Source organism: Benincasa hispida, chromosome 9 (genome assembly GCF_027475165.1).
Source record: "Benincasa hispida cultivar pf3 chromosome 9, pf3_genome.v1.1, whole genome shotgun sequence".
In the NCBI taxonomy this organism is placed as follows: domain Eukaryota; kingdom Viridiplantae; phylum Streptophyta; class Magnoliopsida; order Cucurbitales; family Cucurbitaceae; genus Benincasa; species Benincasa hispida.
Genome location: NC_143486.1, coordinates 13,391,886 through 13,463,974, shown reverse-complemented (window position 1 = coordinate 13,463,974; position 72,089 = coordinate 13,391,886). Strand labels below are relative to the sequence as shown.

Genomic DNA, 72,089 nt, shown 5'->3' with positions numbered 1-72,089 from the left:
AACAAGACACGACCATTGATCTTCTCTGCTATTCTCTTTGAATCAAGGAAGCTTGTGGGAGCTTTAGTGTTTTTGGAGAAGGAGAAGGCAAAAAAGAGAACTATTTTCTGTTCCTTTTTTCTTTTAATGTGAAAGTTAGATAGAGCTATTCAGAATAAAACGTGAGGGGAGTTAAATCCCCTCATCCCAATAACCACTCCCCTACAATGTAGGGGAGTTGATTGATTAATTTACTTATTTTGATATTTAATTTAAATAAATTAAATATATAAATAATAAAATTAACATTTATTTCATCTTTAATTAAATATCAAATAGTTAATTAATTTAATATTTTAATCATGTTCAAATATCCTTCTCTCTCATAACCTATAGTTTAATATGAATCTCATTCACATTAAATTTACTATATAGATTTAATATGAACCAATTCATATTATTTAATATTTGAATCTTAAATATTATTTTCTCATATTATATAGTTTAAATTTGAATCTAATTTAAATAAACTATATATTATAATGTCTATTTACATTATATTATATTATATCATATACAATAAATTTCCTTAAACAATACATTGAACACTTCAAATTTACAATACCTAAATCCTTGTTTAATCTCGTTATGAGCTAGCAGAGGGACCTTATGGACCTACAGTTATAAGCTCCAATGATATAAGATTAATTAATTAAACTCTTTAGTTAAATTAATCAACATTCATTAACTATGGGGCTCTCCCTATAGACCCATAGTTACACTATTATGAATTGTAGAATATTTTTTCCCATTTATTTTTAACCATTTCCTATAAGTCAATCCTTCACAGGTTGTTTGTAATTACAACTGGGTCAAATTTCCGTTTTACCCTTGTAGTTACTCCTTACTCCTTATATATCACTGATTCTTTATTGAAGAATCTGTTTATGGTTCCTCTCGGGCCGGTGAGAGAGCGAGAACGCATTGGCCAAGTCCCAGAGTCAACACTTAAGGGAACAACCTATATACTTATCCTCAAGGAGAGGATGAGAGAATTTTGTCTTGTGGCACCACATCGTTTAAGCCTCAAAATCAGTCCTTAAGGGAGCAATCTATCTACTTACATCTGCTTTAGGGAAATAGTGAATTCCATCTTGTGTAGCTGAGTTTCCAACTCCCCAATCAAACGAATCCTCAAAGTGGTAGGTTTGAGTCGGCCAACTAGCCACTTGTACCCATGCAAATCAAAGAACCACCCTCAAAGGCAGGAGTTCCCGACTCATTCAGGATTAAGGTCATGTTACCTATGGTCATCCTAGTGAAGTGAAGTCTCTGTCATGAACGACGTTATATAACAAGACTAAACACTTCGGGGTTCAGTCTTATACAAACTTCTTTGTATAGGACGCCCCTGCTCGTATGTCTCTACATGAATGATCAGGATCATACCATCTGTAGCACGTCACAACACTTGTAACAATCTACAAAGTGGGTTGCATCCATAGTGTCACTAGGATAAGTTTCCCTCCTATATTCATATACTACAGACCATTTTCGTTATCAATTAAGGCATGATCCACTTATATGTCTCCACATACATGTTTAAGTTACAACAACAACTAGGGATCTTAGTTTATTGGTTTGTGGTAAAGTAATTAAAACATCTCATGTTTCATAGAAAACAGTGAAGAAAATACCTCATATTATTACACCACAAGCGTTTGTTCAATATAGGTGTTTACAAACTAGAGGACCCAACTAGAGTTTAGGGCATTGATGCGTAGATTTATGATGCGATGGTGTGAGTATACGATGATCATTCAAGTTTTCCTAACAAAGCCCAAGTATAAGCCTTCTTAGGCTCCTGATAAGTCCAGGGTCAAACATAGGGACTACTAAATAGATATGCAAAAGACTCTTTGATTCTATTGCGGTGGTGAAAAAGAAGTAGATGGTGTCTTGATTTAGTTTTTCCTATGCGACGGAGTTGAACGCAGAGTGATGAAAGCATAGAGTTACAATAAGTATGCGATGAAGGGGTTGAGAAGGGATTTAGCTAACATTTCCCAATATTGTGTACAAGTTATGCGATCATGCTATACACAAATATTAGTACTACATTTCTCAATGCAAAATGCCACATTTTCTATTTCTAGGACGCTTGCGATATGTATGGGAAACAACTGATAGAACTTATTTCTAAGTTTCTACTCTTGCTTATGCGATCTAATCTGACTCTCTCAAGCCTAGATTCTAATCCGACTCTCTCGAGCCTAGATTCTATCTTTAGACTACTCTCTCAAGTACGTCCAAATGATGAATGATGCATACATAAGACAAGATGATTGCATAAAATGCATATCTTAAGTCATGCTAGCTAAATACTTCTCAACTCATTCAGAAATTTTGCTACTCATGCATGATGTGGAGAGATTGAACATAAATCGAAATGAAGTTTCCATTTTCTGCAAATAAAGTACTGAATACAAAATAACAAATGGATTTGAGAAAGAACAAGCCTGGTAAGTAATGTCTTGCTTCCTGTGGCCTTTTACACCGCTTTTTATCACCTCAACTCTGTTCTAGTTGTGGATTCTTGCTCTCACCAGGGTTGACCTTCTCTCCTTTGTATTGCTTTTCGGCAGTCTCTCGATCTATCCAGGAGCGATTTCTCTCAGCTTCACCTCATCTCCGTGCTCTCTCCGTCCTTTATCTATATGTATATGTATGTGTGTGTATCCCCCTCTCTCTGGTGGCATTCGATATTTATAGATTTCAAGGTGAAGCAGCTTTTCTTACTAATGATTGCAATGATGGGCGACATTAATTTCCCTACTCTGTTGCGCCATTTAAAAATCACTGAAAGTTCAATGTACTTGCTACGGTATGGCTTTTAACGGCTTGTCAACTGAATTCGAAATCGACCGTTATCAGATTTACGTCCCATCATAATTTATTATGTTGTCACCTAGATGCGAGGTCTTTATGTGATCACTTTTTGAGAAACTTCTCACGATTGCATGTCTTACGATCGCAACTTTAAGCGTGCTGTCACATTGTGCCCTTGGATCGCAGTTTCATATGCGTCATCGCATTGTTCTTGCACAAAATAGGTAAGTTAGGTGACTCATTGTCCTGGATGGGTTTATTGCGATCATTCGCCAGAAGGATAGGAATTGCCATTATGTTGTTTGCATTTGCGGCTCTTTCTTTCGGTTGTTTCGCCATTCCGGGAATTCTTTCTTGTTGTTGTCGGTGGTTGTTTCTCTGTCTTCTTCGAAATGTTCTTTCGATCTCTGGGTCATAGTTGGGCTCAGGAATGTCTCCTTCGCTCATGCGATGCCTGCTTCTTCCCTTATCATAGGAATGGCACTACATATAGGTTGAAAGCTGTAAAGAAAATCAAAGAGGTTTACTGTTAGCGCAATATGTATCGTAGTCCCCGGCAATGGCGCCAAAAACTTGATGTGTGTAATTGTGATGTGTTATTGTGTGAGTTTGCGGTGATGTGTGATATGCGGTGATCATGCAAGTTTCCTAACAAAACCCAAGTATAAGCCTTCTTAGGTTTCTTGGTGAGTCTAGGGTCGAACATAGGGACTACTAAGTAAGTATGCGGCAGACTCTTTGAGTCTATTGTAGTGGTGAATAAATGAAGTGGGTAGTGTTTGAGTAAGAATTTTTCCTATGCGACAGAGTTGAACGCAGAGTTGATAAAAGCATAGAGTTACAATGAGTATGCGATGAAGGGGTTGAGAAGGGGTTTAACTAACATTTCCTAAGATTGTGCACAAGTTATGCGATCATGCTACACACAAATAACAACATGTCATTTCTCAATGCAAAATGCCATAGTTCCTATTTTTGGGAAAAATGCGGTGTGTATACGAAAAAGTCGATAGGACTTATGTCTAAGCCTCTATTCTTGTCTATGCGATGATGAATGATGCACACATAAAACAAGGTGACCGCATACAATCATTCCTATTTCTAGGGCGCATGCGATATGTAAATAGCAATAGAACTTATGTCTAAGTTTCTATTTCTTGCTTATGTGATTCTAATCTGACTCTCTCAAGCCTAGATTCTAATTGACTCTCTCAAGTCTAGATTCTATCTTTAGACTACTCTCTCAAGTATATCTAAAAGGTGAATGATACATACATAAAACAAGATGATCGCATAAAATGTAAATCTTAAGTCATGCTAGCTAAGTACTTTTTAACCCATTCAGAAATTTAGCCACTCATGCGAAGTAGGGATATTGAACATAGATTGAAATGAGATTTCCATTTTTCATAAATAAAGTACTGAATACAAAATAACAAATGCAATTGAGAGATAAGAAACCAAGTAAGCAATGTTTTGCTTCCCGTGGCCTTTTACACTGTTCTTTTTCACTCCAGCTCTGTTCTACATGTGTATTCTTGCTCTCGCAAGTGTTGGCCCTCTCTCTTTTGTAATGCTTTCCGGCAGGTCTCTCGATCTGTTCGGGAATTATCTCTCGGCTTCCTCATCTCGTTGCTCTTCTCCGTCCTCTAAGAATAAGTATGAGTATGTACGTGAACAGACTATCGGCTTCCCTCTCTAACTTGTTAACCCAAAACTTGTTAACCCCTTTTAAAATGGTGGCCTTCGGTATTTATAAAGCTCAAGGTGAAGCAGCCGTTCTTGCTAATGATTGCAATGATGGGCGGTCATTAATTCCCCTGCTCTGATGCGCCGATTAATGGTCATCGAAAGTTGAGTGTACTTGCTATAGTGTGGCTTTAATGGCTTGTCAACTAAATTCGGATTCGACTGTTATCAGCTTTCTGTCCCATCGTGATTTATTGTGCTATCACCTTGATGTGCAATCTTTATGCGGCTACCTTTTTAAGAAACTTCTCACGATCGCATACGATTGCATGACTTGCGATCGCAATCTTTAAGCGCGCTGACGCCTTGTTCCTTTAGATCGCAATTTTACTTGCGCCATCGCATTTTTCCTACACAAAATAATTAAATTAACTGCTTTTATGCGATGGGCGCTTGCGACCGCAATTCCTTTCAGTTTAGCGCTTTTGGACATGATATTGCTTAGTTTACCATCTCATTCTCTTATTGTTTTACTTATTTGAGCTGTTATAACTTGTATTTCTACCAGTTATCAAAGAAAAGCTGGTAGACCGCTAAATTTTAGAAATGTTTCATGAATTGACTGTCCTGAAATTGATCTGACTCTAGTACATGTAGTGAGAAATAAAGTCATAAATTTTATCATTGAAGTCATAATTGGCAAGAGGTGAATGCGGCAACCAAATAAAGTAATAAAAAATTTTAAAAAATGAGTCAAACTAAAGAGGATGCGATAGTAGAATTCAGCAATATTAAATCGAAATTCAAGAAGTGCAAAATTGAAATAAGATGAGGTAAGGAAGGATACAACCCCCAAATTTTCTTTTTCGCCCAGATAATTTTTTATCACATCCTTTCCTACGGTGGGCTGATTTTTTGATTGGGATGGGCTGATTGAACCGGTCATGTGTTTTGAGGTTATCGCATTGCTCCATCGCAATTGTTTACTATGATCGGTGATAAATATCAAAAGGAATATAAAGAGTAGTAACCATGAAAAAATTAAGATAGATTCATGAAAGAAAACAAAAGGAAGGATAATAAAAAAATGATATATTTCGTCCCTGATGAATTTGTATCTCTTATCAACGCAGGAACCACATGTTTCTTCTTCATTCTGGCTTTCTCAAGTCCACAGAGGTTTTCTCGCGTTGGAAATCTCCTCCATGATACATCTTGACTCTTTATCTGCTTACCTTAAATGTGCTGGTCCCATCTTCGTTTTTTAATTCTATCGCTCCATGCGGGAATACTTCTTTAATTATGAAAGGCCCGGACCAACGTGATTTCAATTTTCCCAGAAAGAGTCATAGCCTAGAATTGAACAGTAAGACCTTTTGACCTGTTTGGAGATTTTTTTTCACAAAGACGCTTGTCATGCCATCGCTTCGTGCGTTCTTTGTAAATTTTGGTATTTTTATAAACCTGTGATCTCCATTCGTCCAACTCTAGCAGCTGAAGTTTTCTCTCTTCCTTTACAGCCTTCAGATCAAAGTTAAGCTTCTTAACTACCCACATCGCTTTATACTCTAGTTCCGGTGGCAGATGACAAGCCTTCCCAAACATCAACACATAAGGTGACATGCCTATGGGTGTCTTATAAGTAGTCCTATATGCCCACAATGCATCGTCAAGCTTCATGGCCCAATCCTTCCACGATGGATTCACTACCTTCTCTAAAATCGACTTGATTTCTCTGTTAGAAACCTCAGCTTGTTCGTTTGTCTGGGAGTGATATGTGGTGGCGATCTTATGGTGGACATTGTATTTGATCAGCAGTTTGTATATGATACGATTCATAAAGTGGGTCCCTTCGTCACTTATTATGGGTGGAGTGCCGAAACGAGTGAAGATGTTTCTTTGTAAGAACTTGGAGACTATTGCCGCATCATTTGCGATGCATGAAACCGCTTCAATCCATTTGGAAACATAGTTGACGGCCAATAGAATATATTTATGACTATTTGATGATGGAAATGGTCCCATGAAATCTATACCTCAGACGTCGAATAGTCCCACTTCCAATATGATGTTCATGGGCATCGCATTCTTCCCTAAAATGTTTCTAGTGTGTTAGCACTTATCGCATTTCATGGAATATTCTCGTGCATTCTTAAACAGAGTTGGCCAATAATACCCGCTTTGCAACACTTTTGCCGCTGTGCATTGTCCCTCGAAATGCCCTCCATAGGGTAATTCATGACATTGAAAAAGTATGCACTGAAAAAAGTCTCTGGAACACAGAGTCTCAATATGTGGTCTGATCCCTTTTTGTAAAGATTTGGCTCATCCCAGTAGTAGGATTTGCATTCATGAATGAGTCGCTTCTTTTGATGGGAAGTGTAATTTTCTGAAAATTGTTTGCAGACCAAGAAGTTGACAATATTTGCATACCAGGGTAGTTATTCAACCTTAATCAACTGCTCATCAGGGAATGATGCGTTCACCTCCGACTGGATGCGATCCACTTCAGGATTCTCTAACCTCAATAAATGGTCAGTGACCTGGTTCTTTATTCCCTTGCGATCGATTATCTCCATATTAACTTCTTGGAGTAGGAGAACCCATTGGATTAGCCTTGGCTTCGCATATTTTCTGGTCATTAAATATCTTATTGCCGATTGGTTGGTGTGGACTACAACTGTTGATCCCAACAAGTAAGGCTGAATTTTTCAATCGCAAAGATTACCGCTAGAAGTTCCTTCCTTGTGGGAGTGTAATTCGCCTTTGTGGAGTGCAATGTGCTACTTGCATATGCGATAGGGTGTAACATTGTCTTTACTTTTCGTGCTAGGACTGCCCCCATCGCATATTCGTTGGCATCGCACATCAGCTCGAATGGCTTTGTCCAATCGAGTGCAATCAGAATAGGTGCTATAGTCAATGCATCCTTCAGTGCTTTGAATGCGGTGAGGCAGTGTGAATCAAAGTCAAAAGGCTGTCAACTTTCAGCAACGCATTCAGCGGTCGAGCTATTTTGGAGAAGTCCTTCACAAATCGTCTGTAGAACCCCGCGTGTCCTAAGAAACTCTTTAAAGCTTTCACATTTGCTGGAGGTGGAAGTTTTTCTATGGCTTCAATTTTTGCTTTATCCACCTCTAGACCATCTTTTGAAACCTTGTGCCCAAGCACAATTCCTTCTTTAACCATGAAATGGCACTTTTCCCAATTCAGCACCAGATTATTCTTTTCGCATCTTTTCAGTGTCCTCTCCAAATTTTTCAGACAGATTTCATATGTTTGCCCATAGCCCGAGTAATCGTCCATAAAGATTTCAACTGAGTCTTTAAGGTACTCGAAGAAGATTGCCATCATACACCTTTGAAACGTGCTTGGTGCATTGCATAGTCCAAAAGGCATGCGACGAAAGGCAAACGTTCCGTATGGACAGATGAATGTAATCTTTTCTTGATCCTCTGGTGCGATCATAATCTGGTTATAGCCTGCATACCCATCAAGGAAACAGAAATAGTCATTCCCTGTTAGTCGATCGAGCATTTGATCAATGAAAGGCAAAACGAAATGATCTTTCTTTGTCACCACATTGAGCTTCCTGTAGTCCATACAAATCCGTCAGCCAGTGACGGACTTCATGGGATTAACTCGTTGTTTGCATTCGGGACTACTGTCATTCCACCCTTCTTGGGAACGCATTGCACGGGGCTAACTCACATGCTATCGACGATAGGGTATATAATTTCGGATTCTAACAATTTAATGATTTCTTTTTTAAAAACCTCTTTCATCGCAGGGTTCAGTCTGCGTTGAGGTTCTATCGAGCCATTCTGGTTTTCTTCGAGCCAAATGCGATGCATGCAGTACGTCGGGCTGATACCTCTGATATCTGCGAGCGTTCATCCGATTGCTCTAATATATTTCTTCAGAATACTGAGCAGCGCATTATCTTTTTCTTTCGGTAGTGCAGAGGATATGATTACTGGCAAGGTTTCATTCTGGCCAAGGAAAACGTACTTCAAGTGATTTGGTAGAGTTTTCAGCTTTAGTGTAGGTGGTTGCTCTAAGAAGGGTTTCTATGTTTTTCTTTCTTCATCAGAATTCAACTTTTCTTCATTGTTCACTGTCTCTGTTATTGCATGGCGGGTTTTTAAGGATGTTGTCGCATCCTCTGTTTCTTCATTTCTTCCTCGGACTCCAAATCTTCAACACAAATGTGTTCATCGTCGGAATCTGATAAGTCTTCATCTTCTAAGAACTTCATTTCCTTGATAATATTAAACCTGAGCCTCTTTCCATTGATGCTCATTGTGATCTCTCTCTTGTGCACATCTATTTGAGCATGACCAGTAGACAATAATGGTCGTCCCAATATGATTGGCACATCTTTATCCACTTCATAATCTAGAATGATGAAGTCTGCAGGTAGAATGAATTTGTCGATTGTGACCAAGACATCTTTCAATTTTCCTTCAGGGTGTATCAGGGACCTATCTGCAAGCTGGAGAGTCACCATTGTGGGTATCAGCTGACCCACATTCAATTGTTTGAAGATTGAAAGGGGCATTAAGTTGATGCTTGCCTTAAGATCGCATAATGCTTGACCAATATAGATCCCTCCTATTGAGCAGGGTATCGTAAAGTTGCCTGGGACGCACATCTTTGGTGGGATTATAATATTTAACTCTTGTGTTAATGCCACCGTGGAAAATTTTCCTGTGCTTCTCTTCTTTGAAACAATATCCTTAAAAAACTTGGCATACATCGGCATCTGCTCTATCGCTTCTGTAAATGGAATATTGATGTGTAGTTATTTCAATATTTTCAGGAAGCAATGATACTGTCCTTCATCGTTTTGCTTCTTTTTCAGTCTTTGAGGGAATGGAGGTAGCTGTACTTTCACTACACCATGGTTTGGAGGCTTAGAGGTGATCGCATCTTCAAATTCCATAATCTCGGGCTCCTCTAACTCTATTTTCATCAACGGTTTCTTTGATTCCATCGCATTTGAATCGGTCCTGCTAGGCTCCTTTCTAACTTCCATCGTCGCCTTTCCACTTCTCAGGATGACTGCTTGGCAATGTTCTTTCCCTGTATTCCCCGAGTTGCGAGGAAGTTTAGTTGAGCTAGGCAGTGTCCCTAGCGGTTTGTTTTTAAACTCTCCTACAATTTGTCCTATTTGGATTTCTAAATTGTGGATGGACATCACTTGGCTCTGGAGGACTGTTTCATTTTTTTCGATGTATTGTTTTAACAAATTCTCCAGAGAGGATGATGATGGCGTTTAAGAGCTGTTAGCCTGCTGTTGCTGTTGACCATTAGTTCTTTGGAAAAATCCTGGTGGTCCTTCTCTTTGCGCCATAGGTTGATAACCTTGTTGTTGGTTATTTTTCCAAGCAAAATTAGAGTGGTTTCGCCACCCGGGGTTGTACGTGTTTGAAAAAGGGTTGTTCTTGACAAAGTAGATTGACTGTGGATTTTATGGACACTCTTCAACAGAATGCGATTCTTCACATGTAGCACAGCTGGTGCTTGTCTGTTCTATTGCATTGACTTTCCCTCTTTGCATTCCGGGATTCTTTATTGCAATGCCCTGTGATAAATTTATCATCGCATTCATCTGATTTTGCAATGATGCGATGGCACCATTACTTGCGTTACCTTCTCTGGGTTTTACTCGTTGATCGCTTTCTTGCCAATCTTTGTGGTTTTTCGAGATGCGATCAAGAATATTCTTTGCCTCATTGTATGTTTTGTCCAGCAGACCTCTTGCGGCTGCCGCATTGGCAGCTGTCTGTGATGCAGAATTTAGTCCATGATAGAAAATCTCCATTTGAAGGTAATCCAGCAATCTGGCAATCCGGAAATCCATTGTGTGGGCAATTGCACACTAGTCTATTGAATCTCGCCCACGCGTCATTAAGCGATTCATCTTCTTCTTGTTCAAAATTGGTGATCAATTTCCTTCTTCTGGTATTCTTTGTAGGAGGAAAATACTTCCTCATAAACTTTTCCACAACTTGCTCCCATGAAGTTATCTCTCCTGGTTCGAGGGAGTATGCCCATTTTCTTGCTTTATCGCATAGTGAAAATGGAAATAGCATGAGTCGAACCTCTTCTGCAGAGATATTAGGGAACAAAAAAGTGTTACAAATTTCAATGAAGCTTCGTAAATGGGGGTGCGGATCTTCACCATGCCATCCTCCGATTTGTCCTGCTGTTTGTATAATTTGTAACATCACTGGCTTCATTTCGAACCTTGATCCATCAAATGTTGATCTCATGATTCCTGAGGAGAAATCATACAAAGTTGGTGACTCATAGTCCCGGATGGGTCTATTGCGATCATTTTCCAGTAGGATAGGATTTTCCATTATGTTGTTTTCATTTGTGGCTCATTCTTCAGGTGGTTCAACCATTCTGTGAGTTCTTCTTTGTTGTCTACGTCTGTCTTTCTGTCTTCTGTGAAATGTTCTTTCGATCTCTGGGTCATAGTTAGCTCAGGAGGGTGTCTTTCGCTCATGCGACGCTTGCTTCTTCCTTTACTGAAGGAATGGCAATGCTACAGAGGTCGAAAGCTACAAAGATAAAAAATGGTTTGATGTTAGTGCAATCTATACTGTAATCCCCAGCAACAGTGCCAAAAACTTAATGCGCAGATTTATGATGTGATGGTGTGAGTATGCGATGATGTGTAGATGCGATGATCATTCAAGTTTTCCTAACAAAGCTCAAGTATAAGCCTTCTTAGGTTCCTGGTAAGTCCATGGTTGAACACAGAGACTACTAAAGAGATATGCTATTTTTGATTCTATTGCGGTGGTGAAAAAGAAGTAGATAGTGTTTTGATTTAGATTTTCCTATGCGACGGAGTTGAACGAGGAGTGATAAAAGCATAAAGTTACAATAAGTATGCGATGAAGGGGTTGAGAAGGGATTTAGCTAACATTTCCCAACATTGTGTACAAGTCATGCGATCATGCTATACACAAATATTAGTACTACATTTCTCAATGCAAAATGCCACATTTTCTATTTCTAGGACGCATGCGATGTGTATGGGAAACAGCTGATAGAACATATTTCTAAGTTTATACTCTTGCTTATGCGATCTAATTCGACTCTCTCAAGCCTAGATTCTAATCCGACTCTCTCAAGCCTAGATTCTATCTTTAGACTACTCTCTCAAGTACGTCCAAATGATGAATGACCATACATAAGACAAGATGATCGCATAAAATGCATATCTTAAGTCATGCAAGTTAAATACTTCTCAACCTATTCAGAAATTTAGCTACTCATGCATGGTGTGGAGAGATTGAACATAAATCGAAATGAAGTTTCCATTTTCTGCAAATAAAGTACTGAATACAAAATAACAAATGGATTTGAGAAATAACAAGCTTAGTAAGCAATGTCTTGCATCCTGTGGCCTTTTACACTACTCTTTATCACTTCAACTCTATTCTAGTTGTGGATTCTTGCTCTAGCAAGAGTTGGCCTTCTCTCCTTTGTATTGCTTTCCAGCAGTCTCTCAATCTCGATCTTTCTCTCAGCTTTGCCTCGTCTTCTTGCTCTCTCCGTCCTCTATCTATATGTATATGTATGTGCGTGTATCCCCCTCTCTCTGGTGGCATTCGGTATTTATAGATTTCAAGGTGAAGCAGCTTTTCTTAATAATGATTGCAATGATGGGCGGCATTAATTTCCCTACTCTGTTGCGCCATTTAAAAATCACCGAAAGTTCAATGTACTTGCTACAGTATGGCTTTTAACGGCTTGTCAACTGAATTCGGAATTGAACGTTATCAGTTTTACGTCCGATCATGATTTATTATGTTGTCACCTTGATGCGAGCTCTTTATGCGATCACTTTTTGAGAAACTTCTCACGATCGCATGTCTTACGATCGCAACTTTAAGCGCATTGTCGCATTGTGCCCTTAGATCGTAATTTCATATGTGCCCTCGCATAATGCCCTTGGATCGCAATTTCATATGCGCCATCGCATTGTTCCTGCACAAAATAGGTAAATTAACTGCTTTTATACAATGAGCATTAACGATCGAAATTCCTTTCAGTTTGGCGTTTTCAGACATGATATTGTCTATTTTACCATCACTTTCTCTCATTGTTTTACTAATTTAAATGGTAATAACTTGTATTTTTACCAGTTATCAGGCATTAACCCCAACAAGATTGATACTAACAATCCCAACTACATAGTAAATGTCAAGCCTTAAACATAGCATGGCGTACATGAGGCTACCCACTGCTGATGTATAAGGAATTCGTCTCATTTTCTCATCTCTTAAGGAGTCTTAGGATACTATTCCTTAGACAATGTAATTCAGTGCCTGAAAAGTAAGTTTCCTTTCTTGGAATTTTGCATCGAGTACTTGACAAGCATTTTGTCAATATAAGATGCTTGAGACAAGGCTAGCATTTTATTCATGCGATTTCAAACAATTTGAAGTCCAAGAACATATTGTACTTCTTCCAAATCTTTCATTTGGAATTGTGCATATTACCAGTTCTGAATGTTAGTAAGAAATCCTACATCATTCCCAATGAGCAAAATGTCATCTACGTATAACACAAGAAAAGCAACAGTTCCTCTGTGGATTTCTTTTTGTAAACACAAGGTTCTAGCATTTTAATTAAAACTATAAGATTTGACTGTAGTGTCAAACCTTATATTCCAAGATCTTGATGCCTGCTTTGGTTAAAATCTTTATTTTTACAATCTTGCTTAATCCATAGATGGACCGTTTCAACTTGCAAACCTTTTGCTCCTGATCTTGTTTTATCAATCCCTCTTATTGATTCATATAGATGATCCCATCAAGATTTCCATTTAGAAAGGTAGTCTTTACATCCATTTTCCATATTTCATAGTCATAATAAGTGGCAATGGACAAGAGAATTTGGATAGACTTTAACATGACATCAGGAGAGAAGGTTTCTTCATAGTAAACCCCTTCACCTTAGATGTAACCCTTTTCCACCAACCTAGCCTTAAAGGTTTGTACTTTTCCATCTATGCCTCTTCTCCTCTTGTAGATCCACTTGCAACCTATAAATTTTACCCCATCTGATTGGTCTACAAGATTCTATACTAAATTGGAGTACATAGACTCCACTTCAAGATTCATGACTTTGACCTATTCATTTTGTCAATATCATTCATTGCCAATTTAAAGAACAATGGATCTTTAATGTCATCATCAGATATGATGACTTGGGCTTATGTTAAACTCATATATCGTGTAGGACGGGATATAACCCTCCTACTATGATGAGGCTCTCTTAACTCTTGAGAAGGATTTTAACTAGATATGCTTGGGACGTCAACAATGCTTGTTGATGTACTAGCATTTTCAACAACTTTTGTTGATGTACTATTTTTTTTCTAGAAAATTTGACTAAAAAATAATTTACTAGGTTTTTAATCTCTCATATGATCTTCTTCTAAGAATGTGGTATTTGTCGATATAAAAACCTTGTTATCCATAGGATCATAAAAGAGATCATCTCTGGTCTTTTTAGGATAGCTTAAAAATAGTCATACCCTTGAACGAGGTTCTAGTTTCTTTGGGTTCTTCAATAGCACGTGTGTTGGATATCTCCAAATCCTGAAATATTGTAAACTACCTTTAGACCTTTCCACAACTCAAAAAGTGTTTCAGAAACATTTTTGATGGAAAATTATTCAAGATGTATACTTTCGACAATGTGTAACACACACATACACCATGTAGCCGTTGTAAATCAAGAAACCATATACTTATTGTAAATTGTTAGATTTTCTCGTTCTTCATCACTGGTACCAAGTTGTGGCCCAGATTTGTCGTTTTCCACCGCCTCTACAGACCAGATTCGCCATTGGTTCATGTCTGTCTTCCTCTTCTGGCACCCGATCTAAAGTTTTAAAGGGAAGATAAGATCCGTTTAAAAACAAAACATTTTGAAATTAGCTTCAAAACTGTTTTAGAATTAATTGAGATTAATTCTTGGAATTAATAACAAATAACTCATTCTTAGAATTAATTTCAAACAGTAATAAAACCTTTTTTTTTCATTTTCTTTTCTTTTGTTATGTTAGTCATTTCCAACCATATCAAAAAAAAAAAAAACCAATAAAATTTGTAAATAATAAATTTATGTTAATCGATTAAAAATATTTTATTTTTCGAAATTTCAAAACGGCTAAAGATGACATAACCACATTAAAATCTAAATAAAACAATCAAATTATTATTATTATTATTATTATTATTATTATTTTTGAAATACCACCTATAAAGAAGGTAAAAATGGAAATCAAAATAAATGAATTACGGCCCCTTCTAATTATAGATATTTTTCATTAAAAACTAAAATGAGACATTTTTAAAAATATTTCGATTTAGAAATATGCTGCAATTTTTCTTTAATTAACAAATATCATTCAATAATTCTGTATATAAAAGGGGAAAAAATCAACATTTCAATTATATTCTGCCTTTCGGTAAAAATGGGCCATGGGCCCATAATAATTCATAAAATGATTTGGGCTCTCTCGAACTGTGTCCGGTCGTACTTGGACCTGAAATAACAATTTTCTCCATAAAAGTTGGAAAAATATTTTAGGCTTTGTTAGCCACTTTTAACCCTTTGATTTTTAGTTTTTAATTTTTGAAAATTAAACTTATCATTTATCTCTAAATTTATTTTCATCACTAAAAAAGTGATTTTTTTATTAATTTTTTAGTTTAATTAAGAATTCAACTCACTTATTTCATAAATATGTATAACATTCTAAGAAATAAAGAGAAAATAGACATAATTTTCAAAAATAAAAAATCAAAATCAAAGCTCCATTTGGTAACCATATTTTTTCTTTTAGTTTTTGAAATGTATACTTATTTTCTTCCAATTCCTTACAATAGTTCTCATTTTCCTTGAATAAATATTTGAATTCTTAGCAACTAAACAAAAACAAGTTTTCAAAAATTGGTTTGGTTTTAAAAAATATGAATATGAAGGTAAAAGCAAAATTACTTAATTTTCAAAAACTAAGATCTCGTTGGGTGACCCCTTCAACCCCCTAAATCGGCACGACCTCGGTGCGAGTTGTTCCACCTTTAAACGTACACTCAAAGGGAGGCAACAACGCTTGTAGGGAAAAAGACTTAACTACCACTCCAAGCACTTTAAAAAGTCCTCCGGAGAGCTCTCATATTTATACTATCTTTCCACTCCTTAATCTTCCAATGCAGGACAATAAACTCTCTCAAGTGGGAACATGCTATTAGGCCCATGGGCATTGGTAGTTGTGGTCATTCCCAACACTTCCGACCTCTACGTTAAGTTACGCTTAATCGATATATAACCTAAGGTGTGTTTGGATTAACTTTTCAAGTTTTTAATTTTTAAAATAAACCATTTAAAAAAATTGAAGTATTTGGTAACAACTCAAAATAGTTTTTGAAACCCTTTCAAAATTCATTTTAAATAGTTTTTATTAAAAAAAAATTAATAAAATGGTCTTTTTAAAAAATATTTTCTTCTCTAGTCAATCCAAACACGCCATCATCAATAACCATGAGTGATTCTAAGTCATTGAAAGCAAGTAATAAGATATATCTAAATATAAAAGGGAAATTATTTTAAATGACAAAATTGTTAAAAATATTTACAAATATAGCAAAATATCACTGTCTATTCGATAGAAATTTTACTATATTATATAATTATTTTGATTCATTTTATTATATTTAAAAACAGTCCAATATAAAACTTATATTTTTTTTATTTATTTATAGCATGTGGTTCGTTTTTCCCCCTAAACACATTAGGTGGGTTGTTGTTGTTTTTATTTCGTTTCTAAATATTCTTAACCAATTTTGAAACAAAATAAGTTTTAGAAACTATTACTTCTTTACCTTTTAAAATTTTAAATAATAGGAAGTAATATTTATAATCTTATTTTTTTTTTTTAGAAAAAAAAAAAGAAAAAGAAAATCTAGATTGGTATTAGAGGAATTTCAATTATTTGTTAAATTTATACCAAGCCCAAAAAAGGTTAAGAAAATAAAGAAATCCACTTCCTTAAATTTGTCAACAAAATATTCATTCATTTTATTATTACGAATATAGCTTTAACTAGTTAAAACACTAAATTTTTAAAGAAAGAAAAGTTATATATATATACTTGAATGGGTAATTTTTAAAAATAGAAAAATAAGAAAAATTATTTACACAAAATAACAAAATTTTAATTTTCTTTGATAGAAACTGATAGAAAGTTATCAATATATTTTTATTTTTATTGTTATTTCTGTAAATATTTTGATATTTTTGCTATCTGTGAAGACTTCACTATTTGAATCATCTTAAAAAAGAATGGTTGATTTTATTTATATATTATTTATTAGTTAGTGAAACAAACACAAAATAGTTTGGAATATAATATTGAAAGAACTTATTGGTGTGGAAAAGAAATAGAGATGGAGCTTTCTAAACAGGTCAAGTTGGTATTGGGTAACTATACAATTTCAATGCATTGTTTTGTACATTGGAAAAATCTATGGCCCATGGGCCATCTTCACCATCCCTATCCTTCCTTCCACTTTTTTAAGCCCCTTTTAGAGATAGGGGTGAGCCATTCATCTCATTTTCTTCTCCATTTTACTTTGTTTTTAGTTTTTTTTTTTAATTAAATGTTTGGTCTAAAACTTTGAAAAATATTCAATATATATCATTTTGAACTTAAAATATTAAATCTATAGTTTAACCAAAATTATTTAACATGGTTTGATATGATATGAACTTTCGACATATTAATCTCCACCGTTGTATGTATTGTCCACGTCGATCATAAGTATGTACGACAATTTTACTTTTAGTTTCACTCAAAAGACTACATTCCAATAGAGGTTTTGTATCTCATTTATATACCACAATTTTGTTTTTTTATTAAGCCAATTTGGGACTGACTTTGTCATTCTTAATAATTATTCCACTCGAACAAATTATTACTAAGCTTTCCCTTTTTCAAGCTCATAAAATTCTTTATTCAATGCTTGAGGATTCTGCTCACACAACTAGTCGGGAACTTCATTATGATATATACCACTTATAAGAGGACAACAATATCCTAAATATTTCCACGATGATATGATATTGTCTACTCTAGGTATTAGTCCACATAAATTTGCTTTTGATTTGAAATGATTTAATTAGGTGCTAAAATGTTAAATTAAGTTTTGTAAACTTAATTATTGAATATTTAGAATGTTAATCAAATGTAACAGTAAATTAAAATTTTAGAACAATTGAAAAGAGAACGCACAACTCAAGATGTTTTTAACGTGGATTGATTTTCCAACCTACTCCACGAGATCATGTTCAGAGAATAAGATTAATCGATTGAAGGTTAGTACAATTTACAATCAACATTGACTTAGGCATAAAAGAACTCCCTTCTTAAATCATGCCACAATGGTTGTTCAACTCTTTGGTAGGTCGAATCTTTTCAAATACAAGTTTCCCTTGTGTTGTGAACTACTGTTTGAACTTCTTTTAATGATGGATATATCTTCTCCTAATATTTAAAAATATTTTTTACAAATATAAAACGATTCACACTTTTACAATTTCACGTAAAAAAAACACAGACTAAATATTATAAATTTAAAATAATTGACAGTGAAATAAAAAAAAATTGTGCTGCACCAATCTTATTATTTTGCAATGCTCCAATGTCACATATATATAGAAATTGGAATTGATCAACAAGAAATATTAAATTCAATTAAACCACAACCATTCCAATTGAAGTTACAGAATTTTAATTAGAAAAAATGTCAAAACTAGAACATAGCAACAAGACACCAATACAAGGAAAAATGAAATACAAAATCAAAATCAAATTTAAATTCAAGTATTAGCTAAATAAAATTGAGAAATAGAACTTAAACGTTTTTACCAAAAATGCCCATAAATAAAATTCCTTTCAAAATTTATTCAAAATATTCCAGGAGTTGTTATTGCTCGCATACCTATGTTCTTTCTATTATCTAGTTAATGTGAGAGTTTGTTTGCATTTCAAATAATTACCTTGATATTAGAGAGTTTTGATTTTTTTTTTTCATTTAAATTATAGTTTGATTATCAAGAGCGATGTAATTCAAAAAGTTTATTTAGAGAATAAACAAAATGAAAATAAAGAGAAAGTTCTCCTATCTAAAATTAAAATTAAATTTTTTTAAAAAAAAATAATTGACCTTCTCCCTAGAAATTAAAAGTTCGATACCAATCCATGTAGTTGCTCTACTTAAAAAAACCTGAAAAATTAAAAGAAGTACTAATATTTTCCTTGGAGAAAGTTGTAAGTATAGTTTAATTAATGCTTCTTTTTCTTTTAATTCAACGTTGAATTTAAATTTAGTCCTAAACTTTTAGTCCATATTACTTTTTTTGTTATTTTTTCTCAGTTTAATAATATCATGAGTGAGAAATTTTTAAATTTTTAATTTTTTTTTTGAAAGATTTGAACTTCTAACCTTATTGTAAAGAGTTCGAACTTTATTCCAGTTTTGCACTATGCTCAATCTCACTTTAAAAAAATCTAAAATAAAAATTTTAAAAACAATTTTTAGATGTCAACATAAACATAGTTCAAATGATTAAAATATATGTCATCGATAATATTTAAATTTTTCTATTTAAAATATTGTATTGGACAAGAAAACAAAAAAATAATAATAATAATAAATTTTAGATATGCAAGTATGTGATGAGAAGAATATACTACACATAAGTAATTTGGACCATCTATTCTTTAACTTTTTGCAACTATTATTTTGAGAATGCTCATTAATTAAACTTTATGTACATTGGTACAAGTGACAAATTGAATTATTTGTAGTTAATTTAGAAACTTTCCAAATTCAATGATTAGCTTTAATCAATCTCACCTTGAATATCATTTTTTTGTTCCCCCCATTAATATCATTTCCAAATCATTTCACCAACTAATCTCAATCATGGTACCACCATTTTTTTTTTTTTTTTATTATTGATGAAGGTTGATTCTTTTTATCCAATTCCTGATTGTGTTTTTATGATATTGATCTTTATATTTTAAAACGTTTCACTTTTTTTCCTCTAAAATTTAATTTAAATTTGATCAATAATATTTCTTACTATGTTATTTAATTTTTTTAAAAAAATTTAAGATGCTGATTTTCATATAATTGATATATGAACGGTTTATTAAAACAAAACCTTTTAAACTAATATATCACATATGATAAGTACACTAAACTAATTTCTTTTAGTTTCATTATGAATATCAATTTATAGACTTCTAGAGCTCAAATAATCTCCAATAGAAAATAAGTCCTTTTACATTCTTACGATAGCGAGTATAAATCTACATAGATTTGTTTTCGGTTTCGTCAAGATGAGCTCTCCATATATAACTGAATTCCAAAAAAAAAAAAAATGTTATTAAAAAGAAAGTTATGCAATAATATGTGGGACTATTGGTAAAGATTTTAGATCCATTTTGTGCCACAAAACTATAAGGTATCCTATATCCTTTGGGTATGTGAAAATGAAACTGTGGTGTAGTGGGAGATAAGAAGTCACTGTCCTCAGAAATTATGTTTGATTTGGAGGTTTTTTTTTTTTTTTTTCTTCATACAACCCTCCCCAAAAAAAGGGTTTAAAAAATTTTCTACACATTTATTTTTGTTTTTTCCCCATATTTTTTTTAGATCTAAAACTTTGGCAGTGAATCAATGGGGCATCAAAAATGGGTAAAAAAACAAAATTCTAAATTCTCCGTCTGATAACACTCTTAGAGATGTTTAACACAACAGAGAGTATTTGACTCCTTAATATGAGTTGAGTTGGTATAATATACTAACTCAATATTTCACCCACTAATTTTAAATGTTGGTGGAGTTGAGTTGGTATATTTACCAACTCACCCCAACTCTCCATTCTTCCAATATATTCAATGGCTACACCTATTGACTATTATTGGTAACTATCGCTGCCACACTCTGAGAACCAACTCTAGGCTCTGACAACTATCTTTGATGACAACTCCAACGACCGATTTCAGACTCCAGCAACAACCTCCGATGAAAACTCCGGTGATCCAACTCTGATGACTACCTTCGCATGACCAACTCCGACGACTAATTTTGGGTTCCGACAACCACATCCGACAAAATTTTGATGAACAACTTCGACAATCACTTCTGACTACAAACTTCGATGGAAATCACCTTTACCACCTTCGAGCGAGCAACTCCAACGATCAACTCCGGGCTTCGACAATAACCTCCGATGACAAAACTCTAATAACAAATTTTAATAGTACCTTCATGCGACCAACTTTGAGCTTCGACAACCATATATGACTACAAATTCCAGCAAAAATCATTTTCGATGATCAACTTCGACGACCACCTTCGCTTGACCAACTTCGAGCTCTAAAAACCATCTTCGACGACAAACTCCAACTATCAACTCCAATACCACCTTCATGCGAACAACTTCAGGCTCCGGCAACCACCTCGAACTACAGACTCTAGCAAAAATCATCTTTGATAATCAACTTCAACAACCACTTTCGACTACTATAAGACCGATGACTGTGAAAATATGTTGTAGGGTTGTTGATTATATAAATCATACTATCTTGATTATATAAATAATACTATTTTGTCTACACTAAGTACAATATTTATATATAAAAATTTGTAAAATTTCTTTTTTATTTAATTAAATTCACATATCAATGAATATTAATAATATTTGGAAAAGTATGTATGTAACACATAACAAAAAAAAAAAAAAAACCATAAAATGATATTTTTTCTAGAAAATTTTCTTACAAGAATTAGTGAAAAATAAAGATTTGTTCGGTAATGATCCTCAAAATTTGGAAGAGTTAAAAGTGAAGTTGTTGAAGAAATGTGGTGACATTCCATTGGCTGCTAAGATGATAAAGGAGATTCAATTAAAGAAATTCATGACAAAGCAAAAATACAAAATAACAATAGGAAGAAGAAGAAAAAGAAGATGATGATGAAATTCATGGAAAAGTATTAGGAATCAAAAGTTCTGATTTCTCTTTGGTTTTCCATTTTATTTAATTATATTCCTGTAAGAAATGTAGTGAATTAATTATTGTTCATTACCAAACAACAACAACAAAAAAAAAAAAAAAAAAAAAAAAAAAAAAAAAAGTAAGAAGACAAGAAAAAAACTTTAAAAATTAGAAGAACATAATTTGCAATCCATATTTCATTCAACACAAATATGGGTAAAATTATTGAATAAAAAAGTTTCAAAACAAAAATAGTCATTATAAAAGTAGATTATTTAGAGCTACAAAAATGGCACCAGATATCACATACATATGAACTCAATTTTGCACCACAAACATAGACATATAAACTCAGACTAGATAATTTGCACTCCAAACATAGACATATTCACTATATATGAACTCTATATATCATATCTCTAACCCAGTTCCCTAAACAGTTCTTATTGTTAAAATTTATGCTTATTTCCTGGTTTTCACCTTCTTAATCAAATTTTACTTCTTAAAATTTAACTTGATTTTTGAAAACATGCGTAGAAAGTGAATTACAAAACCCATATATATTCATGATGTAAGTGGTGTTTATGAACTTAATTTTTAAAAATAAAAAATTTATTAAAGAATAGTATAATCTAGGTTGCATCTAATTAATTTTATGTTTCTCTCTTTCTTATAAACTAAAAAGTTAAAAAAAAAAAAAAAAATGTTTTATGACAAATTGTTATTGGGTACTGCGAGTATTGTACCCAAGTTACATTGTGCCTCTGTTTTTTAATGACTTACAAAGATTTTCTCCCCCTTTCAAGAACTTTCAAAATTGTTGATTAAAATATCATTTTGAATTTCGTATTATTTCACTTCATTTCAGTTCGTATAATTTTAAATATTTAATTTTAATCCATATGTTTTAATAAATTTTAAAAATAGTCTTTTGCTATTAATTTGATTTTTTTTTTTAAAAAAAAGAAATTAGTTTCTCTTAAGCATCTTTTTTATCAATGTTGAAAATATATTAAAATATATATGTGATCCTTTTCAACCAAAAAAAAAATATTTCAGAATGATTAAATTTAAGATTTATTTAAATAACATAGTAGATAATAGGAAATTGACAATAATAGAACTAACCCAAATGATATTTAAACTGTGATGTAAAAATAAAATCTGAAAATGGCTGTTTTAAAAAGTAGAAAAAAAAATCCCTCAAGACTTGTTTATTTCAAATATTGTCATCAGATAGACATTTAATATCTTATTTGTTTTATATGCTCTCACTCTTTAAAATTCAAAATATGTTGAGTTGTATGTCCTAAAACTCGTAATTTATAGGCAATAAACATATTCTATTGGGAATGAGGTAGGATTTGTTGTTGACGTTAAGGGATGATTAGCATCGCAACCAAATGATGGGTTTGGGAGATGTACATTATGTTATTGGAATCCAAATAGTTCGAAATCACAAGAACAGAGCGCTAGCATTATCTCGGTATCTTACACTAGACAAGTTGTTGTCTAGATACAAAATACAAAATTCTAAGATAGATTTGTTACCTTTCAGGCATATTGGAATTCATTTTGTCTATGGAACAATGACCTAAGACACCTCAAGAGGTTGAAGTTATGAAACAAATTCTTTATGCATCAGCAGTTGGGAGTTTGATGTGTGTCATGTTGTGTACACATCCAAACATATGTTATGCAGTTGGAATAGTCAACAAATTTTAGTCCAGTCCCGAGTATGATCGTTGGATTGCCATTAAGAACATCCTCAAGTATCTTCGGAGAACGAGGGACTATATGCTCGTGTATAGGATCTGATCCTTATAGGATACATTGATTCTGATTTTCAAACTGATGTGGATTCTAGAAATCTATCTTAGAATCAGTATTCACTCTAAATAGAGGAGTTATAGTATGAAGGAGTATAAAGCAAGGTTGTATTGTTGACTTCACCATGGAAGCGGAGTATGTAATTGCCTGTGCAACAAAAGAAGCAGTATGGCTAAGAAAGTTCTTGATCGATTTGGAAGTGGTTCCAAATATGAACTCTTTTGTGATAACAGTGGAGCAGTTGCAAATTCAAAAGAACCGAGAAGCTATAAGCATCAGAAGCACATTGAGAGCAAGTACCATCTCACCAGGGAGATAGTACACCAAAGAGACGTGATCGTCATGTAGATAACCTTAAAATACAATTTGGCTAATCCATTTATAAAAGCCCTCATGACTAAAGTATTCGAGGTCACCTAGTCGGACTAGGACTACGAGATTCATAAATCTAGGGCAAGTGGAAGAGTTCATGGGTATTTGATGCTCTAGTTTATTGTATTTATGTTTATTCTCTCATACTCAACATGGTACATATTTTTATATATGTAAACTCACTGGAGTTTTTAGTCCAAGTGGGAGTTTGTTGGGTTGTATGTCCTAAAGCTCGCAATTGTAGACATTAAACATATTCTATTGTTCAATAAAGATTGTTAGAGTAGAAAATGAAAATGAAAACAAAAAAGGAAAGGTAGAAGAAGAAGAAGGTGAGTCACCGCCATTCTGTTGAGAATTGGTTTTGCTCTCCACCAATCAAATAATGCCAAGTGTGATATTCTTATTCTTTTTTATTATTATGTAACCATGTTAGGGCAATGAATGTATAAAAGAAATAGGGTTGTAGCTATTATTATTCATTCAATACAAAAAGGTTGAAAAGAAGAAGTCCAAAGGACTCTCAAAATCTCAAAAACTCTTTAAAGATGTTATTGAGCTTTATTCAATAAAATTATTATTGATTGTGTAAATTACACTTGTAAAGACCGAATCCAATAAACTAGCGAACCTGGCTATAGCATAGCCAAAACGGTTTATAAGTATAAGAATAGGGTTGGGTACCTTATCCTAGGGACACCATGGATACGAGCCGCTTTGTATTTGATACAAACAATATGATCCCGAAACCGTTCATGTGAAGACATGCAAATAGAGCATCCTATACAAAAAATATTTGCGCATAAGACTGGACCACGAAATAGTCACTTTTCTTTATAACATTGTTTATTGTTAAAACTAACTATTTTAATTTGATGACCTAAGGTAACTCGATTTTAATCCTGAGCTAACTATAAACTCCTATTTATTCAGAATTATCCTTCAATCTGCATGGGTAAGAGTGGCTCAACGACATCACTCAATAAGTCTCCCATTTTAGGGGTAAGACTGAGTAGATAGCTGGAGACATAGTCCTGCAATATGGAATTTGCTCCCACCCACTTTAGGGTTAGAAGATAGGTTGTTCCCTTAAGTATTGACTCTTAGTCTTGAACAAGGGATCCCACCCTCTCGATGACTGAGAGAGACTCGATTTATTGGTAGGACCATTAACCAATTTTTCGTTAATGGATCAGTGGAGACTTAAGGAGTAAGATGTATTTTAGGGTTAAAATAGTAATTTTAACCCAACTATTAATACGAGCAACCTGTGAAGGGTCGACTCCCTGATCATGGTTAAATCAAGTAGACAGAAATATATCTATAGTGAGAAAAGTGCAGCCATTAGGCTTTAGTTGAGTGACCTGGTAGTTAATGAATGTTGATTAATTCGGTTAGAAGAGTTTAGCCAATTATCTCGAATTGTAGGAGCTCATGACCTATAGGTCCATTAGATTTCCCTACTAACTCACAAATGGATTAAACCTTAGGATAGTGTGATGAGAGAGTTTGAAACGTTTAAATTCGATTTAAGGGAATTATTAATTATATGTGATATAATTAAACGTTTAATTATCAAATTAAATAAAATTGGAGAGTTGGTGAATATTTAAATATGATTTAAATATTAATTACATGAATAGGAATTCATGTTTGGAATAGGTGTTTTATTAATTTAATATTTGATATTAAATTCATTTAATTAAATAAATTGTTTAATTAATTATTAAGAATTAATTTTAGTTAAAATTAATTATAGAATTACTTTTTTAAAAAAAAATTAAGTATAGAATTATATTTACTAAAATTAATGTATTTTATGTAAATATTAATTATTGAATTAATATTTTATAAATTTAAAATTCATTTTAAAATTTGAAATTTAGATTTTCAAATTAAATTGATTTTCAAAGAAAAATCAATTAAAATGGACTGAGCAAAATTGGTGGGAAATTCCCACTTATTCCACTCAATAAACCACCTCACTATCCACTCAAGTTGGTTGTGTTTTGGTGTCAAGCCGATGAGCAATATGATTGCATGATGATTTTCAATAAAATGAAATTCATTCAGCTGAGAAATTCATTCATGCATTGATGAAATTCTGAAAATTTTGATGGAGCGTTCTTCAACTCTTTGACACCAAAACCATCAAACCTCTTCAAAATTTCCTCAGTTTCATTCTCATTTTGGATCCTACAATTCAATCTAAGGACCAAAAGAATAATAATCAAGTGGTAGTCTACAAACATTGAAGAGTAGATTCGAGTTAAGAAATTATTATATTGAAGAGATTCTTCAAAGGTCTTTATTTATGAAATCCTATTTTTATGTTGTTGAATATGCATGCTTAATATCTAAAATGAATGAAGTTAGAGTGTTTAAGATTCTAATTGCTTCCGTATGTTGATTGTCAATACCATCAGAATATTATTATCCAAACTTTAAAACTCATCTGACTTGGTTTTTTAATACACTCCACACTTGTGAGATTTTTATACTTGAGAGATGAATAGAGTCTGATTAATTAATAAATTAATACCAATTAGTCATTACTATTAATTTTAATTAATTATTAAATATAAATATATTATTTAGACTCAATAAATTTCATGTGATACATTTATCCTTGATATTTTATGCCATGTTAACTATTTAATATAAAATTTTATTATTAATTATTAATATTCTAATTAATTTATATTAATTAAAAAAATAATTTAAATAATGGTTGATTAAGAAATATTCATTTATCGATATTTTACATGATTAAATATTAATCAATATAACAATATAACAAATAACTAAACTCAAAATATTGATATTATGCTGAACACCTTCTCATACAATGCCCTTACTCCAAATTCTTATGGACTAAACTCAATTATGCTGCAAATAGTCCCCTCCCGGTTACTCTAGAAGATATGCTGTATGTATTAGCCTATATTAAATAGAACGACATTCAATAAACTGCTCAACCTTGCTGCTCTATAGAATATTAAATCTAAATTATTTTATAATTATGGTGCTACTTATAATGCTCTCGATTGGAATACTTTCCTCTAACCTCTCATCTCTTTTGTAGTTTGACTTGACTTTGTACATTCTTTTCTTATTAATGAGATTTTTTAATCGAACTTGATGAAAGCACTAAAAATGTGTTAGCCTAGTTGAGATATCCGATTACTCCTACTAATTCCTCAACCTCTAGTAATCCTTTCAAAAAATACATATTAAATAATTATATTTGTCTATGATGATTTGTTGATTAAATAATTATTGAGTTTTAGTTTTTATATTTAAAATTGACAAATTAAACAAATTTATTTAATTTTTAGATATTACTTATCCGGTAAATCTAAATACAGATATTTAATATATATATTCATGAAACAATATTTGTGATCAAAGTGTTTTGAAAACTACCACCACGGTTTCTTTGAATACTTATTTGATAATTGATACTTTTATTTGTTTTTTACTTTTACTGATTTTGTTTTTTTGTTTTCTTCTTTTTTTAATCGAGGAAAATTTGCGTAGGGTATATTGCATGTATATCTAGCTAAATTCCACACCATTCAATAATTTTGCTCAAGATATTTTATTCTCCAACAATAACAGCCTCTAAAAAAGTTCTAAGAAAAACAACTACAAATCGCTTATTATAAGTCTCTAAAGTAATTGTTTCACAAGGTTAAACCAACATTTAATCTAGTAAAAAATAGATATTTAGTTACTCACAATAATTTAAAATTTGAAACAATAAATAAGCATGATAGTTGATATATATTTATTCTTTTATAGTTATAGGTGGGGACATATTTGAGTTGGCTACAGAATGTCTGTATAGTATTACTAAAGTGAATATAACCTAAACCTCTTTAATTAGAGAATAATAATAAGTCTCGACATATATGATGAAGACTTAATACAATCAGACAACTACTTTAGTTTCTAGTGGAATTGTCACATTTGACTTTGTAAGATCAGGAAATAATGTTGTGGATCCGCTTGTAAAAGGCCTAATTAGAGAGTTGGTTGAAAGTTCATCAAGGAGGGTGAGATTAAAGCCTTTAATTTTAAAAAGTTAACCAGAGAAGCAACTCAACCTAGTTGACTGGAGATCCCAAGATTTGGGCTCAACGGGCAAACCAACCTCTGGATAGCTTGTGAGCACTGCGTTGAATTTTTGTTCTTCTTACCCATTCTAAGGATGATGAGACAGTACAAGTATGGTTTTAGGGTAAGCATTGTGCTTTTAATGATTTCTATAAGTTATTGATTAATAAAAGAGCATATATGATGTTTTTTTTATAGGAACCGCCTATATGAGTATCGCTTCTATGATAAGTTTTAAGACAAATTCTCTAAAATACCCATGAGACTAAGCGATGTTCAAGTCCAAAATGAATACAGTTATGAGAACAAACTTTGTTATAATTAGAAACTGTGTGACTTCAATTGTCTTAGTTTACTCTAGAACGGTTGACAGTTCAAGGCATCAAGTTCATTAATCAACCACTTGGTTGATGTTCGTTATGGAAAGTTCAAAGTTTTTACTACTCATCCTGATGTAGATTCTTCATTGAGAAATAATGAATGTTTTCTTTTCTTTGATCTTAAATTGTCAATTTACCATTTATGGGTTGGAATAAATGATAGTAACCATTCGTGTAGAGTTGTATCATTTTATAAATAAACATGTCTTTTCATAATTAACCAACTTGAAGAAGAAACATAACTATTCGAATGGCCACGAATAGTCTACAAATTGTCTCTTCTTCAAATTACATTTGTGTACTTTTTCATAAGCATTTCTCTCTCATAAATCTTTTCTCCCTTTTTATAAATTTACAAGTTTGATTTATTTCCACAAAGTGTAGTTCGTTGTATCTTGTGGATGGGGTGCTACTTCCATAAAAAAGTTAACTTGTTCTATCTTAGGAGACAATTACTCATGGAAACTCAGACACTAGAGTAAAAATATCTTAAGGAAATAACGTGAAGTTGTTGAACTCAGATTCTCTCTAGTGCAAGATTATGTAATTTCTGATTTTTGGTGAATTATTCAAACAACAAAAAATGGTAAAAGTGATTATAACTTTTCTTAAAAATCACTCTCAAATATACCCTTCCATATTGATTAGATATAACTTACCAAGTCATTTTAGAATTTTGTTTTTATGTTTAAGATTTGAATTCGAGTACAAATGTAAGATTAAGAAAGAAAAACTAACAATAAAAAAATATAAGAAAAAAAACCCAATTTTTAAATTAAATAATTAAATAATTATCTGTAAGACACTAAAAGAAACTAATCAAACCAAGGGAAAAAAAAAACCACGGTACAAATACAATAAAGATATGCAACTTTGATCGAGAAGATGGTTTTTCATATAGGCTTCTATTCATCATTCACTTAGTGTAGTTTGTTGTTAGATTTGTTTGCCAAAACAATAATACAGTAGTTATTGAGTAGTACTTTTAAAACAAATAATTGAATGTATAGTAATATTTTTTAAAAATTGTAAATATAGTGAGATAGACTATTATTAATAGATTCCTATAATCTATCATTGATAAGCTCTAAGAATTTGATGTAAATTTTACTATATTTATATATTTTTTATTGTACTACATCTACTAATATTTTGTGTTGGTTGTTATATTTTTAATTGAATAATAATAATAATAATAATAATAATAATATATGCAACCAATTGGATATGAAGCTTGAAAGGTACAAAATGGAAGGAGCAAAGGCATTGATTGGAAGGGAAAGCAAAACATGAACACAAGAGGAGTTTTCAATAACTTTCAATGAAATAAAAGGAAACCCTATTGAAAGATAAGGCCATCATTACTCATCTTTCTCTCTCTCTTTCTGCTTCCAAATTTATTAATGATGAAAAATAAATAGAAGTGCTTTTTTGGGGCAGAAATATGACATCATAAATGTGAGTGAACAGTGAGTTCCAATGATAGAAAAAAGTGTACTGTTTGGCCATCCCATGCAATTGCTCCATCTCATCTGCTCATCCCCAAACTCACTGTTCATTCTACTTTTTTTTTTTTTTTTTTTTTTTTTTTTTTTTTTTTTCTTTTTAACTTATTAATTACAAAAGCAAATAAATAAATAAATAACTTCCCCAATTTGACCCTAAAGTAACCCTACCCCTATCATTTTGGCTACCCAACTTCTCCCCCCCCCATCACTTTCACATCCCTATTTCCTTCATAACAACTAGGGTTTTGCTTTTACATGTGTATACAAGTTTGTATTTTATGCAATCTAATATGGGATTCTTAATGTCATAATATATATACTACATATGTTTTTAATACTATATGCTAATTTTTATAAATCATGGATTTGTATGATTTAAGATTACAAATTTGGGGTGCGATTGAACTTTTTTCGAGATTGCATCGGTTTGGTCTATGTATCTCGAAAAAAGTATCTAATAAGTTCCTTGCCATTATAGTTTTATGTGGGTATTTTTAGTTCTTGTTGCCAACTTCATCATTTTAACATCACATGTGTAATTAAGGTCTTGTTTAGTAATCATCTGGTTTTTTTTTTTTTTTTTTTTTTTTGAAAATTAAGTCTATTTCATCCGCATTTCTTACAATAATTTACATTTTTCTTAATACAATGGTTGAATTTTTAGCCAAATTTCAAAAATAAAAGCAACTTTTTTTTTCCAATACTCCTCTCAAAAAACAATGTTCTCTCACACTGCTCATGACATGACTACCACATTGTTAGTAAACCAAGTAAATCTCTATGTCGATCTTTATTGTTTACACTTCCTCACTTTCTTTATTTGTCGATTTCATAACAAATTTAATGGTATAGGGATGACAAAAAATGATCATAAAAGTTTAGAAATTTATTAATATATTTATTAAGTTCACTAATCTCTCAAACCCATATAAATTCTCTAACAAACAATAATCTGTCTCTTTGCTTAATCACATATTTTTATTTCCCCTTCAATAATTTCTTTGGAGATATAATATGTCCTAAAGTGGGTAATTGAGAGAGATAGGATATATAGAAGAGTTAAGGACAGGGTATCCTAAATGAAGAGAGTTTGCCAATAGTATATACATATATTAATTTTCCCTTCCCTTCACTTAACTTCTTGAGTATATATGTCCTAAAGTGGTGGGTATGTATAAAATTCAAAGTGAGGGTATGTGATAGAAGTTAAGGGTAGTGTGTTTTTGTCCTAAAATGATGTAGAGAAGAGTTGGGGAATGGCTACAAATTTCATTCCCCTTTTGACTTAATTTATTGGGCATATATATGTGTTGTAATGAAGTGGGGTATGTGTAAGAGTGAATATATATTGAAGAGTTAAGGGCAGGGTGTCCTAAATGAGAAGAGGAAGGGCACATAATGATGGCTTTTGGAGACAGTGGTCAGGGTCAGGGAAGAAGGCATGGAGAAGAGGACCCTTGAGATGAAAAGGCTATGTGTTTGTGTGAATAATAATAATAAATAAATAATATGTTTAAATCCAACTCTACTACGTGTCATATTTTAGTCCTTAAATTTCTAAAGACAGTCAATCTAATCCTAAATTTTTAAAAAGGGTTTACTTTTGATATATGTTATTAAAATTTTATTAACTTTTAAACAAAATGATGAGATAACTTGTATTTTTAGATGATTAAGTTGTCAAATAAATTAGTTGCACTAAAAAAAACATAGGGTGTCAATTTTGAATTAGGTGGCGAAGCGATTTTTATATAGAACTCAAAAATCATTTTGCGTTTAAGATTTTGGCTTTGTCTAATTGGTTGTTGTCATTTTATTTCACTTTTATTTTGCTAAGCACATGCTAGACGCAACTTTATCATAGATTTAACAAAATAGAAATCAAAATAAATACTTTTTAAGAACTAAATCGGTTGTTTTTTAATATTTAAGGATTAAAATAGAGTAAGTTTCAAAATTTAGGGATTGAAAATAGGATTTAATCCTAAATAATAATAATAATAATAATAATAATAATAATAATGTAAGTTACAGTATGGTATTGTGGCAGAGAGAAGGGTATTTTGTTGTTATTTAGAGGGCTAATAAAACCAAAAGTAAAATTGGAAAAAAACAATCACCAATTCCATTTTGTTGTGGGTTCCAAGATTGGGAGACAAAAGCTTTTATGTGTTCAACTTCAACCCTAATTTATTATTTATTTTTATTATTGTTTAATGATAATAATAATAATAAAGTCTCTGAAGAAATTCTGAAAAAGGCTTTGGAAGAGATGAAATGTGAAGAAAGATTTTTCTTTTTTATAATTAAATTTAAGATTAGATTATTCAGAGAGAGAGAGGGGGAGAGACAGACTCTCAGAAATTCAGAGAGAGAAAAAAGGAGAGACTCAGTTCCCAATTACCATGCACACTCGTGTAGTCTTGAATGCATTAAATTATCGCCCTTTGCATTTATATTTACACATTTTCTTTCTCCCTCTAACTTTTCTAAGCAAAATTTGACAAAAATTAGGTTAACTTATAAGTTTACTCGGTTTTTACTTAATTGACCGTTCAATTTTTAACTCTATGGACCAAAACATTAGAGTTCTTTTTTTCTTTCTTTCTTTATTTTAGAATAAAAACATTGACAGTTTGAAGTTTAAGCTTGATGAGAAATCTAAACTTTTATTTAATAGATCGGTTATTTTTTAAATTTGAATATGTCAGTAACTTATGAAATACAAATTTGAAAATTTATGAACCTATTCGATATAAGTAAAATATAGAAACCTTCAAAAATTTAAAGGTTAAAGAAACACAAATGTCAAAGTTGAAAGATTAAATTCAAAAATATTTTTTTTACTAGTTTTCTTTTATATATATATATATATATATATAATGGAGATAATTAAGGGATTTGAACTACATGATCCTTGACCATTGCCACATCTAAACTTGGCTTGTTAAAATAATCTTATTGTATGAGATAATTTAAGTATTACATTGACTATTAAAATATTTAAAACCTACCTGAAAAAAAATCAAAATATTCAATCCTTCAAAAAGAAAAAACATTTTAACACAAAAGTTATATTTTTGAAGCAAAGTGTAAACAGTTTCTATACATATATATAAATCGTAGTTTTTTTTTTTTTTTTTTAAAAAAAGAAAGATCTTTTTGATCACTAGATTTTAAGTCTATTTATATTTAATCTCTATATTTCAAAATGTTACATATTTAGTTATTAAATTTTGAGTTTGGTTTCAATTTATTCTCTACTTTCAACATGCTACATATTTGAGTTTTATTTTAATGTGTACCTATGTTTCAAGATTTATACTTTTAACCTCGATTATTCACCGAATACTCATTTTTTATCTTTAGTATTAATTTATGTTAATAAATTAAGAATTATTAAAAGAATTATAATTAATTAATTTCACTTTGTTATCACTTTGAAATTAAATTCAAATTTTCACTTCATAATTATTTTTAATTAATTAATAAAAATTGAGAACAATGATTGAAATGAGTATTTAATAAAAAATCAAAACTAAGAAGGTAAAACCTTGAAACCTAGGTACCAAATTAAAATAAAACTCAAATCTTAAGGGTAAGTTATAATATTTTAAAATTCATGGGCTAAATTAAAACAAAACTCAAAACTTAAAAGACCAAATGTATAACATTTGAAAACGTATAGATCAAATAGAAACTACACTCAAAACCTAGCGAAATCAAAAAGATATTTTTCCAAGTTTTTTTTTTTTGGAAAGTATAAGAATATTAACAAAACTTTTGAAAGAATGATAGTTTTTAAACAAAGTATAAAGTAATATATTATAGGAGTGAAAGATGGAACTATATCAATCTTTAGAACTATAAATGTATCTTCACATCCACTAAGTAATTAAACATTAAATCTAATACTAACTTACTTGGCTAAATACGTATTTTTTACAAATATCGAACTGTTTATTTATTAGTTCTAAGTTTTGTATTTCTTTTTTTAAAGTTCGTTTAGGTTAGTTTAATATAAACTATGTGATTGGATTTGGTTTGCCTTTATACAGCCAGAACATTATTAAAAGGGGAACACATTTAATTATAGTAAGCTCTAGCCTTATTTATTTATTTTCTTGTCGTATTCAATTAAATTATCAACTGAATTATCTCTTAATAATTAATCACTAATTAATTTGTATCTCTCACTCACTCTCAGAATATAGCTGTCATTTTTGAAGAATTCATTTTGGCATTGCTGCAAGCAAAGGTACCCTTGTTCTACGCTTCTGGCACCCCCCCAACTTTTTCAAACCCTTTTGTTTGACTTCCCTTTACTTCAGCCGACATGTTATTTTACTTCTTAATATTACCCGCTGTTTCGAATCTGAACCTAGTTCAACTGATTAAAAAATTGATTAACATTCCTTTTTTACAGAGAAAATATAAATTCACATACGTCAACTCGAGTATAACTTGATTGTTAGCATTGATAAACGTAACTTTCTAATATATTTGAAGGTTTGAATCTTTAACTTCAAACAATAGTGTTTTAAACCATAGTTTTGATTTATATAAATTTTGTACTTAAAAATATTTTAAATTTGTCTTTGAAATTTTTAATTTTGTTTTTAACAAATGTATTTTCAAAATTCAATAATGCGTGGATGTGAGGATTTGAATTTCTTACCTCTTTATCAAAGTTATAATATCTCGACTATTAGTTGAGTAATGTTAAAGTTTGTTTTATTGATAGAATTATATAGATTAAAATAGATGATAATGAGGGGTCATGTTTACCTTAACTAAAACGAAATCCATCAATGGTAAAGTAAAAAGTGGACTCCAGTTGATTACATTTGTGTTGTTTACCTGTATTCTTTAATTGTAATGAGCTGTGCGTCTACCTCCAAATCTATAATCAAACTCCATGATTGAATTGAGGAATGTAAGATGTTCGATCTAATTTTGCTTGAAAATTATGTGAGATTCACTACATTTACCATTATACCGTTACCGTTACATATATTGTTATATAGAAGTATAAAAATCATGAAACCATCATATTTATTGTTACCCTTACCTTTATGTTACTGTTAGGGTCAATTAATTACGATAATGGTAACAATAAATGTGATATATTTTGTAATTCTAAATAAACGCGATAAGAAAGCAATCCAATTATGTTTGCGATTCAAATTCATCAAGATTGATCCATCAATAGAATTTCATTACAATTACATCAATTTTTATTATAATTTGGTAATGGTGACCTAAATAGTAAAATTATTTATGCATTAAATTAATAATTTAATCCAAAATATATTTTAGGCTTTGTTTTGTAGGATATATAACTATATGGTTTTTTAAAACAGTGTTTGTTTTGTCCAAATTGTTTACAAATATGTATAGTTTTCATTTTTCTTGAAGGAAACATTTGATTCTTAGTCAAATGTCAGATTGTTTTTTTAAAAAACATTTAAAGATAGAACCACATAAATATCTTTTATAACTTATAGGCCTATTTTAAAAAATAAAATTGAAAAATAAATTGATTTTCAAACCAGCCTAAATAATTATGAAACATAATTGAGTACTTTAAGATTTTGAATTTATACTTTTGATGTTGTGTTGGTCATAAATAGTAACAATAATAATTTCAGGAAAAAATTAACAACAACTTAACCTTAGTATGCCACTTGGTTTAATGCACGCTTTTCCTTCATAATAATTTTAATGTTGTATTAGTTCAAAGCTATCTACATGTAGGCTGTCACGTAATTGAAACTTTCAATTATAAATTTCACTGTGATGAAACCAAAAATAATTGTACTAAAAAAAAATAAAATAAATTAGTGAGTGATCGTTTAGAATAAAATTAAATGTGAAAATGAGTATGGGAGTCTGAAGAGAGAGAGAGAGGTAGTTATCAGAGTTTAGTCATGTTAGATTTTATATATATTTCCTATTTTTGTTTCCTTGTTTATTAAATTTTGTTAACTATATAGTATTTTTTGTTTTATTTTTAGGTTTGATGTTGACTATCATCCTTAATCATGATTAATTAATAATAATTTTATTATTATTATTATTGTTATTTTGTTCTCTTTCTGTACTGTATAGGTTCAATTTTTTGTTTTTAAAGTTGAAGCTTTAAATTGATGCTTTACTAGAGATTCCCTAAACCAAAAGCCATGAAAGTTTTTTTTGGATTTTTATTTGTTTTCTCACAAAAAGCCATGGCCATTTTGCATTTTTTAGCGAGAAATAATTGAACTCTTACAAATTTTCACATATCTAATTATATATTTTAGGAAATAATGATAAATTAAATAACATTTTATTTGATATTGTCAAATGTGAGCATAATTCGAATAGTAAAGAGGAGAAAATTTTGAATTCCTTTAAGTATTCTGTGTCAACAAGAATATTTTTTTTTCTAAGGTTGGAGAGGTTCAGATTTAAATTCACATTTTTAGTAACACAAAAAGAAAAAGGAACTAAAGAAATATCAAATTATTTGACACGGTAGCATCGATCCATGTAGTGATCTTCAAGCTAGATGACAGAGATGTTAGTAATTCGATGTACATTACATGTCATAATTTAATTAAATCTAGACTCGCATTCACACTATAGTAAACAAAAATTAATTATATTATCAAATTTTATCTTAGACAAACTAATATAACTTAATGATTAAGGTATTTCTAATTTTTCCAAAAGATCGTACATTTAGAAAGGTAAATGTTAAAAATTATGATAATCCAAAATAATCAAAATGGTAGGGTATAATCTCGGGTTCTATTAACTCTTACATTTATTTTTTGTTGGGTTTAACTACCATTTTATAAATTTAAATTAGTATGTTATGTTGGAAGTAACTAAGTCCGAAATAAATATTCTCAAATACGTCTTTGAATATGAATCAACAATATTTAATCAAACCTAACAAATTGTCGAATGTCCCAATTTTCTTCCTTAATTCCTTATTCACATTTACTTTTAATCATTTCTAATAGTTAATATTAAAATTGACCGACGATAAACTTATATTTGACATCTCAATGAATACATAAAAAATTCAACGACAAAACTTAAAATAAGATAAGGGTTGTGTTCAAACATAGAAAAAAGAATCAAAATATTTACAAAATATAATAAAATTTTAGAATTATCAATGATAGACACTGATAGAATATTTATCATTGATAGTTCTAAAATTTTACTATATCTTATAAATATTTTTATCAATTTTACCATTTGAAATAATTTCTCATCAAATAAAGTGTTGAATAAAATTAAAAGAAGCAAAAGGAAAGAAAAATCCAAAGGCATACGAATGGAAAAGAAAGGTGATGGGCTACAAGAGGTATAAAAATATTATAGGATGAAAAGACTTAACATAAAAATACATGTCTGAAGCTTGTCAATGTCACTTCGTTAACTCAAAAAAGTGGATCCCCATAAGAAAAATTAAAAAAAAAAAAAAAAAAAAACTCTAATATAATTTGCATGAAAATAGATTATAAATATAATAATAATAATAATAATAATTCAGAAGGGGAAAAAAAAAAAAGATTTGGGAAATTTGATTGATTGATTGACAATTCAAAAAAGCCTCTTCATTACCTTTAACCTTTCTTTCTTTCTGTCCTGCCATTTTCCTTCTTTTTTTTTTTCACAGAAAAGAATATCTTTTTTAAAAAACTATTAATGTGTCTCTCAGAAATCTTTGCATGTAAAAAGCTAAAACCATGAAAAAAAAAAAACACAATGGCCAATTTAAAATAATATAGAATTTTAAATAATAATCGATGTGGGAAACATTAAACACGACAATCCAAGCAAATGCTGGGATTGGATTTGGCTGATAAGAAATATGAAATAAATAAATTCTAATATATATGTGTGTGTTTTTTCTAAATTAAAACAGAATGTTCTCTCTTTCTTTCTTAATTAATTAATTAACTAATTAATTAGTTTATTTTTTTGTTTTTTTCTCTCTCTCTTTCCCAATCTATCAGGGGACAAGCAGCATGTACTCTCTGACGTTGTCTTTTGGCTTTTTTCTTCTATCTTTATTTACATTATTATTATTGTTATTATTCCTACTTATTACCAGCCATATAATATATATCGATAAATAGGTTAATTTCATGTTTAAAATGTCAAGATTTTAATTTTATAAAATTGTCGTCAATAAAATTTATGAATATTTAAATTAGTATGTGAACGTTTTACATTTTATTAATAGGCAAAATGTTTATTTATTTTATGTTATATTTATATTAGTGATATTGTTTTTATTTATTTTCTTATGATTTAATGATTATTGATTTATCGTTTATGTCGATGTTAAATCTATGGAAGTAAAAATATTGATGAAAATATCAATATGTCAATGAAAATTTAATACCATGCATATATTGATAATAGATTAAAATTTCATTTTGATCATTATATATTTTAGATTTTCTTGTTTTATTTTAGTTCATGTATTTTCAATTTTAATTGTTTAATTTTAGTCCATATAATTTTAATAAATCTTATCTTTAGTTATTTAACATTAATTTTTTATTGAAATTTGTTAAACAATAACAATTTTCTTAATTTAAAATGGGTGTTCATACAAAACCATTTCTTTTGGAAAATATTTTCAACCAAATACTAACCCTAATTACTATTACGGGTGATAATCGGTTCGATTTTTTCAATTTTGAAACCAACCAAAATCCACACCGAATCAATTGATTTTATAAAATAGAGAACCAAACCGATGTTCAATAAAGAACAAAACCAATAGTATGGGATTTTGATTGGATCGGACCTGTTGGTCATTTTCCTTATTCTTCTTCCATTTTTTTCAATTTTATTTCGGTCTGGGCTATTTCTTTTTTGTAGATTGAAATTAGGTATTTTTATTTTTTTAAGATAATAATTGGATCTTTTCTAAATAGTAAATATACAATTACACCCTAATAAGTAAAGGACTAAGAGTAAAAGTGATAATATAATCCATCATTCATCCGACAAATGAAATACTAATAATACATTATCAATCAAAATTTAAGTGTATATATATTATTGGTTCGGTTCGATTTTGATTGGTTTTTCAATTAAAAAATCAAACCGATCCAATAATTTTTTTTTTCAAAGACAAACCAATTTGTCCAATTTTGCACTAAAAAGTCAAACAAAATTAACTGATCAATTTGAATTAGTTCGTTTTGTTAGATTTTTTGTTTTTTATTGCACTCCTTGTTATTACTAATTTTAAGATGGATTGAAAATATAAAAAATGAAAATTGAATAATTAAAAAAAAGAGATCAAACCAAAACAAAACTCAAATTTAGGGATCAAAATGAAAATTTTAACCTTAATAATAATAATACCCTTGTGATTTATGTTCTCTTTTTTTTCCCTTTTCCTTTTTTGCTTCCACTTTGCAGGGGGTAAAATTTTTCACTTTCCTCAGTCTATCTCAGCTTTCTACTTTCTTTCCTTTGCTTCAAATGTTAATAGTAGTTTGGAACTCAAGTTTGATTTTTTTTTTTGGGATTTTGTTAGTACTATTGTGTTTGTTTAGTTTTGGTAACTTTTAACACATAACCTTCAATTTTGTATTTAATATAACTAGCCTTTTATTGTTAACTGTATAATTATCTTGACACACAGTGTTACCAAATAAATTAACACATAATTTTACTTTGATTGAGATCATGAATTTAGTTTTTAAGCTCCGTTTGATAATTATATTGTCATTTTTATTTTTTTCTGTTTTTTTATTTTTTATTATTATTATTTTTTAAATATGTTGTTTCCTTGTGATTTTTTTGTTACGTTCTTTCAACTCACTTGAAAACTTAATTGAATTATAAGTTCAATTAAAAAAGTTAAAAACTATTTTTTTTAGTTTTCAAAATTTGACTTTATTTTTTAAAGGGTAGGTGACAAATCAATAAAATTACATGTAGAAGTAATAATATTTATAAGTTTTTTATAATCAGAAGACAAAAAAAAAAAAAATGATTATCAAACAGAAGCACAGATTTTAAATTTGTATTTATTTATTAAAATACACTTTAAAAAGTTTGTAATAAGCATTTTTGCCTGTCTGAGATCATGTTTGTTAATAAATATTTAAGGCTAGTTATTTGATTTTTAGTTAATTTAATCCTTATTCCACCCATTAATTCAAATTTAATCAACCCCCAATGTAAAAAAAGGTCCATAAATAATACTACCAACAAGCATATGTGTAAGCAAACAAAATATCTATAGAATAGATCTAATCTCAAAAAAAAAAAAAAAAAAAAAAACTAATAATGGATTGAACAAAGACCTAAAAAAATTGCACAACCTAAAAAAATGATATAATTGCATAGACTAAATAGACACATTTCAAATATTAAATAGATTGTTGGAAAAACGACCGAAAATCCATCGTGATCAACCCTAAGCTTTACTCAAACATTTTAAACAGATTGTTTGAGACGTTTTTTTTAATGAAATAAAAATATTCAATTTGACAATATCATACCATCGTAAAAACGTGTAGATTTTGTTGTCTTTTAAAACAGACACAACTCAAGGTTTAGACAAACCACCAAACTTAAACCTGCATCAAGAACATCACATCTCTCTCTCTTCTTCTTTTCTCTCTCTCACTTCTTATCAATATATTACACTGTACTCCCCAAAGTACACAAAAGCCTAACACTCAAAAAGCATACCCCCAAAAAAAAAAAAATTGCAAAAAAAAAAAACCCTTGAAGCCCTTTTTTCCATTTTGCAATTCCCTTCATCCAAAACAATGACAGACCCAAATTACTCCAATTCCTTCAACTTCATCCCTCTGCCTCCAAATTTCCCCTTTTCCCAATGCCGCCGCCCTCTTCCTCCTCCTCCTCCTCCTCCTCCGCCGTCCTCGCCGCCGCAAGCCCTCCCTCTCCTCAACACCCTTTCGCCGGATACCGCCGATCATCCCTCCTCCACCACTTCCAGCTACGATGACGAATCTGCTGCTCTGGCTCTTGACTTCAGCCTCTCTTGCCCTAGCTCTGATCTAGACTCCTTCTCGCCGGACCCCGGCACCGGGAAAATCCTCGACGGCAGGATTTCCGACCATCCTTTGTCGATCTCCTGCAAGGGTCAGTTCTGGATTCCGACCCCATCTCAGATCCTCATCGGACCTACTCAGTTCTCTTGCCCTCTTTGCTCTAAAGCCTTCAATAGATACAATAATCTGCAGGTAAACAATTTTCAATTCTTAATTATTTTTTTACATTTTTTTAAACCCATTTTTTTAAGTAGTTTGATTCGTAATTTTAATGATGATTTTGTGTTCTAATTTTGTGTATTGGGGTTTTGATTTAACGGTTTTAGAAATGTTCTTTGTGTCTTTCTGATGTACTTAATTTGCAAGATCGAGTTATTGCATTGAGACTGTGAGTGAGTTTTTTTTTTCTTTTTTTCTTTTTTTGTGTGGGTTTAATTTGCTTTTTCAGTCTGAGAATTTGAAGTGATCTGCTGCAAAAGAACTGTTTGACATTTATTTTTATTTTTTTTTGGACAGAATGGTGAAGAGAAGTAATTATGGGAAAAGGGTTTTTTTGGGTGTTTAAAAAAGTTTAAGAACTTCTCTAAATGGGGAAGAACTGATGAAGGATTTTTTAATTCTTCTTTGGGAATTTAAGATATTTGAATTGAGTTGTATAGATTAGAAATGTATTGAATAAATGAGCTTATGGGAATTGGTTTCTTAGAGGTAAAATGGATTTGTTTTGGTTAATTTGAAATTTATGCTTTGGCGAAATTGTGTTTGTTTAATAACATTTTTTTTTGGTAGTTAATTATATAAAGAGTTCTTCAAATCTTAGTAAATAAAAGAAAAGAATAAAAAAGTTGTTTTCTCTGGGTTTGGAAATCTAGGTGAGACTTCCAAAGGGGCTGTTAGTAAAATAAGATTATTTTTTAAAAAATGTAAATAAGATTAATTTTTTGACAGCAGAAACTAAGATCGTTCTTGAATATATATATATATTTGTAGTTCTTTCAGAACATGTTTAAGTATTAATATATATATTTCTTTCTTCACGTTTTCTTTACTATAAATGTTTTTTATTTTAATATAAAAAAGAACATTATTTCCAGATTTTCATAATATAACATCGATGATTGCTTTTTATATTATTATTTTTATTATCTTCTCATATTTTTCATATATTATATCAAAATAATATTAAAGAAAAGGTCTAACTAAACATTTTCTTCAATTTTCTACTTTTAAATAACAACACTTGAAGGTGTCTTCTTTATAAAACAAAAATCAAGAATAACAATAACACGTTTTCGTCTTCCATTTCACCAATAAGAAACAAATATATAATAATTATTCACTCATAAACATACATATTAGATTAATTATTGTTCATAACAATAACCTAAAACTTACAGTTAATTATGTGTCATTCAAGTAATTATTCATGACAATAAAGTATACACTATTACTAAATCTTCTATTTTGGTTCGTCTCGATTCACATACTTTCGACTTTGACTTTATATCATTATAGGGTAAGATATCTAATTAATGAAGAAGTGACATGAATAAAAAATGAAATTGAATGGATAAAAAATAGTTAAAGTACAATGAGACCAAAATGAAAATGGAACCCACAAGTACGACAAAGTAGTATGAATTACTGAAGTAGTATTTATTTTTTTGTGAAAAATTACCTTTTCAGTCTCCAAGTTTTAAAGGATAAGTGTGTTTAATCCTTCGGTTTTCAAAATGTGTTTTTTTTAGTTCTCAAGTTTTTAAGAATAGTTACATTTAGTCTCTGAGTTTTAAAAATATACCTTTTTAGTCACTGAGTGGTTTAAAAGATCAAAGTATTTTTTAAGAAATTTTCTAAACAATTAGATTGCATTAAAAATTAGAAAAAAAATTAGATAGAAGAGATAATTCTCAAAAATTATTTTTTTAATTCAAAAATGTCGTATAATTACTTAAAATAACAAAAAAAAACTATCTTAGAGACCTCTTAAACATGCTTTTAAAAATTTATGGGCTAAACTTAGCGATTAAACACACTTACTTTTAAAAAACCTAGAGACTAAAAATGTATATTTTGAAAACGAAAGGGCAAAATGCACATATTCTTCCAAATTCATTGACTTTAAAAGTAATTTTTATTTTTTCTTTTTCTTTTGATGGATTTTTTTTCTTTTTAAGTATTGTAGTTATAAATCTTTATCAACTTAAACTTTTGAACTAATATGGATATCATAAAATTGTACAATGTAGATGCATATGTGGGGGCATGGTTCACAATACAGGAAAGGACCAGAGTCACTGAAAGGAACACAACCAACCGCAATGCTAAGGCTGCCATGCTATTGCTGCGCCGCCGGCTGCAAACACAACATCGACAACCCTCGCTCACGCCCACTCAAAGATTTCCGCACCCTCCAAACCCATTACAAGCGCAAGCACGGCATCAAGCCTTTCACTTGTAGAAAATGCACCAAAGCCTTCGCCGTCAAAGGCGATTGGCGAACTCACGAGAAGAATTGCGGCAAGATTTGGTATTGCTTTTGTGGCTCTGATTTCAAACACAAACGCTCCCTTAAAGACCATATCAAGGCCTTCGGTCGTGGTCACGGTGCTCTCGGCCTTGACTACTTTGATGACGATAACGAACCCTCTCCTGAACCCGAGCACCAACCGCAACATGGCCTCCTCGTTCACCTCCATTAATCACGTATATCGTTCTTTTTTGTTGTGTTGTGTGTGATTAAATAATGCAGTGTTTGTCGTTATTGTGTTGTGTATATGATCACCGGTTATGTGAAGAGGGAGTTGAGATGGGACTGTCATACAAAGGTGCAAATTAAAATACTGATTTAGTTGTAAAGTTCTTGGATATGTCAATTTTTAAGCCAATTTATAAGGCTCTCCCTCGTGCTCTTTCTAAATTTTGTGTTTGTATGAATGAACGAATTACACTTAATGTTTGATGGTAAATATGAAATCTTCCTCCACAAAGATCAATATTATTTTTACAACGAAACAACGTTTAACGTTATTTCATGTAGTTGTGTAATTTTAATAGGTTGATAAAATTATATATATTTCCACCTCTTCCATAAAATGTAATGTTTGGCTTCTATATAAATTAAAGACCGCAAAGTTTCATATTAAACTATAACCTGTTATGGGGTTAATCGGAGAAATAAGGTGGTTTTTTTTAAAATTAATCAGTAAAAAAAGTTCATTTCAAACTATTTAAGAAAAATGGGTGAAAATTTTGTCTTTATCAAAACAAGTCTCTTGAGATGCATTCTACCATTTTTTTAGGGGTAAAAACTGAATGCGTCTCTTTCGAAGACTCAATTTATTTATTTTTTTTTAAAAAAAGAAAAAAAGATATGAATACGTCTGTTGAGCAGACACATTCAATATAAAAAGAAAAAAAATTGATAAGGACATTGACTTTTTTTTTTCTTAAAAAAAATAATTCTTTTAACCCTAAAATTAACAATCGAAATTTTTAGTTATTTTAACTTGAACAATAAAAATTTTAATTCTTTTAACATAAAATTAACCATCTCAGTAGCCTTGTTTTTTTATAGTGAAAATAATGTTAACTTCATTTTAATTTGATATACACAATGATCTTACTTTGATTAAAAATTTATGTTCTTTGATTAATTTGATATATTTGATATTAATTTTAATAATGTTCAATTCGTTTAATTACAAACCATTGTTATTGTATTTTATATATAATGAAAATAATGTTTAATATTTATAAAGTTTGTATTTTGTTCCAAAATATCTTTTCAATATATATACATTTTTTTTTTAAAACGGTTATAGCTAATATTTATGAAATTTGTATTTTGTTCAAAAAATAATCTTAAAACTTTTAAAAGCTCCACTAATACCTTTAAACCAACCAAAAAAGTATATATTTCAATGATACCTTCACCAACCTTTTCTTTTTTTGAAATAGTTAGGAACTTATCTAAAAACATGGATATTAATGTTCAGCCATTGCATTAATAATTTTCAAGGTTCTTTGATTACAAGTACAATGTTCTTATTCATGACTAGAAGAAGATCCTCTATTACGCCTAAATCAATCTTGTTGAGCCACATAGAATCCATGATCACCACGACTTCTTACACTTGATGATTGACCCTCCTCTGTAAAATGTATACCCTCGCCATGATGTCGGTATGTCACATATTGATCATGGACATCTCAATGAATATGTGATGTTTGCGCTTCTTTCATACTTAGTGTACTAAGAGTTGTTGGAAAAATTCAAACGTTGAGGAGGATGACATCATGAAACTATGTATAGAATGATCAAGTAGGATTGGTGGATATTCATTCTGAATATTAGGCCGGATAGAAACATCCTGATGTCTTACTGGACCACCTTGTTCTTCAATTGGAACATCACTATCAAAATATCGTACTTGATATATAGAGGTATATCTACGCAAAGCTCTTGCAACAGATAATGTCATATTTGGTAAATTAGATTGAAAATGAATTGAAAAACAAGTTAATGACTTAAAAAATTATATTGGAATGCAACTAAGCAATAAAATTAAATATTTCTAGTAAATAATAAACTCATACCAACAAGCGATAGGTTGCTCCTGCTTTTATTATATATCATCTACTCACAGTGGAATATCATTCAATATATCCATGCGCAATATCTACATCGTGGTCAACAAGAGGTCCATTAACAACCAAATTGGAATTTGTGGAGCCAAATATGTAACCCAGTCTCGCTCATGCCTACCTAGTACATCGTGTGAATGGAGTTGAGTGTCTGTATTGCAAGGTTGTAGAATTTGTTACAACATCCTAAATTGACGCATCAGACGATCTAGGTAATGCCACTCCACAACATAAAAATATATGAGTCGACATCTAGATTTCCAAATCCCATTACCATCGAGACAATATGGCAGCAATAGTTGGATGTGATGGTTATATGACTCCCAAATAATCGACATGCATATGTGTTAAAGTATGAGTGAACCAAAAGATTGAAACATTATTAATATATAATATATAAATGAATATAATATTAATTATGAAGGGATTTGAATTCCCTAAAGAGGAAGCAATTGAATATGTTATGTCTCTAATTTCGTTTTACAGAACATTACAATGCAGAGGATTGAAACTAACAAGATAAACCAATTTAATCTTAAACATGCTTCTATTATGAAAATACAAAGAGGAAAGGGAAGGGATATCACATATCCTTGTAGTATCATCTTCTCGCTTCCGCTCTACAGCATGAACACGAGCAAGATCTCTACTGCCTCTCTCCAACTCGACAACTCAAAGAACACAGCAGCAACAATGGGGACGCACCACAACGTCTTCCTCATTATTCTCAAAGTGATGTGGGCTTTTCTGTATTGATTTTTGTGAAGGGAGAGTTTTCTTGGTTGAGATATTTACACAGAGAGACGGGGATGAAAATGGATTAAGAAGATAGTAATGATGAAAAACTGAGCCTTAAAAAAACCCCTCACTCTGTGTTTCACGTGTATGAGAGAAAAAGGAGTTGAGGAAGTTATCAACATAACTCCTTCCCTTTCTTTTATTTTCAAAATTCAAAATTGAAATATAAATAATAATGATATATATTAATTAATTTAATATATATCATATCAAACCACATGTTATATCACATATAACATATAATAAAACCAATAATCAATTATTCTCTCATATAACCTATAGTATTAATATGAATCATATTCATATTAATTTTAACCTATAGTTTTTATATGAATCATATTCATATAATTAATATTTGAATCGTATTCAAATATTTATTTCTCTCATTAAAACTTTATATTATAATTTATCGTATGCATTATATTAATTGTATCTTATACAATTAATTGCCTATAATTAATTTGAACAATTTAAATTAATCCAAAATTAGTTTGATTCTCATTAATTATTATTGAGATAACAATGGGACCTTATGGATCTATAGATTGAAGCTCCAATGATACTTGATTAATTAACTAAACTCTTTAATTAAATTAATCAACCTTCATTAACTGTCGATCACTCCACTAAAGACCAACCGCTGCATTCTTAGCACTATAGATATATTTTCTGTGTCCATTGGATATAACCAATCAATAATGCATTTCTTCACAAATTGCTCATAAGTACAGTTGGGTCAAAATTATCGTTTTACCCATGTAGTTGCATCTAACTCCTTAAGTACCATTGATCTCTCTAATGAACAATTTGAAGGAACTCGTATGAGGAGAACCTTGAGCGGAAGCTCGAATACAAAGTTTAAAGTAAACATACAAATAGATATGTATTTAAATTAAACTACAACATGCTTTTTAAATGAAAATGGGTTTCAAAAAACCTCACCTTTAAAGAACCTTTCTTCGTGTTTCCCTCGAACAGTCACGAACAATATGAAGACCTTCTTCAAGATAGATTTTTAACCAAAATTGGACACAACCACAATGCTACCTTGGTATTCTCAGGGTGAGAACCCAGAAGTGGTGGACTCTGACTATTTTGGTTTAGAGGGAAAGTTTAGGTGAAGGAGGAAGAAGATTGAGAATTCTCAAGACAGGCTCACATAACTTTTCTATAATTTCTCTCAATCGTTCAACACTCTTGCAAACGTAAAGGAAAAGAAAAACAAAATTTCTTTTTATTTCTTTTGCCATAAAAGATAACCACCACCCATTAATGTGGGTGGAGAGAAAAGATGGGGAAGAGATTTGTAACTCCCTTCCATATTATTCAAAAAATAATAATATAATATAAATAAATATGTTAACTAACTTATCATATTATATTTATATTAAATTATATGTTATATCAAATATAACATATAACCTATAGTTTTAATATTGTATCAATACAATATAAAATATAGTTTATTTTCTCTATTTTATGACATTTAATATAAATCATATTTATATTAAATTTAACAACTATGAATTACATTCATAGAAAATATATTTCAATCTCATTCAAATATTTATTTCCTCTTATTAAGCTGTAATGTATCAAATACATTATGACAATTATATCATATATAATTACAACGATTTAATTATATCATATATAATTAAATTCCTCTATTAATTTGAACAATTCAAATTAATCCAAAGACTGATTCCCAACTAAATCCTTTTGAGCTACCAAAGGGATCTCATGGACTTGTAGTTTGAAGCTTCAATGGTACATGAATGATTAATTAAACTCTTTAATTACATTATTCACCATCCGTTAACTATCAGGCACTCCATTAAAGACCGACAACTGCACTCTTCGTACTATAGATATTTTTATGTGTCCATTGGATATAACCAATCAACAGTACAATGACCCTTGACAAATTGCTCGTAAGTACACCTGAGTCAAATTACCGTTTTGCCCCTGTAGTAACATCTAACTCTTTAAGTACCAGTAATCCTTTTAATGAACTATAGATCATAGTCCTACTATGACTAAACCTCTCTCAAGCCAGGAGAGGGTGTTGCGTCACATTGTTCAAAACCCAGAATCAACCCTTAAGGGAGCAATTTATCTACTTACCCCTGCTTCGGGAATTGAGTGAATTCCATCTTGTGTAGCTGTATTCCCAACTCCCCAATAAGACGAATCCCCAAAATGGTAGGCTTATTGAGTCGACGATCTGACAACTCTCACCTGTACAAATCAAAGGACCGCCCTCATAGGCAGGAGTTCACAACTCACTCAGGATTCAGGTCATGCTACTTATGGTTATCCTAGTGAAATGTAAGTCTCTATTATGAACGGTGGTGTATAATGAGACTAAACATTTCGTCGTCCGGTCTTATACAAACTCCTTTGTATAGAATATCCTCACTCGCATGTCTAATACATGAATGATCAGGATCAGATCATTTGTAGCACTTTACAACAATTGTAACACCAATAAAGCAGGTCATACTCCTAATGTCACCAGGATAAGGTACCCAACCTTCAGATCATTTAGGTTATCACTTAAACATGATCTACCTTTATGTCTCCACATATATGTTTAAGTTATAAAGATAACCTTGGATGTTAGTTTATTGGTTTGTGGTTAATGCAACTAAAATATCACATATTTTATAGACAATGAATAAAATATCATATATTTTATTAATCACATAAAAAGTTTATTCATACAATGTTTACAAACTATAGGACCCTACGAGATTTAGGACATCAACCCCAACAATCTCCAACTTGACCTAAAGCTGGTGGGGTGTACAATATAACCAAAATACAAAGTACATAAATAATAAACTAGGGCATAATACGCCCAGTACAATATCTCCCACTTGCCCTCGTCCAAACGTGATCTGTCCCATAGACCCATATTTTGTAGGTGACCCTCAAACATTGTAGCTGTGAGGGCCTTTGTAAATGGATCAACAACGTTGTGCTCCAAAGTTATCTTCGTGACAATCACGTCCCCTTGATGCACAATCTCTCGGATGAGATGATACTTCCGCTCTATATGCTTGTCACTCTTATGACTCATAGGCTCTCGGGAATTAGTCACAGCACCACTATTATCACAATAAAGTGTGATGGGCTTTGACATGTCTAGAACAACTTCCACATCAGTTAAGAATTTCCTGAGCCAAACGGCTTCCTTAGCAGCTTCACAAGCCGCTACATACTCAATCTCTATGGTGGAGTCTACAATGCACCCCTGCTTGGTGCTTCCCAAACTACTGCACCTTCACTAAGTGAACACTGATCCTGATATGGATTTCCTATAATCCTTATTAGTCTGAAAATCAGAGTTCGTGCATCTCGTAAGGATCAAATCAGAACCATACACAAGCATGTGGTCCCTCGTTCTCCATAAATACTTGAGGATGTTCTTAACAACTGTCCAGTGATCTAATCTTGAATTAGATTGATATCTACTAATTATCCCCATTGCATAGCAGATGTCAGGTCTAGTACATAACATTGCATACATCAAGCTGTCTACAACAGATGCATAGGGGATCCGTCTCATATCCTCAACTTCTTGAGGTATCTTAGGACACTATTCCTTAAACAATGTAACTCTGTGCCTGAAAGGAAATAAGCCCTCTTGGAGTTCTGCACCGAATACGTGACAATCATCTTGTCAATATACGACGTCTGAGACAGTACTAGCATTTTTTTTTCTTTCGATCTCGAAAGATCTGAATACCCATAACAAACTAAGCCTCTCCCAAATCATTCATTTGGAATTGGGTCGCTAGCCAGTTCTTAATTGTAGTCAGTAAACCTACATCATTTCCAATGAGTAGGATATCATCTACATACTGAAGGAACTCTTATACAAGAGTATCACTGAGCGGAAGCGGATCGTTCTAAACTCATTGTGACAGAATTAATGCACTCACAATCAAACATAATAGATATGCAATATTCAACAAATTACCGACATGCTTTGAAACTTAGACAACAAGAGAACAAGAAATACGTACAAGTTGAAGAACGTTTCTTTACAGAAAACTAGTTCTCTCCAAACGAATGCTCCTCTCGCTCTCGCTGGAAAAGTCCACTCCAGTCAGTCACCAAATCACCGTCTTCTACCCACAAACGGACTCCACATGAACACAAGAATGGGGATGAGATCACCATTAAGAACCCTCGGTATTCTCGGTTTAAGAATCCAGAAGGTGTGGTGATGACGGGAAATTAGATGTCAATTACTCGATAACTAAAATTTCGAGAACGCAATATGTGATACATGTCTTAAGTTATGCATTGATTATCATGCTTCGGTGGTCATGCGTTAGACAGAACTATGCATTTCGAATGTATGCGATGACCATGCGTTCCTGACACAAGTTTTCTTGTGCTCACGCCAAGTATAACGCGAACGCAAGTTTCCCGGGTGATCCAAGGTCGAACTCAGGGACTTGTAGCTAGATGTATGCAGTAATGTGCATGCGGCAGTTGAATAAAGAATGATGGAGGGGTTGTTAAGCTAACACTACTCCTACTCCTAACTAACAGACAACGCAATGAGAATATGCATGAGAGGTAGAGACACGAAAACTGTTGACGCGAAGTAAGTGGATGGAAAAATAGATAAAATGTGGGGATGTCTTCACTACAACACTGAGCTTGACCGCAAGGGCAACCTTAGCCAACGCAAGCTATGCGATCATGCTACACACATTTGAGCCAAATTCTAGGATGCATGTGATGTATATGTGATAGTGCTGAGAAGCCTATGCCTACCTAAACCTCTATAACCCGCTCACATGCTCTCGCCGCATGAGCGTGATGGCTGCATACCACCGTATCCTACTTTCTGGACGCATGCAATATCCTATCCGTAGGGTGCATATGCTGTGTTATAGCAAACGGAGCTTATCTCTAAGTTCCCCATTCTTGCTTATGCGTTTCAATCCGCTCTCTTGAGTCTTAGATTTGGATTTTAGACTACTCTCTCAAGTATGCCTAAATGATGAATGATGCGCTCATAAGACAAGGTAACCACATAAACTTGGCTGACGTAAGATTATTCCTATCTCTAGTGAATACTTGCTTACATTGCTTAATGCAACCAACCACTTACCCTCCCGGGCAATTAGTTGTTGTTGACTTTGCTTATAGACAAGCATTGCGTCCGCCTATAGATAGGCGTTGCTACAACTTCACACTAAGCAAATAAGGTTTTCTCACACACTCACGCAACGCACACCTCTCGGTGGTCTGCTACATGCTTCATATCTATAATCCACATGACTAAGTATGCGACACTCTAGCAATATCACTAAGTGATGCAATGAAAGTCAAGGATGCTAAGTAAAGAAGATGGAGATGGAATCGAAGGAAACACAGAAGTGCATTGAACACATAATGTATTAATTTCTTAATCCCAAAATGTAATACAATACAATATAAGAAAAGAAGAGAAAATGAAATGACCAGCTGGAAGCAATGTCTTACTTCCAGCAGATGTGTGTCAAGGCTACCGGTAGTGGCATGGAAGGGCAGTGAGCTGACTTTCTCGAGATCTAGCTCCGGTCGCCACTCGGAATGGATGAGGGAGATGAAAAACTCTCAAGCTTTCTTCTCACGCATTTGTCTGGATCTCAAGGATCCACCCTAAGGCGAACCTCAGGCGAAGACCTTGGATGATTTGAATTTCTGCTCATCGACTTCTATTTATAGAGCTTGAATCGCCGATAACATTAATGGACTGCTCTGATTTTGACATTCGCAGCGTGTTAGTTCTTTTCTGAATCTCTGCTGCTAACGCCGTGGTAGGTGAAATGTCAACATCATCTTTTGATTTTTTTGAGATATGCGTTGATGCGTTCATTCCACTAACCTTACGTTGATCCCTCTATTATGTGTTATCGTGTAGTCGCAATCAAGCAGTGATCGCATTTGCTTAATACCGCAACTCTACACGATGACCGCAATCGCTTGATGATCGCAACTCCTATGCAATGGACGTTTGCGGCTGATCATCACAACACCCATGCATTGATTGTTCGCCTTTGCGTTGGAGTGTTTCTCCACATGCGGTCGTCTATGCGGTAGATTTACTTCCTCGTTTGCGTCCACTTCCTGCGTTAGCTACAAAAATAGACAATTGAACGCATAATAACGCATAATAATGGGTTAGCCGAGATTCTCAATGCTGAATGCCACAAGCTTCTTTTCTCATGAATTCTTAACATAATTGCCGCATATTCTGCTTGAAAGCCTTCATAATTCTAAATAAAAGGCCTAAGATGACATGCATTTCTGCATGTCATGTCATCTTATGGGCTCTGTTGTATTTGGTACAGAGAAGGAGGAATAGAAGATCGTATACCACGACCAAGCAAGTGGGAGAATATCGGGTCTATCGTATAGACAATGCTTGATCGTTTAGGAAGTGATACACAATCGTTTAATAAATAGGCTGTGACCGTATAGACGATCGTTTAGTAAACGCTCGGGCACGCGATCGTTTAGGAAAGAGCTAGATGATTGGTTTTGCGATTGTTTAGAAAGAGGCGCATGTGTATACGATCGTGTATAAACTTTGAGCTATCATGTAGGCTCTCAGTTTGCTATGCGATAAGCAGTAAACAACTCGAGAGTGAATTCTTTGATCCTTTGCAAAATGAAATCGATTTTCATTTTATTCTTCAGTTAGAAAAACTAAATGAAACCTTCCACTATCACACGGTTACGGAGAAAACGCTGGCACAATTATTCTATAATTTTCCAATTAAAAATAATAAATATAATCATATTATATTCATTAACTTATAGTTTAATACCACATATAAACCATAGTCTTTTCTCCTCCACTAAATATAAATCATATTTATATCATTTTTCTTCAATTAATGTATCTCATACATAAAATCAATCATATCATATATAATTAACCAGCTCAATCATATCATATATAATTGAACTCCCTCTTGTCAATTTGAACACTTCAAACGGACCACAAAATTGATTCTCATCATGAATCCATTGAGCTACCAAGAGGACCTTATGGACCTATTGCTCGAAGCTTCAACGGTATGTGAATAGCTGGCTAAACTCTTTAGCGACGAGATCCACCATCCGTTAACTGCCAAATATTCCACTAAAGACCAATAGTTGAACTCTTCTTACCACAGATATATTTCTATGTCCATCGGATATAACCAATCAACAGTACGATAACCCTTCACAGATGCTCGTAAGTACAAGTTGGCCAATTTACCATTTTGCCCCTGTAGTTACATCTAACTTCTTAAGTACCATTGATCCCTCTAATGAATAATTCAACATAGTCCTACTATGTGTGGACACCTCTCGGGCCATGAGAAGGTGTGTGGTGCCACATCATTCATGCCCCAGAATCAGCCCTTAAGGGAGCAATCTATCTACTTACCCTTGCTTTGGGGAAGGAGTGAATTCCATCTTGTGTAGCTGAGTTCCCAGCTCCCAAAACAGACGAATCCTTAAAGTGGTAGATTTGAGTCGGTGGTCTAGCCACTCGCACCCATGCAAATCAAAGGACCGCCCTCAAAGGTAGGAGTTCCAAACTCACTCAGGTTTAAGGTCATGTTACCTATTGTCATCCTAGTAAAGTGAAGTCTCTGTCATGAACGACGTTATATAGCGAGAGTATAACACTTCGTGGTCTGGTCTTATACAAACACCTTTGTACAGGACGTCCCCGCTCGCATGCCCTTAAATGAATGATTAGGATCAGACCATCTATAGAATGTCACAACATTTGTAACTATTCTACAAACTGAGCCGCATCCGTAATGTTACCAAGATAAGGGTTCCCTCATATATCCATATACTACAGACCATTTTGGTTATCACTTAAGACATAATCCACTTGTATGTCTCTACATACATGCTTAAGTTACTAACGACAACCAGAGATTTTAGTTTATTGGTTTGTGGTAAAACAAATAAAACATCCAATGCTCATAGACAATAAGTGAAGAAAATATCATATATTATACATCACAAGCATTTGTTCAAAACTGAGTTTATAAACTACAGGATACAAGAGTTTAGGGCATTATCCCCAACAATCTCCCACTTGTCCTAAAGCAAGTGAGATGTACATGCATCTAGTACAAAACAATAAACTAGGGCACTAAGGCCCACTACAAAAATATCTCTCACTTGCCCTAGTTTAGTCGCGGGCGGTCCAATAGACCCATGCTCTGAAGGTGACCCTCAAACACTGTAGCCGTGAGAGCCTTCGTAAATGGGTCAGCAACGTTATGTTCCGAAGAGATCTTTGTGACTATCACGTCCCCTTGATGCACTAGCTCGCAGATGAGATGATACTTCCGCTCTATGTGTTTGCTGCGCCTGTGACTCTTGGGCTCCTTGGAGTTTACTACCGCATAACTATTGCCACAATAAAGGGTGATGGGCCTAGACATGTTTGGAACAACTTCCAAATCTGTCAGGAACTTCCTGAGCCTAACGGCCTCCTTAGCAGGTTTGCAAGCCACTACGTACTCGACCTCCATCGTGGAGTCGGCAATGCACCCCTGCTTAGTGCTCACACTACTTCTTCTCCGTTAAGAGTAAAAACTGACCTTGAAGTGGACTTCCGAGAGTTCTTATAAGTCCGAAAGTCAGAATCCGTGTATCCAGTAAAGATCAAATCCCTAGTTCCATACACGAGCATGTAGTCCCTCTTTCTCCGAAGATACTTGAGGATGTTCTTAACTGCGGTCCAGTGACATTGGCTTGGGTTAGACTGATACCTACTGACTATTCCCACAACATAGTAGATGTTTGGCCTAGTATAGAGCATCACATACATCAAACTACCAAGGGTAGATGCATATGGGATCCGTCTCATCTCCTCAACCTCTTAAGGCATCTTAGGACACATTTCCTTACACAGTGTAACTCCATGCCTGAACGGCAATAGGCCCCTTTTGGAGTTTTGCATCAAGTACTTGAGCAACATCTTGTCAATGTACAATGCCTGAGATAGTGCTAGCACTTTGTTCTGACGATCCCGAAAGATCTGTATACCCAGAACAAACTGAGCCTCTCTCAAATCTTTCATTTGAAATTGGGTTTCTTAACTGGAGTCAGTAGTCCTACGTAATTCCTAATGAGTAGGATATCATCTACATACAACACTAGGAAAACTACTGAACCGTTGATGATTTTTTTGTAGACACAAAGTTCATCAACTTTTTGGTCATAGCTGTATGATTTGATTACAATATCAAACCAAATTTTCCAAGATCGAGATGCCTGTTTCAGCTCATAAACGGACCAATTCAGTTTACAAATTTGTTGCTCTTGACCTTGGGCAATGAATCCCTCGGGCTTCACCATATAAATGGTCTCTTCAAGATTGCCATTCAGAAAAGCCGTCTTGACGTCAATCTGCCAAATCTCATAATCATAATAAGCGGTAATGGACAAGAGGATGTAGATCGACTTCAACATGGCAACAGGTGAGAAAGTCTCCTCATAGTCGACTCCCTCCACTTGGGTATAACCCTTTGCCACAAGTCGAACCTTGAAGGTTTGCACCTTTCCATCGGCACCCCGTTTCCTCTTGTAGATCCATTTACAACCTATAGGTCTTACCCCATCAGAGTGATCTACAAGATCCCACACTGAGTTGAAGTACATCAACTTCATCTCGAGATCCATGACTTTGACCCATTCATCCCAGTCAACATCCTCCATTGCCTTCTATAAGACAACGGATCCTCAATGTTTCCATCGGCTACCAAAGCCAGGATTTCTGTGAAACCCAGATATCGAACAGGCGAGTTTGCAACCCTTCCACTGCATCGAGGTTCCCTAAAGTCCTGAGGTGGAACCGACCTACCAGATAAACTATCATCAACAACTCTTGTTGATGAAGCAGTCCCTTCAACAACCCTTGTTGAAGTTTCTAATAGTTTCGTCAAAAAGCTCAAGTAACACGACTTTACTACGTGGACTGTGCTCTTTAATATGATCCTCCTCCAGGAATGTAGCGTTCGTAGAAACAAACACTCTGTTTTTTAATGGATCATAAAAGTAACCCTCTCGTGTACCATTGGGGTAGCCTACAAAGAGGCACAACTTCGACCATCGTTCCGATTTCTTTGGATTAGCCTCAAGCACATGTGCTGGGCAACCCCATATGCAGAAGTGATGTAAACTAGCTTTATGCCTGTTCTACAACTCCAGAGGTGTTCTTGCAACACTCTTAGAAGGAACATAGTTGAGTATATACTGTAGTCTCCACTGCAAAACTTCAAAATGAGTCTGGTAAGGAATCGTAACTCATCATCGAATTAACCATGTCCAACAAGGTTCTGTTTCTCCTTTATGCTATACCATTCTGTTGAGGTGTACTCGACATTGAGAGTTGGGAAACAGTTCCATATTCTATCAAATAGTCTTAGAACCCCGAATCCAAAAACTTTCCACCTTAATTCGATCGATGTGTCTTAATCCGTCTATCCAATGCATTTTCAACTTCAGCCTTGAACTCTCTGAAATTTTAAAAGGATTCAAACTTCCATTGCATCAGATAAACATACCCATACCTAGAGTAATCATTAGTAAAACTGATGAAATACTCATAGCCTATGGCTTGCACATTCATAGAACCATAGAGGTCAGAATATACTAACTCTAGAGGCTCTTTGGCTTGATAACCTTTTCCAGTTAAAGGTCTTTTAGTCATCTTACCCTCAAGGCAAGATTCGCACACCGGTAAAGAATTTTCTTCTAACTCCCTTAGAAGGCTATTCTTCAACAATCTCTCAATCCTATTGAGATTGATGTACCCTAATCGAAGCTGCCAAAGTTGGGAATTTTCTTTATTTTGAGTTACGACAGTTTTAAACATCTCTATGTTATAGAGGGAACTTAATGCTAACGGTCTTAGCACATACAAGTTAACTTACATTTTAATCCACCTTCATATATTTAAATTATATTTAAATATTAATTCTCCTATTCCGTTGAATTCTTAAAATTAAATGTGTAATTATTTCTCATATAATTACTAATTCCCTTAATTTTAATTTGAACGTTTCAAATTAATTTATCACACTACTTTAAAGCTAATTCATTTACGAGTCAGTAGGGGACCTCCTGGACCTACAGATCATGAGCTCCAATGATCCGAGATTAATTGGCTAAACTCATTACACCGAATTAACCCCCCATTCGTTAACTAATGGGTCACTCCACTAAAGCCCATAGTTGAACTCCCCCCACTATAGATATATTATGTCCACATGATTTAACAATAATTAGTACGTCGACCCTTCATAGGTTGTTCGTAATAACGACTGGGTCAAATGTCTGTTCTACACCCAGATTACATCTTGTTTCTTAAGTTCCTACTGATCATCTAATGAACAACTAGTTTGTGATCCAGTCACTAAACCAAAACTCTCTCAGCCCAGTGAGAGGGTAAGGCCCCTTGTTCAAGACCTCGATTCAGTACTTGAGAGAACAACCTTTCTTCTATCCCTAAATCGGGTAGGCGTGAATTTCGTCTTGCACCCTATGACCCTAGCTATCTATTCGATCTCACCCCTGAAATGGGAGGCTTATTGAACCGGCACTATTGAGCCAACCCTCACCTATGTAAATCTAAGGATAATCCCGAATAAATAGGAGTTCATAGTTAGCTCAGGATTAAGATTGAGTTACCTAGGTTATCTAAGTGAAGTAGTCAGTCTTATACAATAAACAACGTTATAAAGTAAGAGGGACTTATTTCTTGGTTCGATCTTGTACAAAATCCATTTGCGCAGGACACCCTCAGTCCCCATGTCATAACATGTACGAATTAGGATCACTTCGTATGTCGCACTCTACAACTCTTTGTAACAACTACAGAATAGGCCGCATCCAATAGTGTTACCAGAATAAGATATCCAACCTTAATCATATACTATAGGTCATTTTTACTATTTTCTCGAACTTGATTCATCTTTATGTCTCTACATAAAGTTCAAATATTCATATAATAGCCATGGATCTTAGTTTGTTGGATTTCGACTTTTATGTATGCAATTTATAAAATCAATAATAAATTTATTGACTATAGAAAATGTTTATATTCTTACAAACTGCGAGTTTTACGACATAAAACCCAACAATACACCCAATTGGACGAAAACTTCACTGGATCAATATGTACAAATATATACAATGTTGAGTTTATACGGAGAGAACAAAACATACAAATACAATAAACTAGGGAATTTTAATACCCATAAATTCTCCCATTTGCCTTAGTGATGAATATCTCGTAGACCTAGTCCTACGAGGTGACCCTAAAACACTTTAGCCAAGAGGGCCTTTGTAAATGGATCAGCTAAGTTGTCTTATGAAGCTATCTGCGTGACAATTGCATCTCCTCTGTGTACAATCTCCCTGATGAGATGGTACTTTCGCTCGATTGCTTTCCTCTTTTATGGCTTCAAGTTCTTTTGAATTTGCAACTGCTCCACTTTTGTCACAATAAAGAGTGATAGACAAGTGCATATTAGAAACTACTTCCAGATCAGTTAGGAACTTTTTGAGCCATACTTCTTCTTTTGCTACTTCACTTGCAAATACATATATACTCAGCTTCCATTATGGAGTCAGCAATAAAACTCTGCTTGATGCTTCTCCACACAACTACTCCTCATTCAGAGTGAATACTGGCCCAGAAGTTGATTTCCTAGAATCAATATCGGTTTGGAAGATAGAATCAGTGTATCCAGTAAGGATCAGACCCTTAGCACCATACACAAGCATATAATCTTTCGTTCTCTGAAGATACTTGAGAATGTTCTTAACAGCAATCCAATGATCATATCTAGGATTGGACTGAAATCTGTTGACAATTCCGACGACATAGCATATATCGGGACGAGTACACAATATTGCATACATTAAACTCCCTACTACTGATGCATATGGAATTCTATTCATGTCCTCAACCTCTTGAGGTGTCTTAGGACTTTGTTCCTTAGACAGGTGAATTCCATGTCTGAAAGGTAACAATCGTTTCTTGGAATTTTGCAATGTTTTGTTCTTGTGATTCCAAACTATTTGGATCCCAAGAACATACTGTGCTTCTCCCAAATCTTTCATTTGGAATTGCGAAGCCAACCTTCTCTCAACGTCAGCTAGGAATTCTACTTCGTTCCCTATGAGTAGAATATCATGAACATACAACACCAGGAAAGCGACAGTTTTGTTAACGATTTTCTTGTACACACAAGATTCGTCAACATTTTATTCAAAGCAATAAGATTTGATTGCAGTGTCAAATCACATATTCTAGGATCTAGATGCTTGTTTCAACCCATAATGGATCGATTAAGTTTGAAACCTTTTGCTCTTGACCCTGTTCAATAAACCCTTCTAGTTGAGACATGTAGATACTCTCTTCAAGATAGCCATTCAGAAAGACTGTCTGGACATCCATTTTTCATATTTCATAATTTAATGTAGCTATGGGCAAAAGTATGCTGATTGACTTTATCATGGCAACCGGATAGAAAGTTTCTTTATAGTCTACTTCCTCTCTCGTTTTCTCTTGTAGATCCATTTGCAACCGATGGTCTTACCCCTTCAGGTTGATCTACAAGATCCCAGACAGAATTGAAATACATAGATTTCATTTCAAGGTCTATAGCTTTAATCCATTGGTCTTTATCCACATCATTCATCGTTTGGTTAAAAGGCAATGGATCCTCTAAGCCATTATATGGTATGATGACTTGAGTTTCAGTCAAACCCATGTAACGATTAAGCTGTTGCACAACCCTCCCACTACGACGAGGAATCAGGATGTGAAGTACCAGTTTCTTCAACAACTCTTGTTAACGGACCTACTCTATCAACAACTTTTGTTGATGCATTTGTCGTTTCTCTGGACATTTTCTCTATTACTAGCTTACTGCGAGGTTGATGATTCTTCATATGATTTTCCTCTAGGAAGATTGCATTTATTGATACAAATACCTTGTCTTCCTGAGGATCGTAAAGGAAACCACCTTTTTTTTTCTTTTGGGTAGCCTACAAGTAGGCATACTATTGAACGTCGTTACAACATTTTAGGATTTTGCACCAACACATGTGCCGGGCAACCCCAAATTTTGAAGTGATGTAAATTTCCTTAACGTCCTTTCTAAAGCTCGTAAGGCTTTTCATAAACACTTTTCAAGGGAACTATATTCAAAATATATACTGCAGTTTCAAGTGTATGTGCCTAGAAAGAATTTGGTAACTGAGCATAACTCATCATGGAACGAAACATGTCCAACAAAGTTCTGTTTCTCCTTTTTGTGACACCATTTTGCTGAGGTGTGCCAGGGGCTGTGAGTTGAGACTGGATTCCATGTTCTATCAAATAGTTCTGGAATTCTAAATCCATATACTCACCACCTCGATCTGATCAAAGTGTTTTAATCTTTTTACCTAATAGGTTTTCAACCTCAGCCTGATACTCTTTGAACTTTTCAAATGTTTCAGACTTTTGATGCATTAGGTAAATATGCCCATACCTAGAATAATAATCTATAAAGCTGATAAAATATTCATACCCTCCTCTAGCTCTAACATTTAGAGGACCACAAAGGTCTGAGTGTATTAGTTCTAAGGGTTCTTTGGCTCTAAGACCTTTTCCAGAAAAAGATATTTTTGTCATTTTACTCTTAAGACAGGATTCACGAGGTGTAATGAACTGTCTTGTAACTTATTTAGATGACTGTTCTTAACCAATCTCTCAATCATGTTGAGATTTATGTGACCCAGTCTCAAGTGTCAAAGATAAGCATTTGGAGAAATTTTCCTTTTCTTATGAGTCTCAGCAATTTTAAACATCTTTATGTTCAATACGGCTTTAACCTCAGTCAATTTTAATATATACAAGTTATTTTCTAGTTTTGCAAAACAAATTTGTTTACTTCTAGTATTGATGAACACTTCATCATTTTCGAAATAAAATTTATAATTTTGTTCTAGCAAATAAGAGATATATATTAGATTCCTTCTCATAGAAGGAATGTAATACACATTTTTCAAACAATGTACTTATCTCCTATAAATAACTTCATATCTCCCACTGCTTTAGCTGAAACAACCTCCCCGGTCCCTATCTTAAAGATTGTTTCGCCCTTTGTCAACTGTCTCCATGAACTTGTTTCCTGTGAGAAAGTACAAACATGATTAGCGGCACCTGAATCAATTATCCAGGTTTTATCGTTTTCCACTAAACATGCTTCGATAACAAGTAAATCACATTTAGTTTGTTGTTCGAATTTTGCATTCTCATCTATATTATTTAAAATTTTAGATGAGTTGGGAGATAGAGGACGATCCTCTGTTAAAACTTTATTGAAGATATCAACTGCAGTTTGTTTGTTGATTTGATTTTATCATTATCTATTTCGGAAGTGAGTATTCTAGAAGGATTCGACATGCTGATAAAATTTAAACAAATTCTAATTTAGCAAATTGCAACTAGACCCATAATCAAGTTTTAGCAGAATAAGTAATAATGTACCCAAAATGATTATTTATTTGCAACGGTACTGTAGCAAGACATTCTTGACTAAATATTATCTCCAAAATACCTCATATTCCAATAGTCATTTAGCTACTGCTTTTAGTCAGAAATTACTAACACTCTTAATAATTTTGTAAGTGTAACCCTTCGTATTCAGACGTCAGAGGTCGGCACCAACTATGCTACCAAAATGGAGAGTCAAGGTTGGGAATGGACCTAAGAAATCCTATCAATTTCTGGAGTTTGAGTTGTTTCGAACCCTATGTTACAACCCTCCGTGGGGATAGTCATCGTTAAACGACTAGCAAGGGCTGCTTAAAGCAAACCAGCAGGCGGAACATAGGAATCTCACTCTAATGTTGGAATGTATCAACAGCAGCGGAAGCAACAAGGATCAATAAGCATTTTAATTCATTAATTTTAGCAGTAACTAAAGCATACTCAAGCTAGAACAAGAGGGTTTCAAGCCATACCTTTGTAGAACTTCTTCAACTGTTGATCCTCAGCTGCAAACTTCTCTAAATCATGTTGTAGACCACCTCAACATCTTCCCTACTATTCTTTTGGAGCTGTAGATTGAGTTGTGGGACTCAAAATAAGCTTGAATGAAGGGAATATAAAGAAAAGCTCACTGTCACCACCACTTGAAGAACAACTTCTTCAACCCGATTTTTCCAGCAAAACTCTTTATTTGCATGCCCTAATCTTACTCAAATCTTCTCAATATATTGCAAGACCTTTATGCGAAGAAGATGGCTACATGAGATGCAGCTTATGCTTGGAGTTATTGAAGCCAAGATGAAATGGTTTTCATGTGAGCAATTTGAAGGCTTAATGGAAAAAACCAATTTTCCATTTTGTGTTGATTAAATTTCAAATTTGGATTCTAAAAATCAATTTGATTTCAAAAATAAAAATATTATTAATTTTACAAAATTAATTTTTCTAATAAAATTAATAAATAATTATTTAAATAATTTAAATAATTCTAATTAATTTAATATAAAATATTAAATTTTTTACACAAATCCACCATCATATATTTAAATATTAATTCTCCTATTCCGTTTAATTCTTAAAATTAAACGTATAACTATATCTCATATAATTACTAATTCCCTTATTCTAATTTAAATGTTTCAAATTAACTTATCATGTTACTTTAAAGCTAATCCATTTACGAGCTAGTAGGGGGACCTCGCGGACTTACAGATCATGGGCTCCAACGATCTGAGATTAATTGGCTAAACTCATTACACTGTATTAACTTCTACTCGTTAACTAATGGGTCAATCCCCTAAAGTTTTCTTGCTTTCTCGCCAAGTATAACGAGAACGCAAGTTTCTCGGGTAATTCGAGGTTGATCTCAGGGACTTGTAGCTAAATATGGTGAAGTAATGTGTTGCAGCGAAGAATAAAAGTATATTGAAGTTTAAGGGTTATGCACTACTCCTACTCCTAACTAAACAGATTAAGCAATGGAAGTATGACTATGAGAGTTAGAGATACGAAAATTGTTAACGCATAATAAGATGTATGGAAAAATAGATAAAATGGTGGAGGGGATGACTTCACTGCATCAATAAGCTTGATCGTAAGGGTAACCCCAGACAACGCAAGTTATGTGATTATGCTATACACAATTGACTAAGATGCATTCGATGTATATGTGATAGTGTCGATAGGACTAATATCTAAGTCTCTATTCTTGCTCACGCGCTCCCACACATAAACAAGGTGACCGCATACCACCGTATTCTACTTCTGGACGCATGGGGTGTGACCGCATACTTTCATATCCTATCTATAGGGTACATGCGCTGTGTAATAGCAAACAGAACTTATTCCTAAGCTTCTATTCTTGCTTATGCGATCCAATTTGACTCTCCCAAGCCTAGATTTGGTTTTTAGACTACTCTCCCAAGTATGCCCAAATGATGAATTATGCATTCATAAGACAAGGTAATCACATAAAGCATGGTTGACATAAGATTATTCCTATCCCTAGGAATACTGCTTACTTCGCTTAGTGAGTTCAACTACTTTCCCTCTCGGGCAGTTAGTCGCTGTTGATTCTGCTTATAGACAAGCATTATGACCGCTCATAGACAAGCGTTGCTACATCCTCACACTAAGCCAAGAGGATTTTCTTACAACACTCGCGCAACACACACCTTTCGGTGGTTTGCTACATGCTTCATATGTCTATGCCGCATGATTAAGTATGTGATACTCTAGCAATCTTACTTAGTCGTTGCAATAAAAGTAAAGGATGATAAGAAGAGGTAAATGAGAATCAAAGGAGATAAAGAAATGCATTGATAAAAAAATGTATTAATGGTAAATGAGAATCGAAGGAGATAAAGAAATGCATTGATCAAAAAATGTATTAATGTCTTAAGCCATAGTGTAATATAATACAAAGATAGAAGAGAGATGGAGGGCCAGATGGGCAATGTCTTGCTTCCATCAGATGTGTGTCAAGGCTGCCGGTGGTGCCATGGATGGGTGGTGGAGTAGTCTCTTTCGAGATCTATCTTCGATAAAGCTCTGGGCATCACTCAGAATGGTTGGAAGAATGAAGATCTCTCAGAGAATGTCTTCTCATGCTTTCGTCTCGATCACAAGGATCTGCCTTAAGGCAGAAGCTTGGATGATTTGAAGTTGTGCTCTAAGGCTTCTATTTATAAAGCCTGATCGCCGACAGCATTAATGGTCCTTCTCTGAATTTCTACTACTAACGACGTGATGAACCTACTCTAAATCTCTGCTACTAACGGCGTGGTAGGTGAAATGTCAACATCACCTTTTGATACTCCCGAGGTATGCGTTCATGCTTGGTTGTCGAAGTATCATCACATTCCACCACCCTTGCATTCATCCTTCTATTATGGTTATTACTCTGTAGCCGCAACCTCTATGTGATGGACGCATGCGATTAATGGCCGCAACATCCATCCGTCGAACGTATGCAATCGCTTCTACGATGGTCAGATTCACCGCATGCAATCGATTCCTGTGATAGCTACAAAAATAGACATTTGGACGCAAAATAACGCATAATAGTGGGTTAGCCGAGATTTTCATTGCTGATCGACGCAAACTCACTTTCTCATGAATTCTTAGTATAATCACCGCATATTCTTCTTATCAGCTCTCATAATTCTAAATAAAAGGCCTATAATAACATACATTTCTGCCCGTCATTAGTTACTTGCAACCAAATGACTAACCAAAGAAGTTAACTCAACAAGTTGACCTCGGAGGTCATGAACCACGTCACTAGCCGAAATGCTTCACTCGATTGTTCCCATCCTTGTTGATGATATATATCCATGCTTAGAATATTGACACAAAAAGGAAAACAAATCAAAAGTAAAAGGATACTCCAATATATATGGCTTCCCCATCGGCAATGACACCATTTTTTACAGGCCCGAAACATACGTCGTTAATAAGCTTTAACTTGATCAAAAAAAAAAATTTGTATATACCGAACTACTGCTATTACTACTAAAATGTAGCAGCAGTGGTAAGTCCGAGTCGATCCGTAGAGAAACGTGATTTGTTTCATTAAGTTAATTTTCTAACTAAAGCGGTAAATGGGGGGTTTTGTGTGGAAGAGATATATGCCTGAAATTAAATAAAAAGGTAAATGTAATCTAGAATCTGAGTTTATCTAATTTCTAGAGAAAGAGAGAGTTTCCTATGCAATTTCTTTCATTAAGAATCAATTAATTACACTGAATCTGTCAACCCCTCAACCTATTAGAAAATCTAATAGTCCAATTAGCCAAATTCGATATTAAACCAAATTAGCCCTAATTCAATTTACAGCTCTTCCTTCTTAGCGACATACAAGTTAAAATTGAATTGCATTACGAAAGGGTTCAATTGTTGAGGCATGCTACAAGCCAGAAAAGCTATATCTGATAGCATGATTTATTTGGAAAAGATTATATTAGGGCATTTATGCATTTGGTCAGAAAAAGTCTGAACTTTACACATGCGATCCTAATATGCACAACTAAATCAATCAATATATGCATAGGCTATGACGATTTTGCAAATAAGAATTTCAATAAAAAATTCCATTAAGATTCAATCAAATCATCCCAAAAAGTTCACAACAATTCAGTTAAATTAACTAAAAATCCTTGAAAAAATTAAGCATAGGGCTCTTGCTCAAAGAGATTAGATAGGAGTTATCTCTTAATTCATAGACAAATCCGAGATACACATCCAATCCGTCGATTACAACTCAAAACAAAAAGAAAAACTAACCTATTGACACTAAATTTTGAAGGGAAAGGAAGAAGAATGAAGGTTAACTTCGGCCTCCATCAGTTCAGCCCCCAAAATTAAGCATATTTTGACCTAAAGATGAAGGGAGGTATTTATAGAAATCAATGCCGCATCGCAACGCTGTAGGTAGCATCGCAACACTGCACATTTTTCCTTATAGCATCAGGCGAGCATTGCAACGCTACCTACAGCATCAGGCAAGTGTCAGGCTAGCGTTGTAACCTTGTGATAATGACATTTTCGTAATTTTTGCTCTTTTTAAGCTCGAATACTCAAATCACCTCACTTCCAATTAACCTCGTCCTTCACCGAATGATTAATTTCACCTCTTGATTACTCGATACTTACAAAATAACACAACAAACATAAAATCCAACAACGAGCTCAAATTAAGAAAGGAAATATAGCTCTTTTATAGAGCAATCAATTGGTGCCCTAAATCTCGTAGGGTCCTATAGTTTGTAATTGTATTGTACAAACATCTTATTTATCTAATAAAATATATGATGTTTTATTTGACATTTAGTTGCATTAATCCACAAACCAATAAACTAACATCCAAGGTTATCTTGTAGCTTAAACATATATGTAGAGACATACGAGTGGATCATGTTTAACTGATAACCTAAATGATCTGTAGTAGATAGATAAGATTGGATACCTTATCCTGTTGATACTATGAGTACTGTTCGCTTTGTAGATGTTACAATTGTTGTAAAGTGCTACAAATGATCTGATCCTGATCATTCCTGTAGTGACATGTGAGCGGAGGTATTCTATACAAAGGAGTTTGTATAAGATCGGACCACGAAATGTTTAGTCTTAGTATATAACGTCATTTATAATCGAGACTTACTTTTCACTAGGATGACCATAGGTAACATGACTTGAATCTTGAGTGAGTTGTGAACTCCTACCTATGAAGGCGATCCTTTGATTTTTATGGGTGAGAGTGGCCAGATCGCCGACTCAACAAACCTACCATTTTGGGAATTTGTCTGTTTGGGGAGTTGGGAACATAGCTACAAAGGAAGGAATACACTCTTTCCTCAACGTTGGGATAAGTAGATAAATTGCTTCCTTAAGGGCTGATTTTGGGGCTTGAACAATGTGGCGCCACACCCTCTCCTGGCCCGAGAGTGTTTGGTCATAGTTGGACTATGATTTATTGTTCATTAAAGGGATCAGTGGTACTTAAGGAGTTAGATGTAACTACAGGGGTAAAATGGAAATTTTTGCCCAGTTGTACTTACGAGTCATATATGAAGGGTCATAGTACTGTTGATTGGTTATATCCAATGGACACAGAAATATATCTGTAGCTCAAAGAGTGCAACTGTTAGTCTTTCGTGGAGTACCCAACAGTTAACGGATGGTGAATATTTTAATTAAAAAGTTTAATTAATTATTCTCGTACCGTTGGAGCTTCAAGTTATAGATCCATGAGGTCCCCTTTCTAGCATAATGGGAATTAATGAGAATCAAATTTTGGATTAATTTGAATTGTTCAAATTAATTGAGGAAATTAATTATATAATTTAATCTAATTATGTATGATAAAATTACTATAAGGTATTTGATATATTATAATGTAAAGTATAGATGAGAGGAAATAAATATTTGAACATGAATCAAATATTAATTATGTGAATTGGATTCATATAATTAAATTTAGTATAAATGTGATTTATATTAAATGTCATTGGTGAGAGAATAGAAACTAGAAGTTATATTGTATTTGATACAATATAGAAACTATAGGTTATATATGTTATAATTGATATCACACACACACATAGGGAGGGAGTTGTAACTCCCCCCATTTTCTCTCTACTATGTTAGTTGGAAGTTTCGTTTTTGCAAGTGCGCACGCACACACACACATAATTATTTGCACACACGCACACACATACACACACATAATTATTTGCACACACACACACACACACATGCACACGTGCATGCGTGCATGCACACACACGCACACATGCATGCACACACGACACACGACACCCCCACACGCGCACACGCACACACAAAGACATACGCACACATAATTTGCACACAATTCGCACACAAACATGCGTGTGCGCGCACACACACACATAATTCGTACACGCACACAATTCGCATGCACACATGCACACACGCACATACACACACACATACTTGCACACGCATATGCATACACAAACTTATTTATAAATAAAAAATATTTTAATACTCCCTCCCCCTTTTCTCTCTACTACGTTAGTGGGAAGTTTCGTTTTTGCAAGGGGTTGTTTCATCTTTTTCTTATTGAAGAAAAATTACAGAAGCGTTCTGAAAGTACAACTTCATCACTATCATCCTCCTCCTCTCATCCCTATCAAATTTTCCTCTTCCAAAATAGCCATAGCACATACAAACTCTTGGATTCTCATCAAGAGAATACAAAGGTTTCCATCATGGTGGTGTCCTTTTTGGTTCGAGGGTTTTCTTTCTTGAAGAAAGGTTATTCAAAGGTAAGGGTTTCTAAACCCTTTTTTTTTTTTTTCCTGTTTTAATCTTTTCAAGCATGCTGTAATTTTATTTCTTAAATGCATAATCTGTATGTTTGTTTGCTGTGAAATTTATATTCTACAAATTTTGGATTTTAGGTTCTGATCCTGTTTCCACTCAAGGACCTTTTATGATTCCTTCAATTGGTATGAGAGACAGTTTTTGGCCCAATTTTTGCTCTCCAAAATTTCAGAATTAGTTTTACAATTTCTAGTGGGATTTAGTATTATGAATACTCATGTGATGATTGTGATGAATGTTGGTATTTAAAATTGTTTGATGTTTTTAGGATTGGCTCTTTGTTTTATTTATTTGAATTACAAAATTTGGTTTGTAGGGGCCTATGTTTTGGGACATAAATCTCTGCTACAATTTTTTTTTTTTTTTTTTTTTTTTTTTTTTTTTTTTTTTTTTTTTTTTTAAGTTTTAAGTCACTCATGCTGTTCCAGGTGCATTTCTAGAGAAATCGACGTCTACATTGGAAAAAGAAGAAAATCGCTTGAACGATTGCTGCGGGATCGTTAAGCAAGCACTGGGCAATCGTTGCTAGACATACCGTTGGATAATCGTTGCTATGCGATAGCACTATGCAATCGTTTCTAAGTGTGGCATTAGATAATCGTTGCTATGTGATAGCACTATCCGATCGTTGCTAGGCGTGGTGTTGGATAATGGTTGCATGCGATAGCACTAGGCAATCGTTGCTATGCGATACAACTAGGCGTTTATTGCTATGTGATAGCACTATGTGATCGTTGCTAGGTGTGGGGTTGGATGATCGTTGTTTTGTAGGAGAATATTGCTAATTGGTTCGGTTCGAGCGATTCAAGGTCCGGTTCGCTTGTCCGAATCAGTTGATTATTTATTTATGTAATAATTAGTTTTTTTATTAATTAAATTAATATAAGAGTTATATTAATTTAATTAATTTTTTAAGTGTCCAATCCAACAAATTTCTTTTATTAATTATGCATTTGATGTATGATTTTTAATTAAATATATATGTCATATTGTAGTCATATAGTATTAAAGCCCACCATAGGTTATGCATATTTCATGCGCCATTTATATTATAATTGTTATAATATATGTTTAGATGCGTATTTTAATTTTATAGCATGCTCATGCATCATATAGTATAAATGTTATAATATATGCATGCATGCATCAATAACATATACATGCATCATTTATATATAAGAGTTATAATATATAGTATGAATGTATGTTTGAAGTATGTTATTAAGAATTTCATTATGTTAGTATATAATTGTTATGTATGTTAGTAATGAGATGAAATTGCATGAAGAATGTCACCACTTTAGGATAATTTATAATTGTTATAATATTACATAAGTATGCTTTACTTGCAATGTATGGTTTTAATTATTTCACTTGCTTATAATTGTTATAAAAAAATTAAATTAGAATTAAGACCAATAAATCAGAATTGCATGCAAACCTTAGGTTAAATTTATTTTTTAAAATAGTTTTAAAATATGAATCATATAGACCTAAGATCACTTTTCTAATGAGATTAGAAATTTAGTTTAATCTTTTAATCAATTTAATAGGATTAAATTGATTCTTATTTAAAAGATTAAATTTGTAACAAATGTATCTATAAGGGACCTTTTATCTAAGGCTAGTTCTATCTAGGCTGAGGAATTTAAGTTGACGAAAACGTAACACTCCTACCTGGAAACTTACTTGGAAAGGTGAATTAGATAGATTTGTTACAAGCATGCAATTATGTATTAACGTTTGTTTAAGTGTTTAATGAAACTTAATAAAAAAAATTGTTCAACTATCCAAAGCAAATGTTATTTTTTGGGCAAATTAAACAATCACTTATTTAAAATCGATAGTCGGATTTTCCTAAGTTAATTAACTCTAGGTAATGGGAGGAAAATGGGTATATGATACTTCATTTTATCCTCTTCACATTTCTCCTTAAAATTTCACACCGTGAGATCTATACTCGATCTCGAGGCACCTTAAGTGTCCCCCTACGGATGGTGTTTGTATAGATCAATATCAAGGTTAATGAAAAGAGTGTTTATAGTAAGTGGGAACGGGACGTGTGACAACACATCCCTCGGTCTCTCTCATTAGTTTGAAGTAAAGTCTCATGCATGGCCTTGTGGCACCTTGAGTGTCCCCCTACGGATGACATTTTTGCATGACACTTTATTCAAACTCCAGAAATGGATAAGGGTTAATTTAATTTTTGCCCCAATCAATTTTTCCCTACGATTGACTCATTGGGGTGGAACTCTAGAATATAAAATGAGGGGCTACACTTATAAAAAATATTAAGTGAGTTTAACAATTTCTGGATCGAACGATGGTGACTGATAGTTACAGTAACAAGAAGTCGTTCTGTCTATTGGTTGAGATTGTCTTATTTAAGTGAAGGGGCACTTGATCACCTTTCGGTTTGTTCTCTCTCACTGAAGCATCATTGCAAAATAAATGTCGCATAGGGTACATTAGATTATTTTGCTAAACTTGATTGGTTTTTCTAGGTGGTTTAATTCAAATATACTAATGTAAATAATTTTTTTGGTTTTAGCAAATTAATACATAATGATTTTCGCGACTCTTAATTTACTCACCGCCGACAAACTAACGGGCGATAATTACACAACATGGGAAAACACAATTAACACTATCTTAATCATCGATAACCTCCGGTTTGTCCTAATATAGGATCGTCTCCTATCTAGCTCCAAATGCTGCTCAAAATGTTCGAAAAGCATATGAACATTGGACATGGGAAAACGGGAAGGCCCGTGCGTACATCTTGACAAGCCTTTATGAAGTCTTGGCCAAGAAGCATGAGCCCATGCTCACGACCCGTGAGATCATGGAGTCCCTGAGGGGAATGTTCGGACAATTGTCCGAACAACTCATGCACAACGCTCTCAAATACATCTTCAATTCCCGTATTTAAGAAGGAGCATCTGTTAGAAAACATGTTCTCAACATGATGGAGATGAATGGATTTGTCACCGATGAAGCCATCAGGTTAGTTTCATCGTGGAAACTTTACCTGAAAGTTTCCTACAGTTTCGTAGCAATGTTGTTATGAATAGGATTGACTACATTCTGACCACCTAGATGCACGGGCTAACCTTATAGTCCTTAATGAAAACCAGGGAACAGAAGGGTGGGGCAAATGTTACTTCATCCTCTAAGAAGTTCAACAGAGGTTTGACCTCTAGGACGAAGTCTGTGCCTTCTTCTTCTGACACCAAAATGTGGAAGAAGAAGAAATGTGGAAAGAGA

The 72,089-nt window shown here is 33.0% G+C and overlaps 1 protein-coding gene across 1 annotated transcript; it reads left to right on the top strand.

Moving 5' to 3' along the window:
- The first annotated feature begins 40,465 nt into the window (after positions 1 to 40,465).
- Positions 40,466 to 43,893, top strand: LOC120085421 (zinc finger protein WIP2-like). Its single transcript, XM_039041382.2, has 2 exons — positions 40,466 to 41,116; positions 43,174 to 43,893. Exons 1-2 carry the CDS (start codon positions 40,679 to 40,681, stop codon positions 43,624 to 43,626), a joined length of 891 nt encoding a protein of 296 aa, XP_038897310.1. The 5' UTR covers positions 40,466 to 40,678; the 3' UTR covers positions 43,627 to 43,893.
- Positions 43,894 to 72,089: the final 28,196 nt, after the last annotated feature.

Coding starts and splice junctions, on each gene's coding strand:
- LOC120085421 (XM_039041382.2), top strand. CDS start 40,679: ATGACAGACCCAAATTACTCCAATTCCTTCAACTTCATCCCTCTGCCT. Junction 41,117..43,173: donor ATAGATACAATAATCTGCAG/GTAAACAATTTT, acceptor TGTACAATGTAG/ATGCATATGTGGGGGCATGG.